This window comes from Alosa pseudoharengus, unplaced genomic scaffold, assembly GCF_046254945.1.
Source record: "Alosa pseudoharengus isolate Yale_2024_CS ecotype anadromous, Long Island Sound unplaced genomic scaffold, YU_APseudo_1.1 YU_APseudo_1.1_scf_21, whole genome shotgun sequence".
NCBI classification, from domain to species: Eukaryota; Metazoa; Chordata; class Actinopteri; order Clupeiformes; family Clupeidae; genus Alosa; species Alosa pseudoharengus.
Genome location: NW_027468674.1, coordinates 26,185,205 through 26,246,152, shown reverse-complemented (window position 1 = coordinate 26,246,152; position 60,948 = coordinate 26,185,205). Strand labels below are relative to the sequence as shown.

The window sequence follows — 60,948 nt, the reverse complement described above, 5'->3', positions numbered from 1 at the left end:
GGAACAGACGTTTTAACTCTGATACACACCTGAAACGGTCACCAAGTAGGCTACTAAAAGAGTAAAAAAAAACTCCACAGACCAAATGTTACTGTTGAGAACAGTCTGCTCTGCATGCTGGAAAATGTAAGAAAGAGTCGAGTGGTTTCAATTAGCCTCCTGCTGGTGAAGTGCTAGAAACGGGCTGAAAAATGAAGCCTTATAAAAATGTGTTCCAAAACTACCGGTAATAGTTCTTTACATTATAGCATATCTGTCTCTGCTGAATGATGGTTTCTATTTGCCTAAATTTAGGAAAGTAGTGTTTTATTTCTCCCAGAGACTCAGCTCAGACAGTTGTCTGTCATTAGAGCTCAGTGCCCTCAAATTGGCACCTCCTCATTCCTTATCTCCTATAGGTTGAATGAGGTAGGTTAATGGACTTTGAAATGAAATGTGGAATTCTCCCCAGGTGCATAGGTACATCACAAAATTAGACTACACTGCAAAGAGACATCAAACATTCATCATCCACAAACTCAGTGTATACAATAAAATCTTTATTTCACAAACCCAACAAATCTACATTAAAAGTAAATGAGTTGGAAGGCTGAAAGTTTGGCATAAAACATGACAGTTGAATAAAATGAATGTGTTCTCCTGGCCTAACATCCTACCCACATATCCAAAGTCTGACCACCTGAGGACCGGGTTTTTCCACAGATGACCAACTGCATTTAAACCTCTGGTCCCTTATTCTCAATCCTTTATTTCAGACAGCACATGGCATAAAGAGGTGTCAACAATGACAAATAACTCAAGCCTATCCTGTTCCTTTAACCTTTGCGAAGTGTCACAGAAAAGTAGCTAAAGGTTGATTCAGAATTGGATAACAACTGGGAAGCAGCAGGCTGCACTATGAAGCGAGGTTATTCGGCTCATCCAGATAACTACAGGAGTATTTGCTGATCTCAAAACAACACGTTCATTTTGAAACGGTAGACGCTCAGTGCAGTGTTATTTCAGAGATCAGTGGGGACTCCCGGAGTTACCTGTATAAGCAAATAACGTCGCTTCGTAGTACACCCCTGAGGTGGACAGCGCGAAGGAGCCAAGCTTGAGGAAAGGCACTAGGGCGAGGCACCAGGCTACACAGTGCATACAGGCGAACATGACATCTGTCCTTCAAGAGACAGAGATTTGAGCTAAAACAAGAGGGGAGCACCATTCTTCTTCTTGAGCCTCTCCTCAAACGTTGTTTAGTAAGTTAAGGCTTAATACTCAAGTTCTGAAAGCTTTTTTTTAAACATTTCATTGCCTCATATAAAACAAACAAACAAACAAAAACATTTAGGCCCATAGATTGGACAAAGGTTGGAGAGGTGGGAAGTCACTAAAAACACTTATTGGTAGAGTGCTTTTTAGAGCCAATTTCATTGGTCATGAATGAAAATTACAACTAAAGGGGTGTATATATATATATGTCAGCAGGTGAATCTCAAAGTAACATCTTTACACAACATATGTACAGGGATGACCCAGCTGGATTTGTGCAGTTCTCCTTCCACTCAACACCCTCAAAAAAAAAAAAGTCAGAGATCACGTTTCGTGTTAGTGTAAGGTCAAGATTAAAACTGACGGCCAGTTGAACATTCTCACAGTATTTCATCGGGCACTCTGTATGACAAAAAACAACTGCGTTAAAGAATTTTCATTTCTGTGGATTTTCCTGAGTACACAAAATCAAGGTTCTTGGGATTTTTTTCTCTCTCCAATAGTCCCCCTTGATGAAAGTCCATGGGTTTCAGAGCAGTGTGTCCCTCACGATTTTGAAATGCAGTGAAATCTGTTAACCAGAGGCATCACCTTCATCTGGTTCAGTTAATCGCAGTGTATTGTTTTTTCATGGTTGCTGGGTGGAAGGACATTGTGACTATCCAAGGTTAAAAATGATGACATGAAACTTCAAAACTAAAAAGAGAAGCCTGTGTTCAGGTCTGTCTGAATGAAAAACTGTTAGTAGAAAGGGTCCATGATATCAGTAAGACAAGGTCTCCTCTTATTCCAAGGGATGGACAGTGCAATTGAGGAATGTACTGTAAAACAAACAAAATTGAGAGCATGAAAAGATGGACCACTTACAATGGACAAGAAGCATAAACCAATATGTCATCTCTCAGCCAACAAAAGATGTGAAGGTCAGGATTATAGAGCTGAAGCACTTACATCTCAGGTGAAACTAACAGCAATGATGATGGCTATGACTATCAAGAGTATAAAAAGGCACAGTGCAATCCAGAGTTTCTTCTACAAAAAAACAGAGAGAAAAAAAACATCATTACACAATGGCATTTATGTTCACATTGCAAATTCACTTGTTAAGGAGAGTCGCTGTCACCAGTGAGCAATATTTGGTAGCCGCTGTGGTGGATTGGATTAAAATGCCGGAGATGATGTACACTCAATGGTTATATTTACTGCAGGAATGAATGGAGTTGGTGGCAATATTATTGTCTGTGTTTGTGTATATGTGAGTGTGTGTGGTTCTGGGAAAGAGACAAATACAGAGACACTTACTATTCACATTGATAGTAAACATCCACAGATTACAGTGACACATATGAGCCTAGTAGCAACCTGTTATGGGCTAGCAGCAAGTCTTCTCCTAATTGTGCAGCCTAGTGCACCACATTCTTTAACAAAGTAACATGGTAATTAGAGTCAAACACGCTGCACAAGAGCCTTCAGAGGGAAAAGGTACTATACAAAACACTAGCAAACTAGCAATGTATACAGTAACCACGAGCCTATAATAATAATTAAATAACACACATTAATACCACGGCCGATAAACAAACACTCGCGTTCTACTCACGTACCACTGACAATGTTAGCACAAATATTACAATAATACATAACAAACAAATGTAACTATGTAACAATACTTACAGGTCTTCGAAAGCACACAATGTTACAATACAAATTAAGTATCCAGTCCAGCACAATAACCCAGTCTGCGAAGGCTGTAACCGTCTCCTATTTATCTGATGTTTCTCTGTTCCCGCCACTGAGCACCATCAGCGCAAGCATCCCCAGACTCACACTCTGATAGGTTGAACAAGTGGAGCCAGAAGGGGTGCACGCACTTCGAGCATGACCCAGCAACGACAACCGGCTGCTCACGTAAACAGCGTTAGGGCTGAAACAGCAGTCCTTTACAACAGTGTTTCCCAAAGTCTGGGTCGCGACCCACGGGTGGGTCGCAGGATAATTTTTTTGGGTCGCCAGCCCAGCACAATTTATGTTGTGTTATAGGTCTAACTGATACCATTTGTCATTTGATACCAGGAAAGTTAACAGTTTTCTATTAGGATGTAGTTTGTTAACTACCACAGTTACGGTTTTGTCATAAAAGCTCATGAAACTGGCGCATGAAACTGGGGGACGAACGCATCGCAGAGGGGGAGCCAGAGCATGGATATCTACCTCTCAAAATGAAACCGTTCTGTGGGGCGCCTGCCATGACCTGTACCTCGCAGTTGCAAACTGCAAGGGACATTAATCCGCCTATTTGCACGAACATTAACAGATACCAGTTCCTCAACTTTACCGATTAAAATCTAGTGACCGTGCTGTCAACTAAGCAGACATCCATAGACCGGATAAGGATATTCAATTTGCATGTAGATAGTTTCGATTGTAGATGAGGGTAGATTTGAAGTGAAATGGGTCGCGATGGTCTGTCATTTTTAAAAAGTGGGTCGCCAGAAAAAAAGTTTGGGAAACACTGCTTTACAACACACTTCAATTGTCCATTCTGAGTATAAGATCACTTCACCTTGCGTGCTTTCTTCTGGGAGACTACAGCTTTCTCTGTGTCAGTAACTGCCTTCTCAATGTAGTTTGTGGAGTTGAGAATGTTGTTCTCGATGCGGTCCACCATCTCTCCCTGAACACCACACAGAAATCAAGACAGTTTCTATTCAGCTCCTCAATAAGTCCTTTCACTGATGAAACCATCTATTTTTTATCATCATCTCAAAAACATCATGCTACATTGGCAATCATTTTTAACCATACTGATTTTTGTGCCAAGATATAAAAAATAATCTACTGTACAGGACTAACGAACTATTTCTGTAGATCTCCAGAACAGTGCATATAAATGTGTGTAAATTACTGAACAATTCTTATGGTTCACATTTATCACATTCACATTATTTGAATGTTCATCTCCAGTGGAGAGTCTATGGGTAGGAAGACCATGGTACTAGCTGCCCACCTGTGCCTCCACCTCCATGTAGAGATACTGAAAGAGTTCATGAAGGTCCTTGATACTCTTTTCCAACTTCATGATTTCATCCCGCCGCGTCTCAATCTCGTTTAGTGCCTGCTTGGTGGCGTGAGCATCGTTCAGAATCTGCGGGCAAATCCAAAAAGAGAATTGGTCTTAAACACTAAATCAGCACAGTGTGCAGGTCACTAAGGGCAGTCATCTTGGAAGATGTATGGTTATGGTAATGGTATTTAGCACGAGATTTACCAAAGTGTCTGACAACAATAGAATAACGATGAACTATAATACTAAACGTCACACACCATGTAAATTAATAATAGCCTAATGATCAGTGTAGAGTCTATGCAGTTGCAGCGCTGTCTAATATCATCACAGCATGTCATACAAATTAAGCCATCAGAAGAGCTCTAAGTCTAGGAAAGTGATGGGGCACAGCCACTTCTACTTCTAATCTTACTAAAGTGTTCCTGTCCAGGGTGACATTGAAGAAACATAAAACATTTTTGAGAATGATCAAAACTAATCTGCAGCATAAATGCAAGGTTGAACATACTGTCCGAATTACTGTGGGGATATATTAAAACTGCTCAATTTAAGGGAATTCGCATAGAAGTTATAGTGCTATTTATACTAAAGATATTGAGGAAGGTCATTTCTGCTGTGACCTAAATTTAAGGGATTCAAGCCTGATCAACATGCAGCCTGCTAGAAAAATATCAGCGAAGCATCTCACATGTGATTACTCACATTCTGCGTGAAAACATCAGTCTGTCCGGTCTCTATCATAGACTCAAGTTGTTCTTGTGTCACTTGTGTGCAGGCTAAAAACAAAAAAGAAGAATGTGATGAGATTTTTTTGAGGAGGCGAAAGTGAAACATTCAAAAGCACAGTTCTTTCTCATTACATCAAAATGTTCAGTTATGATGTCCACAGTAATACCAGTAATATAACTAACTTATTTTAATTTGGCGTTCTATTCGCTCCACATTCCGGTCTCTGTATTGAGCCTGAAGATTATTGCAGTAACCCATCAGCTCAACAAAGTCCCGTGACAAGATGACATGCTTGAGGAGATAAAAAAAGAGAATATGATGAATAAAACTACAATAAATATGTGAAAACCTAGTTACAGTTGTTGGTGAATAAATAGCTAGTGAATTGAATACTACAGAATCTTATTGAAATTACCTGTGTCTTCTGCATTCTTTGACTGACTGGGACATATTTTCCATCTTCTTCAGTTTTTTTAGGTTCAAGGCCTACCAATTAAAATGTTAATAGGATTATTCCTCTGCTTTGTGTCGCAGTTATATCATGTTATAGTATGCACCAAAGATTCTAGAACAGAGCTCTGTTCTAGAATCTTTGGTATGCACAGCACATGGGAGAATCCCTCACTTTTATTTGTACCCATGTGGGTTTTTACCTAAATGAAATGTGGTGGAGCAGTTTTCATGTCAGTCATATAGTTCAATTTACAGTACTTACTCTTGATGTTCTTGTGGATGTGACCAGCTTTTGTTTTGATTTCATCCCTGAGCAACTGAAGCTCCTTTTTCATACCTGTAAAAACACAACCCAGATTGATCTTAAATATGAGCTCATTTCACTATAAAAATTAATCACTTTTAGACCTACATTAATGACACAAAGGAGAATAGTCAGCAACTGTTCCTGTGTGTTCTGATCCACTGAAACATGCATTTGTTGACAATTAGAGGATCCAGACATGTAAGAGTAAATACATTTATACAATAAATACTTGTTGCACCTTTACACACATCCTGCCAGTATTATGTCAGTATTCTAGCCTGGTACTACTGTATATCCACAACATTGTTACAATTGGGTTACTGACTGTCTTCAGGCAATGCAACTCCCAAAATGGTCTTCTGTTTTGTCTCCAGTTCTGAAACCTTCTTCTTCAGAGCCTCAAGGCCTTCCCGAACCTCTTGCACCTGTAAATGCAGGAGTCCAAACAGTCAAGTCACAAGTATACAGTAAAAGGTAAAGAATTCGCATCACAATGTTAATTTGTCATCTATATAGTAATGTCATAACAATATTGCTTCCCAATTCATAATAATTACTATTTGTCTAAAAATTGCCAATAGTTGTGAAAATATATTCACTGACCATTTGACATAATTATTATCAAAAGCAAAAACTAAATTGCCGAGTGATGCTTCTGACATCCACCCAAGACATTTCCACCCAAAACTGGGACTGTTTGTATAACTCAACTTAAAACCTGTCTGCTTGAGGGGGCTGTTCAGAACATCTCAGCCGAAGATATAGGGTGTGTTCGAAACGGGTAAAGTTGCTGCCTTTTAAGATATCTAACTGGGGAGGGAGGCAGCAAGTGCGGTTAGAAACCGAAAAAACCAATTCTGCGTTTTAACCTGAGAAATATTTCCAATACTTGCATGAAAAATTTCAAATGAAATAAATCAAGTGTCCTACCATGGCACTTTCTTTTGGAAATTATTTTCACTTTTGGGCTTAATGCCATTGGGGGAGGGGGAAAAAACAGCATTTTATGGTCACAGAGTTACGGTAACGGAGTTACAGAACACCATTTTAAAAGTGTCCTAATACCCCTTTAGATATTTCTTATGTCAAAACAATATCAAGGGAAATGTGTACAACATAAAACAAGAATAGAATGAGAAAAAAGTTGGCAATATCTTTCACAATTACTTTCAGATAAATTAGCTTTTCAAGAGCACTATGGCAAATAGAAACAAACTTTAACCTGTTTTGTAAACTTAAAGTGATTGGTAATCATACCAGATGTGTATTGTAGATGGTAACATGCGCGTGATCTCCCCCTTGAGTATCCTGTGCTATAACACAGCATCATATATTTTCTCCTGGGAGTTTAATGTCAAATCTCACCTTCTTAAAGAAAGCCTCATTCTCCTTTTCTTCTTTCTCAGCAGATCCTGGTTTGATCATTAGTGCTCTGTGCTCTTCATCCTCATCTGAGGACTCAGCACCTTGCTAGATATTCCATAGAATGTTGTCAGACACACCTATGCATGGTTATCTCTGTCCAAACGTCATGCTCACTTTAACTGAATATGGAGGTTCAATATTGCCTTCCCGTCTGGAAATGACAGGCACTCTGCGGCCTTAGGGCGGATGTGGAAAGTAACTTTCTATTATAGAATAAGGAACTCACTGTGATCACTTTAGGAAAACTTTTAAACACATAAAAACACTTGCCAAAATGTTCTAACGGCGTTACACACCCACCATGTACAGTATAATGTTTACAAAACAGAGCTGCCAACCTTCCGTTGTACTATGGTAAGTTAGCTAGCAATTTATGTGGGTAGCATGCATCCAGCATTACTTCAGGAAACCATTGTGATTATAATGAAGACATCACATTCCACACCCATTCAGTTTATTTCCTTACGTAATCAAGTGATACACTTATTTAGCGAGCTGTCCTACGGACAGTTGAGCTAAGTTAATGTTACAGTACCAGTAGCTATGTGGCACAGTACTGACAAGAAGGACAACTGAAGTTAGCTCGCTAGCACAGTTGGCTAACATTCGCGCTTGCTAGTTATTCGGCTGGTAAACTTTTCAGTACTTACAATCCCCAACTCTTTGGTTCGGTCTCGCATCCTGTCTTGCGATCGGTTCTTAAATATTATACTGAGTTCTACGCGAGAGTCACGTGTCTGTAAAACTGGTATTCCAGACTAAACGCGCGACTTTGTTGACATGCACAAAGCTAGAGTAAAGTCGGTCATTCACTTCTAGTCCTTTTTAGTGGGCGATGTTCATGAGTGCAGAAACTGTAAACGCACTGCGCATTTGGCAGATCTTCAACTATTATGGATAGCCTGGCGCCATTCAAAGAAACCACGTGAGTTACACACAGAATGGTGTAGTATCAGCACACAGACCAGCTGGCTCGTGGCGTCGCCACAACTTTTCCTCCCAAGCGTTTGTTATGATTTTTGAAAAGGCACTGCCACCTGCTGCACTGACTTGAAACTGCATTAATCTGATATCTGGTGTCATTTGCTGGTGTCAATTTAGGATCACCTTGTGAAATATTACGCATTGAAAGCTACAAAGATTTGCAAAGTCATTGGTCACTAATCAGATTGAGACATAATTAGTTGAAGTTAGACTGAATAATTACAGAACTCTATTAATTAAACACAATTCAGATTTATTCAGCAATTCCCATTTCAGAGCGAAACAGGTCAGTATTTGGTCACGAGTGTCAAAGATATTTCATCATCAGATATATCACAAAGTTCTGCTAATGCTGATATGACGATTGTCAGATTTTGTTTTTTTATTTTTATGTGCTACGTAGCCTTTGAAAAGTTTAGCAAAAAGCTTAGTTGTGCTTGGCCACACACAATGACACCTAGCTTATGTAGCCTGTGATGTAGGCTACAAGGGTGAATGTTCCAAAACATTCACTGACAGTTCGTTCAAGTCTTTTATAAATAAAATAGATTACAAGAGATTTTAAAATACTCTGTGAAAGCAGTGCGTTGAAAACAATTGAAAATGGCCAGCCCTCTATAAACATTTTATATTTTCACAGAGGCACCCTCCAAAGCCATCTTCAATTTAGTGGATTCTTATCACTAGGCCTATACATGCTCAATTCACTCACAAGCTAACTTCCCATCAAAGGAAGACAGAGTAATGGCAAAGGCCTGTAATGCACACATAGGGAAACTGTAGTCCATTGAGAATACATCTTCGGCCACTCTCCCAAATTGCATGACAATGTAGTCCACTGTGAAGGAAATAATTAAGAATCATATGTTAGTGTATATAGCATTGAGTAAGAGTAGGTGAGAGATTGTTGTAGGAACACCACACCAGGTTGAGTTCTCCCTCACCGTTATCGGGGTGAACGATCTGAAAGTTTTTGACAGATGCCTGAGTAACCCTCCCGTGGAAGTTGAGGACGTAAGACTGGGATTGTTCGTTCCAGCTTGGGGACTTGTTGATCAGGGTCACCAGGTTCTCCGTGTTGCTATTCTCATGGCGGGTGAGCAGAGTCTCCAGCTCCTGAGAAAGAGTCAGGGATTGAGGTAGAGCAGCAAGGCAAATTTAACGGCAATAACTAAAACAGCAAAACTGAAATAAAGTAAAATATGTCCTCATAGTTTTATTGTGTGCTTTGATACAATGGTATAAGACTATTTATTATTTGACTATTTCATGGAAAATATGATCATTTTGAATTTCATGTCAGTAACATGTTTAAAAAAAAGTTGGGACAGGGAATTTACCACTGTGCTGCTTCACCTCTTCATTTAACAAAATTCTGTAAATGTTTAGGAACTGAGAAGACCATTTGCTAGAGTTCTGAGAGAGTCCCATTCCTGCCCGGATATAGGATTTCAGTTGCTTAACAGTATAAGGTATTCTTAATCATATTTAGAAAAAATGGAATCATATTTTTCATTCCATGATGCACCTAATTTGACAGGTCTGGACTGGAGACAGGCCATTTTAGCACCTGGACTCTTCCTCCATGGAGAAATACTAATTATGTGCAGAATTCATGTTGGCATTGTTTTCCAGAAATATTCAAGGCCTTCCCTGGAAAAAAGCATTGCCTGAATGGGAGTATATGTTGCTCAAAACTTGTATACATCATTCCGAATTGATTGTGCCTTACCAGATGTACAAGATGCCCATGCTGTAGGCAATAATACACCTCTACACCGTCATACTGTAGATGTTGGACCAAAAGGACCAAAACAAGTTGGGAAGGTTGGATGCTTGGATAGGCCCTCACCTCTTTAGCACAGATTAGTCCATGATGTCCAAAAAGAATGGCAAATTTTGATTGGTCTAACCACAGGATCGGTTTTCATGTTACCTCAGTCCATTTTAAACAAGCTCAGGCTCAGATAAGATGGTGGTATTTTCTGTGTCATGTCTCAATACAATTTTGGCTGTTTTGACTGTTATTATTGTTGCTGCAGTTTTTGAATTGAGTATCAAACTGTGCACATAGACAATGGTTATCAGAGGTTTTCCTGATCCTATACAATGAGAGGTCTGGAAACAGGTCTGGTGTTGATGCAGTGCCATCTGAGGTTCAAAAGACCACGGCCATCCAATTTGCTTCCAGCTCTTTCCCTTGTTTGCAAAGATTTCTCTGAATTCAATGAATGTTTTAATATTATGTCCTGTAGATGATGAACTCCCCAAATACTTCATACCCAATCGTGTTGCCAGTTACCCTAATTAGTTGTGAAACATTCCTCCTTTTTGTTTTCTTTATCATTACACAACTTTTCCAGCATTTTGTTACCCCCGTCCAAACTTTTTTTGAAACATGGTGCTGGTATCAATTTCAAAATTAACATATATTTTCCATGAAATAGTCAAATTTGTCATTTTCAACATTTGATAAGTTGTCTGTGTCCTTTTTGCAACTATGAGTTTAAGAGATTTGCAAATTATTACATTCTATTTTTATTCACATTTTACACAACGTCCCAAATTTTTCTGATTTGGGGTTGAATAAGTGATTCACACACACTGTCATTAAAACCGTGACTCGTGGAAGGCACACTTACAGATTTGGGCCGAATGCAGACTCTTTCATCATTTTCTTTCATCCCTGGAATGACCACAGTCATTTTCCTTGGGCCTTTGAACCCCAAAACATTCTTCTCCTATCAGGGGTCACAAACTGTCATCAATATGAAACAGCAAGGAAATCAATAGACATGACTTAACATGTGTGTGTGTGTGTGTGTGTGTGTGGGTGGGTGTGTGTGGGGCAATGAATACATTCAATATCATATTTGGACTCACATAACATATTGCCACTAGCTCCTGACGAAGCTTTTCACACTCCTGAACAAAGGGCTTTTTCTCTGGATTCACTCCATTGTCATACACGGTAAAGCGAGTGCCCAAGACATTTGATCTAGTAGAAAATTAAGATATATGTAAATAAATAAGTACATAGATAAATTAAATCACAGGCAAAAAAATTAGACAGAGACTGTCAAACTATGTAATTGCCTTAATTTGCCAATGTAGCTGTCTTTGTCTCTGGACAGGTCAGTAGGGTCAATTGAGATGAGGTAGTTTGATGTTTTGCTTCTCTTCCTCTTCCTCCCAGCCATCAGGAACACCTGAACAACAATAGATTAGAACAGGCATGTCCAGTCCCACATTACCAAAATATGATGAGATAGCGTGTTGATTTGGTACAATTCACCCTATTTCTGAAAGGTTAATGATGGGGTTAATCCAGGAGTTACCAAACAGAGGTATATGGATTTAACGTAAACTAATGGATCATGGCTAATTCTGATGTATTATCTTGCAAACACATTCACCTGTTGGCCTAGTCACTAGTGTACTGGTACACTTAAAGATTAAAGAGAATGCAGAGTCCAAGTCAAACTACAAACAAAGAGCTGGCCTTCATATTCTTTCACAAAATCTAATTTGGCCTCTGTCGAAACAAGTCAGGACATCCATGGATTAGAACAAAATGTACTATAACATGTTCTGTTATTTGTTATTAAATGTCTCCTTACACCTGGCCTCTCTCCTCACCCTTTTGCCATCCTCCTTCTCCATGTGCAGGTAGTAGGTAGGGTAGATTCCCTTCTCCATACCTCTCCTGTCTCTGGTGATTCTGCACTGAATGGTCATGTCCCTCGGAGCAGGTCGCAAGGCAAACTGCTCCAGGTCTTCCACAGACAGTGGGGATGACTGACAGAGGAATGGGTAGAGATATTCTAGGTTACGCAGAACAATACAAAATATCTATTTCTGTGATAGCCATCTTTTTTTATGGCCATCATGCAGAATTTACAATGACACAGGGGTGTCAAACTCATATCAGGCAGTGGGCCGGACTTGTTGGATTGAGACCTCACGGGGGCCGTCCTTGTCGTGGTCATTATCATTCTTCTGCATGGGTATCAGAGTGGTGTTTGATGACACTCCTTTATTATACCCACAGCAAACAAGTATCATGTACTGCTGTCATATAGCGCTCTTTTCCTCTTAAAATACCCTACTTCCATGTCAGTTTTTTCAGCTACTTCCTTCTTGAGCATGGTTTAATCAATTGATCATATCATAGAGATATTGCTTATTATGCATTGTTGACAACTGAATGTGAATATCTTTTTTTCTCTAATTTTCTCTTCCAAAACTTCTGGCCCCCGGGCCTTATGTTTGACACCCCTGATTTACATGAAAGGACATTTCAGTTAACTGAGTCATTGCAAAATAATTGACATGCTGTCTATTTGGACATTTACAGGTTAGTTCACATTAAACCCAGTTGGAGAAACACAACTGGATAAACAAAACAAAAAGAGTCCTGTGATCACATCAAAATGGAAACACTTCACTTATGGGCTTACTCTTCCAGTAGATTCATTCTCAGAAGAAGACTCCCTGTAGTTGGAATTGAGAGAAGCAATGCTGTGATTGATCTTCTCTCTCTTTTCCTTCTTTTTGGACAGTTTAGGGGATTTCACAATCTCTATTGCTTCATCTTCTTCATTGTCACTCAACTGTAAATGTTCTGTGGGGCAATGGTAACAAAAGCATATAAGCGATGTCATTTGGCGAATACAATGACATTTAGTGTAGAGGTGGACTGCAATATGAATCCAAACATGCAATGGTGTGTTTAAATAAAGGTGCCATGGGTAACTTACCCTTTATCACTTGTTTTTTCTTGGGAGTGGGAGGGACAGGGCTCTTGGACCAGTCTTTCTTTTCATCTTCAGCTTCTGATCCAGATATCCTTTCATTGCCTATCTGGAACTCCGTCACTGAGTCTATCTGAATCGCCGCTATAGGATAGACATTATAATTAGGAAATCATCTTAATCTACTTTAATATTGGCAGCCAATGGTTTTCAAAGGAACTTAGCATTGGTTTGTTTTAGAACAATACACAAAACACGTTGTCAGTGGAATATTTTTCACCTACTTTGTTCCTCCTCCTCATTCTGCTTTGCCTTCAGTTTATTTTCATTTTTCTTGTCTTTCTTCTTTGCTGGTTTCTTCTCTTTCTTTTCTCTCTGCTTCTCTCCATCCTCTGCATCATTTTTCTCCACTACATCATCCACATACATATTTAATATTTAATAGGGGAAAATTAGCTATTATTAAATCATTTTGTACATGATTTTATTTATTCTTCCAGTGAATTGTGTGACATTTATGGTAAATGATCCTCACATTTTCCCTGTGCCTTTTTCACTCCTTTCTTTTTGGTCTTCTTCTCAGTGTGGCTCTCTGGTTCCAGGATGCATTGGCTCTCGATGTCCAAGTCGAGGGTCTTAGTGATGATGGGAATGGTTGGCGGGGCATCCTCATAGACGGCCCTGTTTGTCTGGTTGGAAATGTTGTGCTCTCCCAGGCTGATCTCTTCGAGCATGCCATCAAGAGGCTGCTCAGCTGGAGAGTCTGGCAATCAAGACACAGACTGTTTTTCACTGTTGCCAGGGGCAACCAATGATGTTATGGAAGGGTAAATTAAGAAAAAAAAATTGACAATGCAAATGGGAGGGAAATTAGTGTTGTGAAGTGTGTTGTCTGTGAAATGCTACAGCCACTAGGACCTTATGGCAATACTTTCCAAAGCACGTATTGCACTGTGCTGAATTATAAACCCGTAGACAATATCAGTGTCTTACCTGTAACATTGTAAATGAGGGATAATCTAAGATTAAACGGAACCCTTGTATTCTTTCAGTTGATCGTTTTTGTACTGACCATTCAAGGATGTGTTGCTTGGGGATGGCTCAATTAACAGGGCCGTGTCATCGCTTCCAGCTTTCTGTCGACGGTTCTTGGGTTTAGCGTCAAGATTGGCTGTGACCATCTGGATGTCTGACCTCTTTTTCTGCTGTTTTTTGATCAGCAAGCTTCGCTAAGAGAAACAATAAAGCAGTAACATATAAAACTTTAACACATAAAACATTATGTTCAAGAAATCTGATAAAAGGGAATAACAATTCTGAACTGGTCAAGCAGATAAAATAATTTTAGGCATTTATATGAGATTTAGGTTCACTACTTCTACATAAAACTTGACTGACTGACAGCACTTCCTGTGGTACAATGATATTATATTAATTTAATTACATCCATGTCATTACACATTGGCTGGTGTTAACCCATGTAAACAAGTTGTCATATGATAGATTTCATGTAGCCTAGTAAAAGCCCTATTTTCACACAGAAAACAGCACTATTTTCACACAGAGCTGTATAATTTAGTCAGTACAAGAAATTGTCATTAGGACTCTTACCTGATTATCCAGCTTTTGCTGACGGTGATCCGGGTCCTCCATGCCTGTGGAAAAGGAATGGTAAACCACAATGTCTTTCTATTGAAACTGAGGTCCACAACAAACCAATAAGAGCAGCTGACTGGAAATCAATGGAGTTGTCTGCATTGAGGCACAGAAACTGACCGTGCCAAAGAGACACCTAACAGACGCACTTTGCAGAAGCTGTTGAATCAAATGGACATTTCAGCGTCTCTCCCACTTCATCTGATGTCCCTATAGTCTCCACCTGCGCACAACAGAAGGTAAAGAAGATTAGCGGAGATAATGTTCTTATACTCACGAGTTCTCCTCCAAGGCTGCATGCAGGGCGCACTCATTCTCAGCTGAATGACCAAGTGACATCAAATGCACAAGTTGCCAAGTTCTCTCCTTCTGGATATTTAGGCTAAATGTAGTACCCTCTATGGTAGTACCAGCTTAATGTTGCATGCCATGAGAAATTACTGTTCAGAATGTGAATTAATATGTAGGCAAGGCAAGGATTTTTTTCTTTAGCCTACTCGCTTTGTGGAAGCCATTCAATTCCTCTATTTCCCCTTTTCCAATTATATACCTGTCACTTTGTTCTGGATTGTTATGCCATTAAGACTGGCTGTGTTTAACACAGAACCGTGGCCTATATGGTGAACTGGTGTTAACTTTACCTTTATTAAGTTTATCTGCGTGTGTGTGTGTGTGTGTTCAGGAGTAGTTTGAAATACCACAATGTAGGAATTTCCATTTTCGACGTAGGCTACTGGGTATCTATTTAGTGCCAAGAGTCGGGCTACCCAAATAACCTAAACAACACATCGACATCAGACTCCATTCATTGGGTTGAAAGTAGCCTCAAGATGAGTTGGAAGCCGTTGGGCTATTTAAAGGTAAAATATGTACGTTGTGTTGCTTTAAATGGGCTACTTGTAAGTGGGCAGGGCATTTTTTTTTCTCTGCTTGCGTTCCACACAACCGGCACAGTAGATGGCAGTATACACGTTCTGTCTATGCCACTGTTGACTAAGCAAAGAAAAGAGGAAGAAGAGAAACTATACAGGCTACATGGTATCTGGTTTAACATGCTATATCTGAGTGAATCTTGCAAATTGCTGTTCAATTAAGAATTTGCGTTGTCGTGATAAACTTAATTGGTCCATGTAGGCGCGACTGTCTGGCCGTTTGTTGTTTAGGCTACTTTGAACTCCGAGGCAAATGGATCATGGCATCAGCTCTTGTCAAACAGTTTGTCGACTCATCCTCCTCCTCCTCCTCAGGACGAAAGAATAATAAGTCATAGTCACTTCATCTATCTCGCCCGAACGCTCTGAAGAACTGCTCGTTCTAAGGTTTTGCACCTAATTAAGGAATATACCAGAATATCCAAAGAAAGGAAAGTGAGTATCTCCTTGCATTTATTGAAAATGTTGAACAAACCGCGCTATTGGGCATTGTTTTTCTCCTGATTCTGAAGGAGACACTCTGAGGCCCTCTTCATATGTGCCAGTTTGTTCCCTATCTACTAGCACTTGAGCAATGAACGGTTGTTGTAACAAAAACGTAACCATTTGAGAACACAGTGTTCCATTTTTGTGATGACGGATATGCCTATTTACTCGTATGGTTTTGACGTTTAATTCTGATATTAGACTACTTTTTGTTAATGTTTTTACACTTTCACCATAGTTTCTTTCTTTACGAAACCACAAAAGTCTATCAAAAACAGATGGGGAGTTTTCATGGCAAGCGTAGGTTGGCATCCATATGTTCTATGTTTCGTCATCCGTCACGAGAAATAAGCTTAATCATTGTCAGCGAATAAACAGCCCTAAATATGCTCGTGTCTGCATTGTCTGGACGGAGGTAGGAGGAGGTTATGTTTGTGGAACACTGGCTGAGGAAGGAACAGTTTCTGTTGTCAAAGGTCAGAAAAGCTGCTGAGCTGCTGTGCTCTCCTAACATGCGGTCATCAGTTTTCCTGACAATGACGATAGATAGATACATACATACATACATACATACATACATACTTTATTGATCCCCAGGGGAAATTCAAGAATAGACTGATAGACTGAGTACAGTTGACGTGTACAGTTGAGACACCTTAAATATCTTGCTTGCACAGCAAGCCCAAATTTTTGCTGTGCACATGCGTATTAGTGCCCTTTTTGATCATTAAAAATTTGATCGACACAAGTATCTCCCATCCAAGGTTATCGGCAAATTCCAAAGTAATTATCCAAAGTAAGAATTTCACCTCACCATGCACCTTCGACAATGAATAGCTCATTACACTTATGTTACTGTTAAACGTAACTGGTATCATTACAAACATTATTCTGTGTCCTAAAAACTGGCATATTCTATGGCATTGTGTCATGTAAGGTCGTTGCAAAATCTAGAGAAATGTGTGAGGTGGTCAGCGGGGGACAATTGAGACACACATTGGATTGTGTTGCTTGAACATTCCATTTGTAGGCTACTGTGAGGTTAGAAAACAAACATGCAGGTATTTTTTTTTATCAGGCTGATCCTACTGTGCTGGAGGCAATTAGCTTGATATTTGAGTTTACGGTTAAGTTTGTGGTGTGTTGGGTCATGAGTCATGAGTTCTGGTGATGTGTATGACTGAAACCAATTTTTATTGACACTGTTAATTTTTCTCCCCTTTTTGTTTCACAGATGCTGTTCTGGTAGGATGATCAAAAGTCAGGACCAAGATGTAAGAGTCAACCTTTTCTCCCTATTCAGTTTTATCCTGATATAAATATTTTATTGCCTCGTATTCAGACTATACAGATGGAAACTGAACTCAGGTCTACATAATTCTTATATGTTATAGTCTGTAACTGTTGAGTATTGGTTGAATGTTGACAGATGAAAATTTAACTCAGGTCTACATAATTCTTATACTTTATATTCTGTCTGTTGAATTTTGATTGAACACAAAAGATTCTTGTAAAAGCACAACTACCTTGTAGACTGTTTAAGATGATTATATGACTTCTGATGACATGATACTATTGTGAGAGTAATACACTGCCAAATCTCAAGATTAGAGCTAGATCACTTATAGCCTAATCCCCACACTGAAAAGCGCTGCACTACACTAGATGGTAAATGGTTGTAAATCGGGTTTTGTTATTAGAGGCCAAGATTTAAAACCTGTCAAGATGCAGATAAACACTTTGTTTATTTGCCAGGTAGTTTCAGATGTAATAAGGGGTGTATTTGAGGTGTTTTCAGTTTCAAATTGATTGCCAACTAAATTGCCAAATTACCACAAAAGTCTCTGACTGCAGCTTCTTACATTTCATATCTTCTGCTTTACTTACTCCTCAGTGTAAATTAAAATCTTGCATGTAGACAAAACAAGACATTTGAGGACATAATCTTGGGCTTTGGGGAAACACTAGTTAACCTTTTCTAACAATTTTCTGACATTTTATTGATCAAAAACAACAAATCGCTTGAGAGAGAAAATAATCAACAGGTTAATTGACTTTGACAATAGTCATTAGTTGCAGCCCTACAGTTTGTTGACATACTCACTTATATATATCTCCATAATTATCTTTCAGGAATTTATTGCTGTCCGCGTTCAAGACCCTCGCACTCAAAATGAGGGTTCATGGAACTCCTATGTGGACTTCAAGATATTCCTCCATGTGAGTGTTGCCTCAGAGATTACAATAAATGTTAGCCATGTTAGCACTAAAAACACACATCAGGTCATGAACTATGACCTAGTTGTTTGATGGTGAAGTACTGTAGTGTGAGACTTCAGTACTGCAGTGTGACTAATTCTGTACGCCATGTTGATGTATGAATGGAATGGTGGAGTGGGTGTTTTTTTGATGAATTGCTTTATGACGGTCCCCTGTGGAAAATGTGCAATACTAAACTTTGGAGTGGTTTTCCTAAGCCTGATAGAACCAGGCAAATTGATTATGAGAAGAAAATATAGCCCTAATTCCACTGAAAACTGAGCTTGGGGCAGTAGGATGGTAGCCTGACGAGCCAGACCCACATTAAAATGTAGGGTCTGGGCACTCACCGTTCGCAGTCCTCAGTCCGAGGGGCGGGATAATCGGTTGTCTTTCAAATTCCCTCTGCACGCAATAGGACAGCGCTATGAGTCTCATGCGTTTTCCCACCAGCGGAGCTAGTTGGCTAGTTCAAACTTTTGTCAACTTAAAAAAAGCTTAACTCGTGTCACACTGTTCGCCAACAGCAACATCCATCTTCTTTGTTTTCAAGTAGCAGGGAATTCAAGCCAAACCGTTGCAACTCTGCCATCAATCATTATGTTAAGCCCGCCTAACGACTCTTTACACGATTTGATTGGCCTGATAGAAGTTTAATTTTTCGAGCTCACAAGCCAACAGAGAGTTGCTAGACTAGCCCTGGAAGCAAATGTAATTTGCTGCCGCTAGGGTGCGTCTAGATTTCTAGGCTAGTAGGATGGTGGAACCAACATAGGTTTTGTTGTGTGAACAGACGTTTTATGGTAAAATGTAGGCTATCAGTGGTATTTCTTGAACTAAGGCCATGACTCACTGCCCTCGGGATGGGCTGCCCTTAACAATCACTGGTCACATGACCCATAATAATATGATCATTGTAGTTTCAACCTAGAGTAAAACACCTCTGAATTTCTGCCCATTTGCCAGGGGTTTTTCACAAAAAAATACCGTATATTCTTCCTCAAGGGAAACCCCATTATTGTGGCTAAAGCTGTTTGACTCATTCATTACCATCACTGTCCTTGTTGATGTGATCGTTCAAGTCAAGTCAAGTCAGTTTAATTTATATAGCACATTTAAAAACAACAGGAGTTGACCCAAAGTGCTTTACATGGCAATGAGAGGTTAGGCAAGCAGTTAAAACAAAAAGAAAAGGGGCCCAGGGATACACAGGTCTGACTAAAGAAATGTATAAAAAAAAAAAATAAAAAACAATATTACCCGAGTAAAAATTAAGAAGTAGTACATTAAAAAGAAAATAATAATAATAATAATAGTAATAATAATAAGATCAGTAGAATAGATACAGTTAAAAATAAATATTATATAAAACTAAGAACATAAAATAAATGGAGTAAAACAGGTAAAATAGAGTAAACAGGATATATATATATATATATATATATATATATATATATATATATATATATATATATATATAAAAAAAAAAAAAGAGTGAGCCATTTGGGCAGAGTGGAAAAGGGACACATGCAAGACACAGGGGTGGAATTACAGGTTGTTAAAAGCAAGAGAGAAGAGGTAAGTTTTTAAATTAGACTTAAAACTGGCAAGGGTAGTCGAGGGCTTAATGTGGGGTGGAAGGGGATTCCATAAGTTTGGGCCAGCAACAGATAAGGCCCGGTCACCTTTTGTTTTGAGACGTGTGCGGGGAACAGATAAGAGTTCAAAAGGGTCAACCTAGAGGTAGAGTGTGGAGAAAGGATTTCAGCAATGTAGGGGGGTGCTAGGCCATTATGAGCTTTAAAAACAAAAAGTAAAATCTTAAAATCAATTCTAAATTTAACAGGAACCCAGTGTAGCTGAGCCAGGATTGGTGTGATGTGCTCTCTCTTTTTAGTACCAGTAAGCAATCTGGCTGCTGCATTCTGGACCATCTGTAATTTATGAATGTTGGATTGGGTCAGCCCTGTGTATAGAATATTGCAATAATCGAGTCTGGAGGTAATAAAAGCATGTATAAGGGTTTTAAGGTCGTTCTGTGATAAAAAGGACTTGAGATTAGCTATGACTCTGAGTTGATAAAAGCCACTACGGACCACACTATTGATTTGTTTATTAAAATTTAGAGGGCTATCCAGCATGACACCAAGATTTCTAACCACGGAGTGCACATTGTTTGAGAGTGGACCAAGAGTACTGCTGAGGCTGGTGACAGAGGAGGGTGGACCAAATATGATTACTTCAGTTTTGCTGTCGTTGAGTTGTAAGAAATTGCAGGCCATCACAGTATATGAGTCGACTAAAATAGTATGAAAATCTAATCCACTTCTGGTGGTTTTCCATATTTTTGGCCTCAAGTCCCTCAAGTGCTATGTTTTCATCATGGTGACCTGTTCGATCATGTGTGGTTGGCTTTGGATTTGTGATAATGAACAGTGTTGGGAGTAATGCGTTACAAAAGTAATGTAATTACTGTAATGTATTGCTGTTTGCGGTAACGCGGTAATGTAAGGCATTACCAAAAAAAAATAGGGTAATATTTACTCGGTACAAACTTCAGTAACGCGCGTTACACTGCATTTTTACCCAAAAGTAAGCGCTTGTTTTGTTTTGATACATATTCGCAAACACCACCACGAGAACAACAGACGAGAAAAAATCCGCGCAAAATAGTAGAACGTATCTCCTGATACTGGTTGAAGATGACTGTGGCTGCAGCAGACTCAAAGTCGGACTCTATTTGCGGGATGGACATAAGCCTACGCTCATTATTTTTAGCTTGTCAGAGACAAGGATATGAAGAACATAATAGTTAGTGCACTTTGTGTGCGAAACCAAAAGATCTCACTATGCCTCGCGAAATAGCACAAGTCATTTAATGAAACATCTAAAGTGGTGCCACGCTAATCTTTTTTATTCTTGATAAAACACAAACTATGTTCTTTAGTGCATGACAGCTTTGAGCTGTGAACTTGAATTAAAGAGAATAAAGGGATAGAAATGCAGAAAAAGATTGTGTAGCCTGGCAGTGCCACCGCTCCCACCACGCGCATCACGCACTTTGCGTAGGGCACCAAAGGACAGAGGGGGCACCCAAATGTAACCAATGAATAGTAGCTTTACTGCAAACTGCGTTTCACTCTTCATCAATAACGTTTACAATGTCAGAATGCACTAACACCATGGTACATACTTTTTGGGTTCTCTCAATCTCCACTATGTAGTACTAGTAGAATGGAATTGGTGGGTCTTCAATAATTCGTTTCCCAAGCATTTAGGCTACATGAAGCACATGATGGGCCCTATCATGACATTCCAAAGTGCATCGTCACTCGTCAAAAGTCTATTCAAATTTAGTAGGATGTCCAGTTCACATTGGGAGGGGTTTCGTTCTCAAAAGTGGAGCGCATGGCGTAACAAGGTGTTCCTAGGTCTTTTAATCAGTCATATGGGTGTGTTTGGGGCGTAACATCATTTTAAACCAATGAGAATGACATCTGTCATTCCCTTTAATGGCGCAACGCGCGATATGTCAAATAAATGCATCGGTATTTTGGCATTCAACGGCGCATTTGCGAGACCGTATGGAATAGTCATTCTTAAACCATGCTTTACTAAAACCTAGCATAGCCTTCACGCATTTGAACTCATTGGCAAAGTGAAACTAACTTCACCAAGGAGTCAGTCAACGACAAGACAGTTATATGCAGTTACTTTCACTATTGACTGACAATGGGTTACCATCGAAAACATAGGCTGGAAAAAGCAACACTTACCCTAATTTTTCTCAAATGACTGAATAAAACAACATTTATCCTGCAGAGGAGTTGCTTATATCTCGTGACAGTGCGTCTTCAGCTGTGCTCCATATGTGTCTCTCGCCTCTCCCCTAATCACGTTTAACCGTCATTACCAATTTGCAAATGATGGTGAATAACTACTCATCATGAGATGTACAGTATTTTGTAATATCTTTATTCTAATTATGTTTCCCATTGTAATCGTGCAATTTAATGCTTTGCATGGACGTGCGCTGGTGTGCGTTCATGAATGATAGAAGGATGGTGCGTGCACCTGCCAATATGACTGTTGACATGCGCTCTTAAAATAGCATATGAACAACTCGCCATTGACTTCTGACCAGATTTAGGTGGTGTATGATAGCGATTTTTAGACAATGCGCGAGTCCCCTCCCTAGGTTGTTAATTGCCACACCCCTGGGCGCAATGCTTAAAAAATAAACGTGCAAAATACCGAATTCAACTTTCCGCGGGTGAATAACGAGTATTACGCCATGCGCTGGTGACCCAAAATACAGCCCGATATGCTAAGTCGACAAAAAATCCATTCAGATAGCTAGGTGGATACCAGGCTCATAATTCACTTTTATTTGCAAAACGAAATGTGAAGCAACATGTCATTGCATACTTTCCAGAGCAATGAAGGCTGCTTAAAACAACTTAACATTGTGCATATTATTGTTAATATTGTGCTATCAATGTAACTCAACAAACAAGGCTTGTAAACAAGAGCTGGCAAAAGGGCATTATGAGAACGTAAAGATCAATGCTCTTAAAGTGACCGTGCACCATTTATAAGAAATTAATGTTAAAAAACACACAGTAATGGTCTGTATAATAGGCCTTTTATTTTACTTTAGGTGTTTGAGTTACCATTTAAATGTCACTCACTCAAAGCCACTCTCTTAGGGCACCAAAATGGCCAGTAGGCCACCATCTTGACATGTCTTTATTAAGCTTTGATTTACAATAGGCTCTCTATTGAGCAGGCCTAAAGTTACAGTATTTATATCACAATTTACCAGACTTTGACCTTTTGTCGGTTTTTAACAAAATTCTGACTATGATTGTTCCTTGTTTTGCATCATGAGCACTGCGCCTATTGCATTCTTACTGTATGTTGTTAGCCTTAAGCCTATCTCAGTCATTATGCTATACCACATCTCCCTCCATTGGAAGAGCAATGAGCTGCATTGAGCGTAATAAACTGCATTTAGAATGGCAAATCCATATTTCTAGATATTTTGGTGAAAGTAACTTAAAAGTAATGCAATAGTAGTGTAATGCCTTACAATTCAGAGACAGTAATATTATAATGTAACAAATTACTTTGAAATGACAATAAGTAATGCATAGTACATTACGATTTTGAAGTAACTTGCCCAACACTGATAATGAATGTGATTACTTATCTCTGCCCCTCCAGACCAACAGCAAGGCCTTCACCGCGAAGACTTCCTGTGTGCGCCGGCGCTACAGCGAGTTTGTGTGGTTGAGAAAAAAGTTGCAGAAGAATGCTGGCTTGGTGTAAGTACTGTGAACAGTCAGAAATACTCTCAAGCATTTTAACCCTATTAACCTAACATCGTAAACAACTGTATTATTGTCTGTGAAGGGGAAAAACACCTTTTTATGGTTTTGTAATGGTATACATAATGTGGCCAAAAACTGAACTTTGAATGTTCTTGTTTGCTTTAATAGGCCTGTCCCAGAACTGCCAAGCAAGTCTTTATTTTTTTCGTTCACTAATGAAGATTTCATTGAGAAGAGAAGGAAGGGCCTTCAGAGCTTCTTGGACAAGTAAGTTCCTTATTCATGTGATAAGATAATATGTGATAAGATAATAAGTGTGATATTAGTTACAGTGACAGGTGTGTCACACTTACTCATGAGATCAATAGTCATTGCAATTAATAATCTTTTGAATTGATTTCATTTGTGCGATATGATAGCCATGGTAGTTAAGAAATAATGACATGTAAATAGCTATTGCTTTCGACACCTGACACTGTTTATTTCACAGATTAAAATGCTCAGAAATTGCCATTGAGACCCACTCCATGGACTAACAAACCTATTGTTTCTTCTGGAAGGGTTGTACACATGACTGTCTGCCTGTCAGACAGCCAGCTCCACCTGTTCCTTCAGACCCAGCTGCCAGTTAGCCATATCCAAGACTGTGTTCAGGGCCTCACTCCATACACTGTCACTGATGCCATTCTCACCTACGCATCGTCCAATCAGGGCTGGACCCAGGAAGAGGACAGCGACACACAGGAGCAATGCCCAACTCCTGTTCCTTATGAATCCATGGAGAGGTACAATTTTATCACAGTGACAACAATTCTAATCTGATCTTATTTTGTTGATTTATTAGCTTCTACAGATTAGCTTCATATGTCTGCAGAAATATACTCTTTTTGTATAAATTATCAGTGGAAGTCACTTCTGTTGCTTTCTTTCTGTTGCAGCCCCTCTCCCCACATGCCTTCTTCCCAGTGTGGGGCACCTGTTACTCTCACAGCCAGTGAGAAAGCTGGTGCTGCTGCTGCTGCTGCTGTGTCTGATTCCGTGACTGTGGATGTTCATGATGTGAACGTGGTGGAACTAACAGCAGACGCTCAGAGCGAGAAGGCCCATGAGGGGGAGAGTCATGGGGACAGAGCTCCTGTGGGTGACACTCACACGGAAGCCATAGTGGAGGTTCATCCGCAAGGTGTTGACTTGAGAATTGTTGACCAGGAAGATGCTATCGCAGAAGGGAACGCCACTGAAGGAGCACAGCAGAGTAATGGAGGTTTTGAAGATGCAGCTCTGGAAGCTGTTGACCAAGTGGAGAGACTTTTGAACCAGGTTGGACTTGTTGAGGAGACCGTTACAGATCAATATCGAGAGGTCACCTCGGAAGCTATACTTAAGGTGACTGATCAGGGGAGTTCCTCGGAAGAACAAAATGAGGTGGTGGAGGTGACCAGTGAAGACACAACGAATGTAGAACTCTCTCAACAGGAAGAGAGCTGTTTAAATAGTGCTTCTGATAATGACAATTCTGTTTTGGAGGCATCTGTTGTGCCACAGAGCCTTTCCGAGTCAAATCATGACGGAGGTGTTGCTGAAACTGATAGTTTGCAGGATAATAGTGAAACAAGCGTCGGCAAGAATGGACCAGTGGAGGAACAAAGTGAAGATCAAAGCCAAAATCAGGAGACCCCTCCTCGGGAGGAAAGTGCAATGGAGGCCGATCTAGATGAGAGCGTGTGTGTGGACAAGGCTGAAGAGGAGGAAACCACTGGCGAGGTTTTGCAGAGTGTCCTTCTCCAAAGTCTGGACCACTGCGAAGAGGAGAGCAACAACACCAATGGTCTCATGTCCAACGGGCACAACAGTGACAACTCAGTGACGAGTGCCATTGAAGATTCCACAGAAGAAGCCCCAGACTGTGAAAAGATGATCAGCTCCAATGTGATCGAGTCCGTGGTGTCAGACAGCACTGAGGACCGCACAGTAAATTTGGAAGAGACCCTTGAGGGCTGTGACCTTAAAGGTAAAATCTGCCACGACCAGATTGAACTGCCTTACACAGACCTCAGTGCGTCTGAAGGCGGTGAAGAGGACCCCCATGGAGTTGCCATTCAATAACAGAACATGTCGGTCTAATCAGCCACCTGGAGCCCACGTTGTGAGTCATGCTACTCTAAAGGGTTGTTAGTCAGCGTTCACATTAATCAGAACACTATGGTATGGATGGTCACTCCTCAAGGAGTCTCGGAGGCTGATTGCCTCTCCCATTCATGTAATAATTTTTTTCCCTTTACAATGTCATACGCATTTGATCGTTAAGACAGGTATTGTGTGAAATGTCACCCTTCGGGAGATGCACCCATCACACTGTTTCTGCACTGCTGTCATAACTTTGCTTGCGGGCTGGCTGTCTCTTGAGAGTGAATTTAATTTTTCTTTGAAGCCTTTCCACATCAGAAATGAACAGTGGCATGGCAGTTTACAGAAACAAGCACTGAACTGGACATACCTCATAATGAGAGATATTAAGCTGGGAATATGTAGGTCTTTATATAGAGTCAGGTTATATGCGATATTCCTGGTAGTTATGTGTGTGTAATGTGCATAACTACTGAGAACAAATGAGGCGCGTATGATCAAAGCGTTGCATCTTAGCTTCATCTTTTTCCCAGCATACATCACAATGGAAGTACCAGCCATGCAAATTAGGGTTATGTGATTCATACCATACTGTCTGCGAGTTTTCAGAATAAGACACTATCAATGATATGTTGAATGCAAGTCAGTGGAGATGCGTTGCATGGTTCATGTATTGGTGGTATGTTACTCCAGGGATGTGATGATATTGCATCATGCTTGTGAGGGCCTGTATTTTATTTAATTTTATGTAAAACAAATAAGACTTGGATAATGTCTGCCAAGGGACATAGTTGTGGGAATGTTCCAATATAGTAAGTCATGGGTAAATTCACATACATTGTTTTACACTTAGAAATTCCTTCAAATGGACATGGCTTTCTCACAGCAAATCCCCTGTGTATGATTAGCTTTTTGAAGAGTTATGTTAGGATAACATAACAATAACTTCTAGCTCTAAGAAATTTGTACTAAATATTGGCATATTTGGTATACAGTTTTGGATTTTGATTTTGCAGTGGTAGTGCAAAGACTTGTAAGAAATAAGTCATCCTGTATACAAGCTGAAATGATAGTTCATTTTCTTCACTTGGCATTAAGTCATAGTGTATCCTGAAGTGTTTAATGAAAGTATGTTATGAACAAAATGAAACTAAGCCATGTCATTTTGTTGCACATTTTTTTACAGCTAACAACCTGTTAGGCAGCACTCGGTCTCAGAATCCATAGTTCAACATCACATTTTTTGATCATGAGTGTGAGACAATTGTTATCATACTTTTTTGACAAAATATTCCCTTAACCACAGTAGTCCATATGTGGGTGTTTCATGTGTGCTTTCATGTTCTCCGAGTACAGAACCTGACTGGGCCTATCTTTCCTGCTTAGATTTGACAGTGGTTTTGTGATGCTAACACTACTTAGTGGAGAATTTAGTCTTTCAGTTTGCTGCTACATTCCATATTAAGTCATTGGCATCTGGTAGTGAAATTCCTCCCCCTCTTTATTCAGTCTCAGATATGTACACAGGAACATGTTTGACAAAATGTTATTATAACAGATTTCTTTAGTTTGAATTTCATTCATTGTTTTGTCAATTGTTTATTTTAATGTTTATTTTTCAAGAGTTTATTCATAAGAGTTATAACTGTATTTTAAATGCTTTTAAATTAGATTATATTTTAATTGTCATTTGTGATTGTATATGTGTCACTGCTTCTAATGAACAAGGATGTGTAAGGGCCAAATGAGCCAATCTGTTGTTGGCTTGGACAAGGGAACTTTGGTTTGTTTGATTTTTTAAGGCAAAGGAAATATTTTATCTTGATAAATAAAAAGTTCACTGAAAATGTTCATCCTTCAAGTGTTAATAGCTTTGGAAATGTTGCAGCAACATTTTACTTAAAGATTTATGTGATGAGAGAATAATTTTACATAATCTACCACTTTATAAAAGCAGAATTTAAATCAGATTCGTATCTAAATTTTTAGATAAGTATTAAATTACTGTATTAAACATTCATTAGCATAAGACTGAATACACCTAATTCCAAACTAGCATTCACATGGACATGCCTCAGGTGGAGCAGCTAACAGAGAATCTTTAGTATGAAGCACGGAAAGCAATGAAGGACAAAAAGCAATGACAGAACCGTGATGCTCAGCCACTTGGGATGTTTCCTGGCCTCTAGATTTATATTTGAAACTAGTTGAGTGTCTAAGTTGTTGATCACAGAACCTAAAAAAATACTTACTGCATTTGTTGTCCTGATCAGAAGCCATCAGAAGCTAGCGAGAATTATTGTAGGAATAGGTTATTATTTTCTTATCTCTGCTCTGAGGCCCTACAGTAGCAAAATACAAATGCTGGATGTAGCTCATTATTCAGCAGTCAAAGGTAGGATACAGGAGTAATGGCAAGAGTGGATGATGTTGCATGGGCTAAGCTGGGCTTTTCACTTGTACTGGTGCAACTGTGACTAGTGTCCAGCTTCCAATATTCATCACCTGCTTCGCACAATCCAGTAAAGAGCTTTGATGATTTTTGCTCTGGTGATAAACTTAACATTGTTCACTTTTTGCACTTCCTCCATGGCACACACTCCACCACAACATCTCACTGCATCACTTCCACATACTGCATCACAGTTTCAGCCATTTCTGAAATCTAAATGTGTTCAGTAGCCGAATATATCACCACTTTTTCCAACAGTATTCAATAGCCTATTGAAAGATTTCTAAATTAATCTACTGCTTTCAATCTCATTGACTGGTACAGCAAATTAATAATAGTAGCCAGTTATTAAAAAATGAATAATAATACCAACTGTATTGGAACCAAAATCCCGAGTTTCCCCATCTGAGGGTAAATCAACCCAGAGATCAAGGGTAAGCAGATAGTTTTTGTTCTTGGAATACTCCCCTGTGTTCCGCTAGAGAGCAGTGCTCTCCTTTACAAAATGTCTTTATGGAAAAGTCACATATTTATACTGGGCGCATTGGTGTGAATATTCAGCAGTCCAGTTGTAGTAATACTTGATGGTTGTTTAGTTTCACAATATCAGATTTACAATACCACAGTACTGATCCTCTCATCACCCTTAACCCTTCACAGACAATCATTAATGACCATAATGACCATTAATGACCTACAGGGATAACATCAATCATACACTTCCCTCACAATAAACCATCTCAAGCAAAGCACATTTCCTTCCAGTACTTCTGCATTTCCTCCTGAAAGTGGAAGTAGTGAGTGTGAGAGAACACAAAGCTCATAAAAAATGTGGGTGCTCTATACAAAAGTATTGTGAGGGAATGTAAAAGTATTCTGAGGTAACACAAAAACATTAGGAGGCGAGGTAATGTAAAAGTATTGTGAGGGAATTCAATAATGGCTTATTTAAAAGAAAACACCACCAAGACCTTTAGAGGGGCTGGCATATGATTTCACTGTAAACAATGAATTGGGGAAAAAAACATTCACATGCTCCCTCAACTTGATAAATCTGGTGTCTTAAGTCATTACAAAACTATACATTACAAAAATCTATTCCTTTTCCTATATGTCTACTTATATCATAACTAACCATGAAGCTGTTCATGGTTTGGGACAAACTCTGTCTACGAGACGGATATCAGTGCACATTTGCATGTTTCGATGTATGTTTGAGCATTCCTGCACGTTAAGCCTCTCAGCTGAGTGTGAGCGGCTTGCACCTGCATACTGGCAGTGAATGGTTGCAGCAGGGTTCTGCTGCCTGCTTCTTGGCATAGTTGGCGGTGGAGACGTTATCGTTAGCGATGTCCCACAGCAGCGCCTCCCTCTCCCTGTCCACAGCCTGCAGGGCGGCCTGGTACTCCTCACTCCACGGGTCCAAAGGGGAGCGCTCTTCCGGGTCACGGGACAGGTCGAAGATGAGCGGCGGGTCGTGAAGCTGTGCCTGACCAGCTCCTCCACCACAAGCTGTAGCAGCACCTGGTCAGGTACAAGTATGTTGATACTCTTTAACATATGCAAATCAAAAGAAAATAATATCCATCACAGTAAGGAAATGTAATTAAATCACATCAAACCAGAAAAAAAATCGCAAAAAAGTTGTCACTCAAATAAGTTTAGTAAATGTTAAACAGTAAGCCTGTATGAGCAGTTAGGAGTAAGGTGAGTAGACTGGAGTTGACTTGTCAGGTAGAAGGCTTTGTGAGGGCCCACACGCGCTGCCTGCAGCTCCCACAACTTTACCCACAGCAAGACTATTTGGATGAAAGACACTCTGCAGACAAAGACATAGAGGCTTCAGCAATACCACATGGAGTAAAAAAACTAATATGTTTGAACATGAGAAAACACTCCCAAAAACATGGGAAACACAATTACATTGTGTGTCTGGGACTTGACAAAACAGCATATTGATTGACAGCAATATTGATTCTGATGCACATCAGCCCTACCTTTCGACCTGTCTTTCCCAGCAGAATGTCTCTCATATCGATGCTTATTTTCATATGATGAACTAAAACACAATATTCAAGCAGTAGCTCATTGTGTTTGGGTGCTATGACGTTAGAATTACAGCCCGAAGTTGGAGTAGAAATGTGCTGCAATTTAAAAACTGGATTACTCGGGAATGGCTTTTTGTACAGATGGATGCTTTATATCCCCGTATTTGGTTAGGTCTGCTGTTTATTTTGATATACGGTTTGCCATGTGTTGAGTGAAATGCTCCTGAGATATTCCCCCCGAGTAATGGGTGTGGAGATGGATGCAGAGCAGTACAAAATGTAGGCCTAAATATGATTACATTTAATGTGAATTCACATTGATTTTCTTGCAAACTGCAGATCATTTTTGATTGTCGCAGATCATTTATCAGGGGGGAGCAGGGTTTATCTCTGGGGTGGCACTGCCTCCCCCAGCCTCCCCGTAGACACGCCCCTGTACACCATACGAAGCGTCAGTGAAGCCCACAGAATAAATAGAGACCCCAGCCACCCTTGCCCCAGTATGTTTCAGCTACTGCCAGCTGGCAAGCGGTATCACAGTCTCAATTGAAAGAAAGCTCTAGAGCACTAGAATCTTTGAGTATGGCTATGTTATATAGATGTCTATATTTGTAAATGCTGGGGAAATGGAGTATGTGGTCATAACGATAAAATGCCTTGCTTGTGGCACTTAGTTAAGAGTTAATCAACTTTGCCTCTATCACTAAGAGCAGCAGCACAGGCAGATCCCTCCAGCACATGCCACTATATTGATCACTATCATTGAGCTGTACATTGCATGACAAAAATAACAAATGGCCTGAATAAATTATCCACAAACACACCAGTTAACAGTATGAGGCTGTTTTCCTTGCCAAGGAGGTCCGATGTGGCCTTGACTGCACCCACCAGTCGGTCCATCTCCCGAAGGGTGGCTGCGTAATAATAATAATAATAATAATAAGCTTTATTTGTATAGCACCTTTCATACACAGAATGCAGCTCAAAGTGCTTTACATTTGAAGCATGTAACAAAATAATAGTCAGTCAGTCATTATCAATCACATTTCTTCATTGCTGGGGCCGTTTATGATCCACTCAGCAACATATCAAAAATATAGAAAATGACATGTCATAAGACTGGCAGCCTTAACCCTCTTACCCCCCACAAGCACGCCATATGGCAACTGTGGCAAGGAAAAACTCCCATATTCCAGGAAGAAACCTTGAGCAGAACCTGACTTAATAGGGGGAGCCCATCTGCTTCTGGCTGGCTGCGCCCTCCAATAGCAGCAGATGTAGAATAATCTGAAAAAGTAGTCTACAGGATAAGACGAGTTAACTAAAAGCTTTCCTGTACAGGTATGTTTTCAGATCTTTTTTTAAAAATATTTACTGAACTCGCCTGCTTGATGTACAGAGGCAGGGTGTTCCATAGTTTGGGGGCATAATGGATAAAAGCAGCTTCTCCACTTTGTTTGTGGAGCACTTTGGGTACGATTAAAAGATTAGAATTGGATGATCTAAGTTTCCTTTGTGGTTGATAAGATATTAAAAGCTCAGAGATATATGAAGGTGCTGTGCCATTCAGAGCTTTGTAAGTCATTAACATAACCTTAAAATCAATTCTATAGGAAATAGGGAGCCAGTGCAGTTCAGCCAACACAGGGGTGATGTGTTCTCTCTTCTTAGTCTTAGTTAAAAGTCTAGCCGCAGAGTTCTGTATGAGTGCCAATTTCTTTAGATGTTTTTTGGGAAGACCAGTGAAAAGTGCATTGCAGTAGTCTAACCTGCTAGTGATAAAGGCGTGAATTAGTTTTTCTGCATCTTGTTGAGTTAAAAAGGGCCGCACTTTGGCAATGTTTCTCAAGTGGAAATAGGCTGTTTGAGTAACTTTACTGATATGGGGCTTAAAACTTAACTCTGCATCTAAGATGACACCGAGGCTTGTTACTTTTGGTTTGACCTGGTGTGCCAAGTTCCCCAGATTACTAAGAACAATATCTCACTTTAGTTTTGGTCCCACCAAAAGTACCTCTGTTTTGTCATCATTTAGTTTCAGAAAATTTTTGCTCATCCACTGATTAATGGAGGTTAGGCATGCAGTGAGGGAGCAAAGGCCATCTGGGTTAGTTGGCTCCACAGAAATATACAATTGGGTATCATCTGCGTAGCTATGGAAGTTTACATTATGCTGACTTATGACATTTCCCAATGGTACACCCCCTCACCCTCAGCCAACCCCCCATAAGCCAGTTGCACGTGCATGTGGGCAAGTGCCACATACAACAGGAATGGCTGCTTCCTCTCCCTGTGTGGGGACATGGAATGTCATCAAGCAACATTTGAGTCATCCAGTCACATTCAAGTGCCACTCATTATTAAAAGCAGATTGTGACTGCTTGTAATACTAACATCTGTATGCAATGCTGTCAGTGACTTTTGACCTTGAGCCACTAATCCTAACAAGAGCAGAATGGGAACAGCAAAAACATAACATAACATAACAAAACAAAACAGAAAGCTCAATAACCAAAGATAGGAGTTGTGGTTTCCTGGAGAAGAAAAAAAGAAAGAGGAATGTGAGCTTGTTTTGCAGCCTCAGCACTGACCTCACTGGCCGTCACAAGACCTGATAGCGTGTGGACTTGCCCTGAGACAGCTCCAGCATTAAATTAGAGATTCTTAGCCGGTAAATATACTCCGCCCTTGGCTCAGCTGAGAGGAGCTTGTCTCAGCTCCGCAAAGCTCAGACTACAGCTTTTCCACTGACTTGCATTGTATTTAATACAGTAACACATGGTACAAGGTGGTAACGCAAAAGGGCTGGCCCGGTGCTAGCTAGTTTGCATGCTAACCTTAGTGCTAATGTGCAGAGGTGGGAGACAGTATCTTGCACTATGAAGAATCCTGACTGCGGCAGAGGTATACTTTTCAGTCAGGCTCCACAGGTGCAGTGGCTACTCTATGATACTCTGGTTCTCATAGAGAGGCAGTGGCACGGATGGGTTGCATCCCTGGTCTCTCTCGCTGGGGGAAGAGGGGTCACAGCACATTCTGTCAGTGTTCTAGAACTTGTCCAGTAACAACACAGCTGAGGGGATTCTCAGTATCCATCGCAACATTGGTCTGTTTGGTCTTTGCTATTTACATGCAGGTTCAGTATTTCATTCTCTATTAGCTTGTCAGTGTAACAGTGTGTCCTGTGTTCTTACTCCTGTAAGAAATGTCTGTGTGTCCAATACTTACCTGCTCTGTTGAGAGCCTCCTTCACATGGATAGCATGGGGGGAGGTTGGAGCCAGGCCTGTCAGTACAGCCCATGCCATTGCTGTATGGAACTCCAAGGTAACAGACAAATCCTAAAGATCACAGATAGAGACAAAAACAGAAACAGAGAGAGAGAGAGAGATCTAATTGAAATCCTCACTGTATCAGTTCACATATCATATCCGATATATGCATTGTATTATATACCCATTATTTGCCAGATGTTATGTATAGTAACTCTATTAATAAGATGATAAGGACCATTGTGCCCAAGATGCCATTTTCCTGTGAAAATTTAGAGCAAGAAACGAAATTTAGAAGCAGAAACGAAACAGCAAATTAAAAGGTAAGACAGTCCTTGTTGCCAGTATATTATAGAAATGAGCTGATGGTTGTTATTGTCTTTCAGTGAAACAGCATCAAATAACACGTCAAATTTTCGAGAAAGTATAACACATTTTCAAGTTTCAAGTCAAGTTTCACTTTATTTATTCTTAGAAAAGGAAATGTAGTGTGCAGCAAGATGTCTAAAACACATACACAGAGAAGCACCGCCAGATGCCAGCAACATTGTAAACACAACACAGGACACACAACAACAATGGAGACACTCCTTCCCCCAAAACAAATGACAGAATCCAATTGGACAGTACACAGGTAAATCAGACATAATGAACATGGACAGGAATAAATAAATAAATAATCACATACTATAAAAGATTCAAGAGATGTCAATCAAGTGAATTCAGTTTCCTAATAGCCACAGCAATAAAAGAATCCCTGGCACATCTAGTACTTATCATAGTGATGGTAATTTTGATACCACAGATTTAATAGAGACCCAGTCAGACCAATAGTATGAAAAATCAGGAACAGAGTTTATTTACAATGATGCGCATCAAGGGAGAGACAGCATGACTTCACCTAAAGATCCATCAGCTGCTCTAACTAGACAAGGAAATAGTTAGAGTTTAAGTATCCTTCCAGGCTGACGGGAGATGGCGTTGGTCATCCCATCTCACGTGGACTACACTGAATCAGACCCTGATTAGTGGCAGCCTGGCAATCCGGAGCAGATAGCTACTGACGCAGCCATGCAGAACAGTGAAACACTGCAAAGTCATAATATTCCTGCTTATCTCTAAACACAGTCACACAGAGATATACACAGGGACAGTACAGATATCATACAGTCATTACATAGGATCATACTTTTAGCATCAAAGTGACCTACTAATGAGAAATGCAGAACATTAAACCACATATTGGAATATTGGACATAATGCAGAACATTAAACCATATATTGGAATATTGGACATAATGTTCTATTCCACTTTCTCTCAGTCCCCCTTTTTCAGCCTTTATGGCTGGAACATTTAATCAAATAATGTCACTATATAAAATATAAATGATTATACACTTGTTTCATTAAAGTTAGTCAGATCCAAATAAGCAGGTACATGATTAGATATATGATTTAACTGATTTCTTCATAAGTCATGAAAAATAATAATAAGTTCTGAATCCAATACTCTCAAGTCCCCCTTTAAAAGACTTGAAGCCTTTGACACCAAACAATAGCACACATTCTGATTGAATCAGGATGAGCCTACTAATTAACTGAGAGTAATGCAGTAATTGTGTCTCTTTACCATGTGTATAATACTTAGGCAAAGCTGAATATAAACCAAAACACATAAGAAATGTATCTCAGCAATTCTCAAATAGAACCCAATTGATCACTGATTGCACCTGAAACAAACACATAGATATACATATCTGGGCCCAAGGCCCCAGTAGTGCTTCTTAAGTTTCAGCTAACATTATTAAAAAGATTTCAATTGCAATACTGCTATGGTCTGTCACCAAACTAGTAATTAGCAATGAAATATAATTCAAATGATCATGATCTTCTTGGATACTTTTTTTTTGTGTGTATGCCTCATATCAAGAATTGTTTATCATACAGCAAAGCTAAATTATCTTAACCTTTTTCCACATTGTTTAAAGCAGGCCTAAAGGAATGTTTTAAAGAACTTGGTTAGAACTTTATTCTGAACATTTTCTTAAACAAATTAAAAGTTGTATTTTATTTTATTTTTGCTGTATCCAAAATAATTGTTAACAATATGGTCTAGTATGCATGTCATCATACCACATTGTCATCTTGACACTGGTTATAGCTGTAAAACAGTTGTAAAAACCTTTTCCATGAAAAAAAATAATAATACCAATATAACAACTGCAGTGGGTGTGTTATTAATAAACACATGAACCTATTAGTTCAATATTAGTTCAGTGTAGTGAAGTCAACATCAACAACCTCTCATCCTCCATGAAAGAAAAAGCTAACTTTAATCATAAATTGATACACTGCAAGAGCTAGCTGTCTATGTTATCAGACTACTCGTAATCAGACTCCCCCTTATGATCTGCAGCAAGGCTGCAAGATTATTCCCTTAGCTAAAATGTTGTCGCCTATAACACTGTGTCCTAGAGCTAAGTGCGTCAGCATCAACAATTTGATAAATTCACTGATGTTTGTAAGATTACAACTTTGCTAAACTGGCCCTTAAGTATGAATTTAACTGATATGCTTCAACTCTTGTCAGTGTTGTCACTGCCAGAAGCATGAGATTGTGGAGCAATGCTTAATACAAATGTCCAAGCTACAAGTTTTGCCACTTGTGCTCCTCATTATCCAGAACCTTCTCTGCCCTCAGAACCTGTATGTCTTCCACTGTCGCCCATTCAGCCAGTCGCTCACCATAGTGTATGGTGGCCTCACTCACTAACCTGGCAGGGCTCAAGGCCTACACACCTAGCCAATCAACAGTCAAAACACATCTGTGTCTACCTTGAAGCAGGAACATAGCGTCCGCATGACTTCCAGTGTTTGCGGCCTACACGTGGAACAGGATAACTTGGGTCAGGTTCTATTAGCATGGGGATCAGGAAGCTTGGAGAAACAATTAGCCTGCATTTAAGCAAAATGGTCATACTATCTATGGGGCCTTCATTAAATTTACAACTGGAAAATCTAAACCAAAACTGGAATATGTAATCTGATTTAATTCACATACCCATCACCTTGCATATGTGCTCCTGTGACTTGTAGAGGATTGGGGAGAGCAAGGATGGCCTTGATGCTTTGATCCAGGCATCCAACACTCTTTATAGCACAGCACACAGCATTTAATTTTCCCTGTAAAGCTTCACTAAATTGAGTTAAAACAGATATTCAACAAACAGATGTATATAAAACACTGGAGGATGATGTAGGAAATTGCGATCCCTATGACATTTTAGTCATTGATTAAATCAATGTAATTTGAGGCTAACCTTGTAAATATAAACTTTAGTTCAACGCAAATAACATGAAAAACTGTTATTTCCCTCACCAATGAGCACTACGTAGAGGTCCTTATAAATATCAAGAGGATCTCATAAATCTAGGTTTTTCTATTTAGGATGAATCACCCCTGAGCTTCTTCGCTTTGGGTTTCTTTTCATCATAGGACTACTTCTACCAAGTAGCCCTCCTAGTAGTTTTCTTATTTAGGATGAATCACCCCTGAGCCTATTCGCTTTGGGTTTCTTTTCATCCAAAGACTACTACTACAAAATAGCCTTGACTCCCTCCAGAGGAGAATTATTTATTTATTTATTTACTCACCGAACGTTTGCCTTTTGGTTGATCACTGGTTCTCGCTCCAACGTCTCAGGAGAATTCCCTTTCAGTAGGATCCCGTCACCAGGGGTCAGAAGATCAGCCATCTCGCCTCGCTGTCTCAGACAACCAAGGGCTTTCAGGATTCCAAATCCAAGGTCCCAGACCTCACCGTGTACGGTTTTTCAGGAAGCTGGTTCTGACCCCAGATGTTGGGATCTCGGGACCTCTCGCAATTCTGTTAGGTAAATCAATTCGGAATCAAGAAGATGAGACAGGAGCCAGTGATCAAAATCATCCAATTATATTGAATCTTTGCAAACTAGCACAGCTGGTTGAAGCAAAGAGTTTTACATTCTAAGAGTGCTTATATACTTCAGTGGCTACATAACTCAAGCGTGACTACTCAGTCACTTAATCAAATGTTGGTGGTTTGTTACCTTACTTGTTGTTGTGAGGAGATATCTTATATATTAGAATCTCAGGCTTCTCTGAGCATATCTTATTCTAGGGCTAGGGCCTGAATCACCAGGAAAAAAAAAAATAAGATGGGCTGTAGCAACCTAACAGTCCTGGTCTAGCTGTAAGTCTCTGGTTTACCCGTTGCTGCGTGTTCAGCTCCCTTACGGGTGTTTCCAGAGGCCCATCCCAGAACCAGGACTGTAAGATCACCCCCCTCCATTTTGTTCCAGAGGAAAAAAACAAAACACTTAGGATGGTAGAAATTATTCAATGACAATTGTAATTCAATGGCACATAATTTTCCAAAACTGGCAAATCTACCAAGAATATCAAACAAGGGCATTAGATGTCTCTTTTAGCATTGACAGTAAAACAAACAAAAATAAAATAATTAAGGCATGTTGACCAAAAACAAGCCAAAACAAAACATGTTCCACTCTTAAGAGAAGTAACTCTTGACTGAATTAATATGTTATGCTATCAACATCTAAACGTCATTTTAAAAGAGAATTAATTAAGACTCCTCTGACAAGCAACACCTTCAAATTGTTTGAACTTAGATATAAAATATCTTTAACTTCATAATTCAAGTGTAATAAACGTCTTTTCTCTTCTCCACTCTCTCTCTCTCTTTACACTGGCTCCCTGACCTTCAAGTACAGAGATAACAACCACTCACACACACACAGCTAAGTCAGAGAAGATCTGTACCTTATGGTTAAGTGTGTTAGTGTTTACCGTACCAGCAAGAGTGCCCTCAATGGTGACCACAGAATATCCTTTACCTTTGTGAAAAGGAACAACTCAACAGGAGAGAAGGAATTAGACTTCAAACACTTAACAAAATCTTGGCTTTAGTTTAGTAAATCAAACAAGTTTGAATCCCAAACAAAAACCCCAAAAATAATTCTCTTATTGAGAGGAAGCAAAAAAAAAGAAAAATTCAATACAAATAACAGTCAGATGCATCTCTCTTATGTGTATTCTCAGTTACAGTCTGTAACAGAAATGTGACCTTCATGCATATCAGCTGGCCAACACACACACACACTCTCACTCAGGCCTCATGTCGACTGACAGGAGAGAAGACAAAGACAAAACGAACTCAGTCTTTAGTTGCAACACATAACATGTAGCCTATACTTTTAGACAGATTCTTTCTTCTAATTATTTTGTGGTATATTTGATTGGCTGACACACAATGTTAGCAGCACTGGGATGTTTTGAATAGGCGTCCCCACCTTTATCTTAGTTTGGCCCAACTAATGCTGCTGACCATGTGTGGATGCCACAGACAGACAAAGCTGCCAAGTAAGTTAACTTTCCCTTAACCACGCAGATGAGGCGGAAGTTTTCTTAGATTCAAATAGCTTTGCAGCTCCGAACAAACTATGCCAAATAGTAGTACAAGCAGAGACAGGTTGACACTCAGACATGTTAGTATCAGAGAGTAGCAGACAATTGCAAAGCACACATACACATAACCCATAGGTCAGAAACATTCAGTACATACACATGTTGAGACATAAACTCATAAACTCATGTTCCTAATTGGTTACCGTAAAGTGACTGGTCTCAAAATTTGACAGATTGTCCAATTTAGCAAACCCAGTGAATGTGATCTCTCGCCCAGACCTGTACTCGAAACATCTGTAACTCTCCGGAGATTCGTTACCGTAGGCCCAACCGTGTGCGCACACAATGTGTTCCTTCTTTCGGCCTTTGGCCCAATTCTGTCTATGTCAACGCAATCCCCCTTTGCCCTTAGGCAGTCATATTAGCACTTTAAAGGAACGAAACGTACTACTCACCGAGAGCGCGTCTTTCCAGCGGGCTGAGGGATCACACACAGTAAGTTTGGTAAAAAGAACAATCCTTAATTCAATAGATCAATACAATCCTTATCAATCTCGGTAGAACCTCCATAAACTGATGGTAATTTTGATACCACAGATTTAATAGAGACCCAGTCAGACCAATAGTATGAAAAATCAGGAACAGAGTTTATTTACAATGATGCGCATCAAGGGAGAGACAGCATGACTTCACCTAAAGATCCATCAGCTGCTCTAACTAGACAAGGAAATAGTTAGAGTTTAAGTATCCTTCCAGGCTGACGGGAGATGGCGTTGGTCATCCCATCTCACGTGGACTACACTGAATCAGACCCTGATTAGTGGCAGCCTGGCAATCCGGAGCAGATAGCTACTGACGCAGCCATGCAGAACAGTGAAACACTGCAAAGTCATAATATTCCTGCTTATCTCTAAACACAGTCACACAGAGATATACACAGGGACATTACAGATATCATACAGTCATTACATAGGATCATACTTTTAGCATCAAAGTGACCTACTAATGAGAAATGCAGAACATTAAACCACATATTGGAATATTGGACATAATGCAGAACATTAAACCATATATTGGAATATTGGACATAATGTTCTATTCCACTTTCTCTCAATAGGTAGCCTAAAACGGCGACCTGAGGGAAGCAGATTAAACTCCCCAAAAAGTGGGTGATCAGGGCAGTTTAAAATTTGCTTAGCCTTACCCCTGACCCTTTTATCATATATATGTTGAAGCTGTGGTAGCTGTGCCCCAACCACCTTAGACGCTACATGTACATTAACCAGCTTTGTTAGCTTATGCTCGCTGATCATTGGAAGACCACTGAACCACACCACAATATAAAATGTCAAGACTGAGAATTTCATCTTCCTCAAAAAGAAAAGTCTCTGTTGGGCCTTTTTACCGGCAGCATCTGTGTGTCTCTCAAAAGATAATTTGCTGTCAATGATGGTTCCTAAATATGTATATGTATCTACTGTCTCAACATTCATGTTCTGAATAACAGTTTGTGAAACATTGTGCTGTGATCTATAGAAATCAATAATCATTTGTCTTGGACACATTGATAGATAGATAAAAAATTTCACACCAAGCAATGAAATCATCAACAACAGGACCATGCCCCACCTCATCATTGTTCAGAAGGCTCACTATACAGTAACAGTGTCATCTGCACATTTCATATAGTGCCTATTCTACTTACTCCTACAGTCATTTGTGCATAAAATAAAAAGCAATGGTGAAAGAACACAACCCTCCGGAGAACGTGTAGAACAAAGGACTTTTGAGGATAAGACACCATTAACCCTAACACACTGCGGCCTATTCGACAGAAAATCCAGTATCCAGCCAATTAAGTTAGGGTTCAAGTTAAAAAGAGCCTGAAGTTTCTCAACCAACAGGTAGGGCTGAATTATATTGAATTAGAGAAGTCGATAAAAAGGAGCCTAGCATGAGTTTTTGAGGTTTCCAGATGTTGATAAAGAGAATTTAACAATGTAAGTTTTGCATCCTCCACCTCTGCTAGCCCTAAGCAAACTGGAGGGGATCTAACTGTTCCTCCACCTGTGTCAGTAACTCCTGCATATAATACTTTAACAGGGATCAATTTAAAATGTTGGTCAGACTATATTAAAGAGAACAGCAATAATAACAAAAATGTCAATTCAATCAATAGCCTAATGAAATAAACAATGAAAATTAAGGAAATAGCAATATAAACAATGGTGTCCATTTAATCAATAATATAATAACATAACAATAGCACGGTAAGACCACAATAAGGAGAGTATCAATAATAAACAACAATGTCAAATTAATCAACAGCCTAATGAACAATACTATACAAACCATAACGCATAAAGCCCAATTCACACCAAAGATTCACGACGAGACGAAACCGTTGCAGAAAGGAGTTGCAGCGGTGTGAATTAAATGTTGCATGTCGTTGCCAGCTGTTGCAAGCCGTCGCAAAGCATTCACCATGTCTGGTTGTAGTTGCAAGGTTTTAGAAAGTTGCAGGTTTATAGAATGTTGCAGCTCTTCTCGTCACAAATCTTTGGTGTGAATTGGGCTGAAGAAGCGCTTAAAAATCTAGGTGCATGTTGATGCATGTTTTGTGATATACCAATACTAGTGGATAATTTAGTACATTTGCTGCCACATTATCATATTTCAAATTCTTTCAATTTCAATTATACTGTAGTTTGATTGTCATTTGTGATGTACTGTATGTGTACCATTATCACTGCTTCTAATGAACAGGGCCTAAGGGCCAAATGTGCCAAGCTGTAGCCTAACTGGTTTGGACAAGGATTTTTTATGTTTCATCTTCACGTAAAGGATGTATCGTGTTATGATAGACAAAAAGTTCACAGAAAAGTTCCACTCTTTCAGTCAAATTTGGTTTGTTTCTGAATGTAGGAAGAGTAGGCTTTGTAGTATTTGACCCTCATTCTATCACATTATGCTTGACAGTTTTACTTGCAAATGCATGTGCGACAACAAAATAACATAATTGTCCCAAACATTATGTTTAATCTAATTCACAAATTATTTAGATGATTATTGACTATCTGTTGTCTGAGCATAAGGTTATAAATATCCATTTAGACTAGCATTCACATGGATCTGCCTCTAGGTGGAGCAGCTAACAGAGAGCATCCTCAGTATGAAACACAAGCAAAAAACAATGACCAAACGGTGATGTTCAATCACAAAGAGTTCCACATTTATACTTTTAAACTAAGTTGTTGTTTTTTATTTGCAGATGATATGGCTTAAAATACATCTTTATTAAAGAGTTTATTGTCATTATGGCTATCCGAATGTTTAGTCAGCTGGAAAGTAGCCTATTGCCTTGGGGAGCAATAGCTAAGGGACATCTAGCAGGCTTGACCACAGGGTGAAGACGAGTGTAAGTTTGGTAGGCCACAGCATATGTCATTATGCAAGCACCACTTACTACAAATAATTACAGTATTCAACTATTACAGTAAGGTGTGTATTACAGTAACAAGGGATCCTAATGTCTCTGCAGAGAAACATGTTTAAAAAGTATGTGAAGATGGTTACAATAATTAAATTGTATGAAGGCACAGTCACTTCTGTACTACAAGAGAGCAACCTCCTCTGTCACAAAGTTCCTTAAATTCTCTTTAGGCTGGGCACCTATGTGTGGATATTCAGTAGTCAGGTCGTGGGAAAACTTGATGGTTGTTTAGTTTCACAATACCAGATGTCTTTCTGATCCCCTTGTTACCCTTGGCCCTCCACAGGCAATCATTAATGACCTCAAAGGGATAACATCAGTTGATATGCTTCCCGCACAACAAACCATCTCCTCTAGCAGAGTGCCATTGTACTGGTTAATTCGCACTTTCAAGGTTCAGTCATAACACATTTTAAGTACCGGTAAAAGTACTGAAATTAGATTCTGACTAGATATATCCGTTACTGGCCCATAAAAATAGATATGTCTACATTATAGCATGTTCTTGTTTATTTAATATTGATTGTATTTATACTTTTTCTACACAAATAGAAAACGTAATTAACAAGATACAAACTGTGGAGCCTCCGCAGGGTCATGGTGGTGATGTTTTTTCAACTGCTTTTGAGTTTCTTAGCTTTTGGCATCACTTACAATTCTTCACAATACTTTTGCAGTCCCCTTCCATAATTTTGCATTACTTCTAAAGAATACATGTTTTTTTTTGCTTATAGTAAAGGTAAGTATCCCCTCAAACTGATGATGAAGACATTGTTTTAATTTCTGCATTACTTCGTCAGGTTTTTTGCATTGCCTTGCTGATACTTCTGCATTACTATGTGTAAATACTGCAAGGTAATACAAGAACTGTGAGGGAACACAAAATCAGCTCAGACAATCACTACCATAACCCTTGGGGGGTGGGGGCTCCATACAAAAGTATTGTGAGGTAAAGCAAACGTATTGCCAGGTAGTGTCGTGTGTAAGTATTGCGAGGGAACATGAAATTGGCTCAGTACAAAATATCACCTGAAGGGGGCTCCATGTGATTTCAGTATAAACAAAGAATTAAAATATGGAATGAGATTAAACTAAATGAAACAAACAACAAAACACTTGCTCCCTTGCCACATTATTTCTACATTCACTTCAACATTAAGCCCTTCATAAGCTGGAACACACTCTTTGAGACGAATACCAGTGCACGTACGCATGAGCATGTTTGGATGTGTGTTTGAACAGTCCTGCATGTTAAGCCTCTCAGCTGAGTGTGAGCGGCTTGCACCTGCAGACTGGCAGTGAATGGTTGCAGCAGGGTTCTGCTGCCTGCTTCTTGGCATAGTTGGCGGTGGAGACGTTATCGTTAGCGATGTCCCACAGCAGCGCCTCCCTCTCCCTCTCCACAGCCTGCAGGGCGGCCTGGTACTCCTCACTCCACGGGTCCAAAGGGGAGCGCTCCTCCGGGTCACGGGACAGGTCGAAGATGAGCGGCGGGTCGTGAAGCTGTGCCTGACCACCTCCTCCACCACAAGCTGTAGCAGCACCTGGTCAGGTACAAGTATGTTGATACAGTTTAACATATGGAATACATAAATAAATTCATAACAGTAATATAATTAGTCAAATAAGTTTCGATAAGGATTTATTTGAAATGGGAAGCACGTGCACATGCACACTACAGTATATAAGGAGCCCACCGTTGGTGGAACGCGCTACCAGTTCCTACTAGAGCAGTGACATCCCTCTCCATCTTCAAAAAACTCCTGAAGAACCAGCTCTTCAGAGAACATCTCCGCTCGTAGCACGAGTCTTGCTGATTCTAGCACTTATCACCTGAATAGAACTGACTCTTGACTGTTTACAGCACTTACTGATGCACTTTTCTTATTGTACTCTACCTTTTTTAAATGATCCTAGAATAGTTGAGAGAATTGCTTTAAAAAGCTTAAACTGTTTACCATATTGTTAGTCCCTTTGGCTAAAAATGTGTCAGCCAAATGTAATGTAATATAATGTAATGTAATGTAATATAAAGTAACCTGGAACTGACCTGTCAGATAGAAGGCTTTGTGAGAGCCCACACGAACTGTTTGCAGGTCCCCATATATACCTGCAGCACCACTATTTGGGTGAAGGAGATTCTGCAGACAGGAGGGATATCAAGTGTAAGCCAGACTACAGCATTACAGCATCAGAAAACACATGCTTAGACAGTACAGAAAACAAATCGCTTTGTCTTTTAATGAATTACAGATAAATGACAAGTGTGTGGGACTTTGATTCTGATGCACATCAGCCCTACCTTTCGACCTGTGTCTGTCTTTCCCAGCAGAATGTCCGTCATATCGATGCCGTCGATTTTCCTGTCTTTGGGCGGATCTACACCAGCGAGTGAGAGGAGGGTGGGGAAGATGTCCAGACCACTGACAAACACAACAGACAGACCACAGACACATACACACTTACATCAACCTTTCACTTACAGTCTGCATGCCTACTCTTATGTCTCCTCAGTACCTCAGCAGGGCGCCACTTGTGGTGTTGGCTGGAATCTTTCCAGGCCAGTAGGCCACTGTGGGTTCACGATGGCCCCCTTCCCATGTTGTTGTTTTGCCCGAGCCTCCGCCTGGAGAGAGTGGATGGACAACACACAGTTCATTACTATTCAAAACACTTACAAAATACCTTGCTTAATCTGAAGATAAGGAGAGTGCTTCAGCACCTCGGCTTGTCTGCCACTGCCCCAGAAAAGGCCCCACACTCCCAGCAAACTGACACTTCTGCTCCCAAGGACCGTTGTCTCCTGAAAATAATTATTGTGACACATTATTGATCCCTTTCTAGACTTACTAGAGTTTTTTTTTATATTTTTGAATATGCCTCTGTAAGCCTAAAATTAATTAATTAATTAACTAATACTATGGGAGAGTTAAAGAGTGGTTTAAAGATAGAGACAAGGGCAAACCAACTTTGCCTCTATCACTAAGGGCAGCCTGAAGGTGTTTTGACCCCTTAATATAATTTATGTCATAGCAGCATATAGGCAGATCCCTCCCGCACATGACACTATATTGGCCACTATCATTGAGGTGTACGTTGCATGACAAAAATAACAAATGGCCTGAATAATTTATCCACAAACATACCAGTAAACAGTATGAGGCTGTTTTCCTTGCCAAGGAGGTCCGATGTGGCCTTGACTGCACCCACCAGTCGGTCCATCTCCCGGAGGGTGGCTGCGTACACCCCCTCGCCCTCAGCCACCCCTCCATGAGCCAGTGGCACGTGCATGTGGGCAAGTGCCACATACAACAGGAGTGGCTGCTTCCTCTCCCTGTGTGGGGACATGGAATGTCACCAAGCGACATTTTTAAACAGATATCAACGTCACCTATAAGTTGGTGGCTCCTAGGTTATGACTATTTGTAACACTGATGACGTGTGTATGCAATGCTGTCCGTGGCTTTAGCCCTGGGGCCACTAACGAGGGCACAGGGACAACAGTCAAAACAAAACAAAACAAAACATAACAGAGCGTTCAACAACTGGAGATAAGAGATGTGGTGTCCTACAGGGGAAAAAGGAAAGGTGTGACGAGCCTTCGTGTAGTTTGGCAGCCTCAACACTGGCCGTCACGAGACCTGATAGCGTGTGGACTTCCCTGAGACAGCTGCAGAGTGAAAGGAGAGATACTTGGCCTGTAAATATACCCCACAAAAAGAGCTGTGCTCTGGGCTCAGCTGAGAACTGAGAGTGTGCCTGTGGCTGGGTTCACGTCAGATCAGACTACAGCCAAACCATTGATCAACATCCCAGCCCGTTTACTGATCAGACCCCACATATTGACAGATCAAAGTACATGTCTCTGAAATATGATAAGAGCCTTAAGGATAAAATGGACTAACCTATATTCAGGGCACTGGTATTAGACTGGGACAGGAGCAAAACTATTCTATGACTACAAAGTTGCTTAGTCCTGGAAACTTATTTGAGGGCAATTTGTTGCAGCAAGTTGTTGCAATGATATTCGATAATAAACCTACTGTATATTTTAACATGCTGAATACAACAGTGCATCAGTTTGCTGACACCTAGGTCCAATTAACATGATACATACACATGATGGCAGATTTCGACATGCATTCCTCAGCTGTTTTTATGTTTGTTGAGTTGTTTCACTTTTTATTTCTTACTGCAGTGACGCAGCAAAACATGTGATAATGATATTAATGACTGAAATAATGCAGTTATTAATTGTCAAGTGTAATTGCTGTCCATTTTGTTGGCTGTCTGAAGTGAGTGTCATTGAAAAAAGTGGCAACACTGTATTCATATTTAGTCCTTAGTGGTGCATATTGGTCCCACTTCATACCAAGTACCCTAGAGTGTAGGAGTGTAGGAGTCATCAACTATATCATGATAAGTACAAAAATAATTAAGAATAAAATTATTAATACTTCTTATTACACATGCCTAATATCACTAAACTTAATAATGCATGATTTATAATACAACATGTATAATAAGCAAATGTAACAACTATACTAATCTATATCAATACTAATACCGGGTACTATCTGTACTAATATATAAAATATACTGATCATATACAAAATCAGTATTAATTACACAGTCCCTGAAACAAGCAATGTCAATAGTGGCCTACTTTCATCATTCACTGAAGGGCTCTGTTCAATGTAATGGATTCTGGTACTCACATATTCATGAAAAGCTGTTACATATTATAAACACTATGCCCACCTGTGAGCTCTCATTTAGACACTCAATGCAATATTGTACAGGGTTGCATCCTCCTTGGATTCTGAAGCCATGTCTTTGTTATTGCAAAAGCCTTGGCCCTGACATGTAAGCTCAGGCCTGAAGGGAAGATTATGGACTGTATCAGTCTGTGTTGTGTCGGATGCGTAGAGGTGGGAGACAGTACCTTGCACTATGGAGAATCCTGACTGCGGCAGAGGTATACTTTTCAGTCAGGCTCCACAGGTCCAGCGGCTGCTCCATGATACTCTGGTTCTCATAGAGAGGCAGTGCCACGTCTGTGTAACATCCCTGGCCTCTCTCGCTGGGGAAGAGGGGACATTCTATCAATGTTCTAGAACTTGTCCAGTAACAACACAGCTGAAACAGGAGGGATTCTCAGTATCAATGGCAACATTGGTCTGTTTATTTTCCGTTATCTACTTGCACACTCATTCTCTGTTAGCTTGTCAGTGTGACACTGTGGACTGTGAAAAGATATCTGTGATCTTACACTCATGTAAGAATGTCTGTGTGTGTCCAATGAATACCTGCTCTGTTGGGAGCCTCCTTGACATGGAGGACAGGCGGGAAGGTCGAAGCCAGGCGTGTCAGTACAGCCCATGTCATTGCTGTAAGGAATTCCAAGGTAGTAGTCAAATCCTACAGATCACAGATAGCAAACAACAGACAGAAGCAGTGATTGCATCAGTCACATTGAGAGAGAGAAGAGAGAAGAGAAGAGAGACATTATTTAGTGAGAAAAATCTCAATGACAGTTCAGTCATCAGTTCTCATTGCACTTATCTGACATTCAATGCATCATATATTCTTTGCTATGTATTGTACCTCTTTTAATAGGATGATAAGGACCGTTGTGCCCAAGATGCCATTTTCCTGTGGAAATTTAAAGTCAAGTTATTTTTTATAATTTATAGTACATTGTCAAGCACTAAATAACATGTCAAATGTTTCTACAACTAGTCAATGGACATACAACTCACCTTGGCTCTCACATCAGATAAAAAACATTATAAATAGAATTGTTTGTTTGACCTCATAGTAAAATGTCTTGATGTTATCTATTTTGAACCTGTCCCACCTTTCTCTAGTTTATACCTTCAACATAATTACCAGCACAGACAAGTAAGAGCCATCATGTGTCAAATAACAGACATTCCCTGATACACATCGCCTGAGTTTCACCTCAGAAAGCTTGGAGGGAATAAGCTGACTGACCCCGGCAAGCCCAACAAGATGAAACAAATGATCAAACATAGAATGATCCACATACAGTGTATGTACTTCTTGTTCATATTAATAGCAACACATCTTCTTATGACAAACTCTCTCTAACGCTTCAAACATAAAAGACATGAGTCCTCACCAATCATGGCTGTGAAGTAGCCAGCATCCTGCAGAAGTTCAGCCAATGTGGTTTCATTGAGAGGCAGACCACTAACGGACTGCACCGCAAAGTTATGTGTGACCCCGTTACGCAGGCCATACCGACCGGTCAGCAGTGCAGCTCTGGACGGTGAGCAGGTGGACGCAGGGGAGTGGAAATCAGTGAACCTTCACAGAAAGAGCACTATCATTAATGATCTCATCAAATGACCAACACAGAGCAGAAAACACAGGGCCACAAAAGCGCAAAAAAGCAATTGGGACATTTTGACTCAAAGCGATTTAGCGATTCCTTATAGCCCACATTTGAAACTAGTAAGTCAACTGTGTGGCTGGGCACTCCAATTCATAATATGAAACATGAAGTGATTTTCTTCCTCCTTTTCTTCTTCATCATCTTCTTTCTACCTTCATGGTTAATAGCTCTCTAATAAGGCAAATCATGCGTATTGCTTTCCTGCACTCCTTATACTGCCATGTCATTCTGTGATTTTTTTGAGCAAACACAAAAAAATATATGATATAATCTCTTTGAAAGACAAGAATAGACATTCATAAAATCTATATCTATTTTTGAGATGTGCTGCACCTTTTCCCCTCCAGTGCTAGCTGGTCCAGATGAGGTGTGTAACTGGGCTTCTCTCCGGCCTGGTTTGCCCCCAGGTCTCCCCAGCCAATGTCATCTGCTAGGATTATGATGAAGTTGGGCCTCTCTCCAGAGTGGGTCAAAACTTGCTGGGTGACATGGTAAACAACCCCTGACAGCAGTGCACTAACCAGCACGACAGTACCAATACTCACAGCAGCCATTCAGAATCGTAGGGGGGACCTGTAAAATTATGACAAGGAAAATTATAGATTCATTCATAGAATGTTGAGTAGACTGGAACAAAAAAACACTTGCCCTAGCAGTTCCAGAGTTGACATCAATTACTCATGGACTCCATTACTTGTGGTCTGTGAATGGGTCAAAGAAATGGTGCAGTTTGCTTTAAGAACAGCTGACTGAGAGCATACACAATTCATCACAGTGGTGGGTCCTTGGTTTGTAGCCTACTCATATCTTAGCATAGGGAGTTTAATTAGGTGTGTATTGGTATACTCAACTGCCTAATCATTGTTACTGCATTATAACTATGAACTAAAACAAAAAACTGAACTTATTGAGCTTAAATTTCACCATGTACTATGAAAATTAAAAATTAAATTAAATAAAAATACAGAGGATGGGTGATGTTGGTGAGGTACCTCCTCTGATGTGACTGCTGCTATTCACTATGGAGACATTCAATACAGAACCTCCCAGCACTGCAGCAGCCCCATCTGGTATAATACACTTACTGTCTTGCACCACACACAACCCCTCACCCCTGACTAAACAATTCCGCAGTCAATTGCATAAACACACACACACACACACACTTATTCACACAGTGCCTTAGCAGGCAGAACATAGGAGATAAAACCAGAAGTCTTCAAACCAGTCTGGGATTCCACTTTCAGCCAAAGGGGGCTGCCCATATGACATTTTAAACAGCTTTTACTGCAACCCAACCCTCAACTTCCAACCCGCTAAACCCTCCCATTAAACGTCGGTAGGCTACAACACCACTCACACACTGGGTCTCATTGATCTCCCAGGCGTAGCATATATGAACTCTGTACAGACAAATAACTGAAGGAGACAAGGACACATTGCATTTTATATGAAGACAAAGGTAAGGTCTGAGAATATTTAAATTTAAGTGACCAATCCAAAAGTCTACGGTTAAATCTGGAGCTACTAGTCGTAGGCTATTGCGTTATTGTGATGCAGAATTGGTGGTCAATAGGTTTTTGTTAATGTTAACGTCACTTTGTTCTACAATTTGATTTGTGGTTAGGCTACGTCCAGGGAAGTGGACACAAAGGATATGGACACGTGTGAAGCTTTTTTCCTGGCTTAAGAGAAGTGATAGGGAAACGCGAAAACCGTTCGACTATGTAAACTAACTAGACTACCCGACGGGGCAATGTGATTTGAATTATCTTGTGGTGGGTTACACAAAAGTTTCTGCTTAATTTGCCGACTGAACTTTTCTTGCATCTCGAGCCACTGGAGAGTCACCCGGTTAAACCGGACTGACCGTGTACTTCATAGCCTGTCTTTATTCGATTTTCAAAATGAAATCACAGCATGTTAACATCAGACTACCATCAGTCCGGATTCTGATTTCTATATTCTTGTTTACCACGAGCGGAACACGGCGCCTATAGTCTTGTATTTACGCAGTGGCCATTGTCAACCAAATGAAGTGACATATGTCGTGTCACTGCCTATGTCACTCCACGTGTAACGCCAAACCCAAGGGTGGTTCGATTTTCTTCTGTAGCCTAAGCCTTTCCGTCTTCCGTAGACTGTATTGTCAACGCGCCTTAAGACTAATGTAGGCTAGCCTACTGGCTTGACTGAGGTAGGTCTAGAAGGAAGCCCTACCTCCTACTTGTAACACATATTGAGAATTTCATTTCATTAAAGAAAAGCCAAGGTAGGCTATATAATCCATTGAACTGATTCAGAGTGTGTAGCCTAATTCGAATTTCACTGTATTTCTTTTCCACGAGGTAAGGAACAACGCTGTGTTTGGTTATAATAATCTGTAAAAGTTACAGTGTGTCTCAGGTTTGTCAATTTTCTGTCTCTTTTGAAACAACCGCGATTTCCTGCAATTCACATGCGCGTCTGATGTTGCGCAGCCTATTTCCAACCCCCACTGTAGCGCCAATAACTTTTGTCTTCGCAGTCTATAGAACTAGCCCATATACAGCCCATCAATAATTATGTAGAGTCGACTTGCACTTGTAGCTGACTTTCACGAAGGGCACATCGATCCATGTATGCAATCGTTTAAATAGCTTACATTGATTAAAACTCAGCGTCTACAATCCGAAAACTCCAAATTTGTCAACATGGTTGCTCTCAGCGTCTGGCCAATCGGATGCTGCCTGCCCGTTTCCGCCGCGCACGTGATCTTTGCTGAGTGAGAGTGGCATACAGAGGGAAAAATATGGAGTCAAAATAGGGTCTTTAATATTGAGAGCTTGTGAAAAGATGTTCACATGTGTAATAAAGTTTTGCAGCTGTGCAAAAGGAGTTCTGCATGTGAAAAGAAATTGCGTACCTGTAGAAATATTTTGTACATGTGTGAAAAATTGATGTACCTGCAGAAATATTACGTACTTGTGTGAAAGAAATGTGTATCTGTAGAAATGTTTTGTACATATGTGGGGGGAAAATGCGGATCTGTAAAAATATGTTGTACACGTGTGGAAAAAATATGTACCTGCACAAATACTTTGTACGTGTGTGAATCTCCTACGCGATGCTTTCCTGCGCAACACTGAAAGTACGAGTGTGAAACTGAGATACAAGCTTACGGACTTTTGACCCTAATTTTACTGCCTTTCTGAAGAGCCAATCAACACATTGCTTAATGCCAACCAATCAGCGTTCCCCACCGACCACCCAGATTTTGCCGCTAACCCACAGATCTAGATTAGTTATTAAAACTGGTGGTAACAGCAAGGGCAGATAGGTCGTAACATTACTGTAAATGAACACCCATAAGTATTTCTGGACTAAAATATTGCAAAGCGATTTGGTTACTTTATTTGTCATGCTTTTATCAGTTGTAACATAGTCAAAACGTTAAGAATATCATACCAGAACATGAAATAATAACTATATGATAGCTGCCATAGCTATCCTAGCTGACGTTTATCGTAGCGCTAGGGCTAATGTAACTCGTCAGTTTGTACGTTGCCCAGCGAATAAGTAGGCTTAATTCTTACATGTCTTAAGTTAAAGAATTGAAAGAAATAGGAAATAAAGAAAACGCTTGAACGGGTTTATCCATTTACATTCAGATCTTGCCATAGACTTTGCCTAAGCGCTTGCTTTCTTGGTAGTCTACCGTCCTGTTCAGTCTATGGTTGCTATAGCAACCGCACTGTGCTTCATAAACTGACGAGATAACCGTGTGGTTAAAATACTCCCCAAACACAAAGAAAACAAAACTATGTAAGAAAATGGGATGTTGTATTCCAAACAACAAACCAACAGTCCTGGAAGGGCATTACTATAATCTCACTCACTATAATCTCCTAGCTGTGGATGTCCCATTACAACCCATTCATCTGATTCGTCTTTTTGCCGTCCACTAGGCTATTATTATAGGCTTGCAAAGGGTGATAAAATAAACGTGTTCTCATATCAAATAATAATAGCAGATAAACGTAAATGTGTGTACAGTATTACTGTTTTTAATCATGAATGACACCACTGAATCACCCTTTCGGAAATGGAATGAATAATTCAACTATTTCGTCAACATTACTGCTAGCTAGAAGCTAACGTTACAGTCTAAAAAGCGGATGGGATAGCTAACGTTAACATTACGGCTCTGCTTCAACCCTTTTTGCGATCACAGTATAAATTGAGCTACCACGTCACTCTTAATTAAGTTATAATTTTGCAACCCCAATCAAAGAGTATACCAGAGAATTTCTAATAAGACATTATAGACGGGCTCTGAGTATACTCTTCGATATGAAGCCAATCTGTTTAGCACCAAAATCTAGGTGGTCGGTGGGGAACGCTGATTGGTTGGCAGTAAGCAATGTGTTGATTGGCTCTTCAGAAAGGCAGTAAAATTAGGGTCAAAAGTCCGTAAGCTTGTATCTCAGTTTCACACTCGTACTTTCAGTGTTGCGCAGGAAAGCATCGCGTAGGAGATTCACACACGTACAAAGTATTTGTGCAGGTACATATTTTTTCCACACATGTACAAAATATTTTTACAGATCCGCATTTTCCCCCCACATATGTACAAAACATTTCTAAGGATACACATTTATTTCACACAAGTACGTAATATTTCTACAGGTACATCATTTTTTCACACATGTACAAAATATTTCTACAGGTACGAAATTTCTTTTCACATGCAGAACTCCTTTTGCACAGCTGCAAAACTTTATTACACATGTGAACATCTTTTCACAAGCTCTCAATATTAAAGACCCTATTTTGACTCCATAGAAAAAGTAAACACACATGTTTTCCTTCTCAGAGGGAACATGTGAAACCCTGAATCACAGTGTGACGAAATGTTGTTTAAGTGGAACAAGCACATATCAGACACAATATTTGTCTTTACTTTTCAGGGTAGAGTTGTGTGTTTTTACTCAATGAATTAACGGATTTAATCATACACAATATACTTAGAAATGCAATATAATTAGAAATAGGCCTACAATTTCACAGATTCTGAGTTTTATTAAAACAACCACATAATCTCTATTTTACAGAAGAGCCTTGTCTTTGGATATGACGAAATGGTGGTCCTGCACCAAGAGGTGCCTAGGACCCAATGTTTACACTGAGGTTCCAGATGGTGGCTGGGGCTGGGTGGTAGCAGCGGCCTTTTTTGTGGTCGAGGCGTTCACCTATGGCATCATAAAGACCTTCGGGATCTTCTTGAATGATCTTATGGTTGAATTTGGAGAGAGCAACAGCCGAATATCATGGATTCTCTCCATCTGTGTGTTTGTCATGACATTCGCAGGTAGGCAAGACATTTCATAGTTGGATATATGTGTGTTTGTGTATGCTTTTCTAAAACTGTTACTATAAATACCTGGCAAAGTTCCATAAGCACAGCAACTAGAAATATAACAAGTTATTCCTAGATAATCATTCTTCCGCCAATAAATATATTTCCTCTATCTGAATGGACGAGACGCAGCTACTTTAACTTTTGTTTCAAGTTATGGTAGCGCAGTAATATAGAATGAAATGCGGTCAAGGTGTATGTTTATGCTGGATTTTACAACGGTATCGAACGCGATTCAGCCAATCATAATCAAGGACCGGAACTATCAGTTTTAGATATGTCATATTTTCAATTGTAGTAGTACAATTCTCAGTTGTCCCACAATTTTTTCCCACAATGTTTTTTTACTTTGGTTATACGTATTTATCAATTCCATAGTATTGTCTATGTGTCCATCCCTGTCTAGCCCCACTGTCATCTTTGCTGAGCAACCGTTTTGGCTTCCAGCCTGTTGTGATGGTTGGAGGCTTCCTCATCTCTTTAGGAATGATCACAACAGCTTTTACCACTTCCGTAAATCAGATGTACATCACTACTGGGATTATAGCAGGTAAACATACAGTGCATATATAATATACACAGTTCATAGGTCAGGTTTCTGCCATTTCTAGGAAAAGTCAGCAATGGTTATTCAGAGTATATTTTCCTTATTGCATTACATTTATTATTCCCGTATATGCTTGCAGAATCTTAACTCTGCCTCAGGGAACAAAGAAATTAGTTTATCTTGATCTTGAGTCTATCAGAACAATATTTTATGTGTCATAGCTAAGGCAGTGACTTTAGAGTACTGACCACTGAAGGGGAAAAAAACAGTCTTTGATTTTTGCTTTTTAATAAATTGAAGTACTGCATGGAAATATTAGTCATGGCTAACACATGGAAAGTCCTAATTCGATAGATTCTTTCTGTGTCTCCTCTCTTCAGGACTGGGCTACTGCCTCACCTTCCTCCCCACCGTCACCATCCTCTCCCAGTACTTCTGTAAGCGCCGCTCCATTGTGACCTCGATGGCTTCCACAGGGGAGTCAATTGCCATATTTGCTTTTGCTCCAGGTAAGGAACATGCCATTCTACGTTCGGTGGACATTTATTCTATTCCATTATTCTAGACAGCACGTGAGAGCATATGTGTATTTGTGTAGGTAATTCATATATTCACGTTGATGGTGTAAACCATTATTAATGTTTACTTGTTTACTAATGTTTTATTAATGTTTGGTGGGTCATATATCAACCATCCTTAAACCATGTTACTGTCTTATTATTGTAGCATTTACAGCACTCAAAGCCAAAATAGGTTGGAGGTACACAATGGTAGTGATTGGACTTCTTCAAGGTTCAGTTGTCATATGTGGGACCCTTCTCCGGCCCATAGTGATCAAGCCCTCACCTTCAGATGAAAGCAGTAAGGAAAAGTTGTCCACACAGCAAGAGGCCAAACAGACTATAAACGGAGAACAACTCCATGGGTCTGCTGGCTCAGGGGATTCTGGTGTTCAGTCACTAGAAGACACTGAGGTGGGAGCCCAGGTCACAGATAAGGAAGAGCAAAAGGCCCTTTCCCCGAAACCCAACGAGAAGCCAGCGAGACGCAAGCTCCTGGATCTTTCTGTACTGAAGGACGGAAGCTTCCTGTGCTACTCCGCGTTCGGCCTCTTCGCCACGCTCGGCTTCTTCGCGCCGCAGCTCTACGTGGTGGAGCTGAGCGCCAGCCGGGGCGTGGACCGGAACAAGGCTGCGTACTCGCTCTCCGTCATGGCCGTGGCCGAGATCTTCGGGCGCCTCTCCATCGGCTGGATCATGAGCTGGCGGCGCCTGCGGAAGATCTACGTGCTGCTGGTGTGCGTGCTGCTCCTGTGCCTCGTGCTGGTGATCTTCACGCTGGTGGGCGGCTTCTGGGGCGTGGCCGTGTGCTGCGTGTTCTACGGCTTTCTGCTGGGCAACGTGGCCTCCACCCACATCCCCATGCTCGCCGAGGATGACGTGGTGGGCATCCAGAGGATGGCATCGGCCGCCGGCGTCTACGTCTGCATTCAGAGTTTTGCAGGCCTCGCCGGGCCACCTTTGGGAGGTAGGCACCAACAGAAGCTCTATATATTTAATTAGCGGGGGAAATGAATTAATTAAATATTAATTGAGTTCCTTTTTTTCATTGGTTTGCATTTTGTTTCACAGGTGTTTTGGTGGACATTACGGACAATTATGGCGCTGCGTTTTACTCCTGTGCTGGGGGTATGGCACTGGGAGCCATATTTCTGGGAATGGTACGACCAGCTAAGACGGGCAAGCTCTGCTGGAAGAAAACCACTCAAGAGTCACAGAAGAGTCCAGCGGAGAGAGGTACCTCAGTAAAAGACAGCTCACCAGAAGACTTTGTTGAAGAGGACATTTGCCCGGACACCAATCCAAATGACCACTGATCAGACAGTGCTTTGGACATCATCAGGTGAAAACACCTTTTTGGTATACACAGACTGCCTGCTGCCTTTTCATACTTATCATAGGGGGAGGTTATAGAACATAAGCATTTTGTGATTGTGAAAACTCAATAGAAGAGTACAATAATGCAATGACAGATCACACCAGACTCCAAAAAAGACCAATAATGATGCTTGATCAAATAGCGCACTTTAGGGCACTGCATTTGTTGGGGGTTTTATAATGTATTTTTTTACATGTTATATTTTTTAAAGAGGTCAAATATCAAAAATAATTTACATGTGCATACCAGTATTTTTTTCACAGTTACATAAATTCATTTATTGTCTGTGACATGTCATTTTCTAATACTTTGGTAGGTTTTTGGACCAATGTTAATATAAAGAAACTTTACAACTACCTTTAGATCCATAATATATTGAGATTAACTACGACTGTCATCTGTTTAGCTCTCCTTTGGCCCGCCTATATCAGATAAATGTGTTTCCGTCCTCTTACGTGTATGTGTCAAATTACTATTCATTTCTATACAAACCAAGACGGCGGATTCCTAAAGAAACGCAAGCACCCACACCATAAGTGTATCTAAATTAGCTATGTACCAAAAATTATATTTACCGCGACTCAAAGAGCTATAAACAGTGTTGAAAGGCTGCGTGTACAAATCCGCTTGGAGGTCCAGTGGAATTTTGAGGTAGCGACGATAATTCTCAGTCTAACCATTCATGTGCCGTTGAAAGGGTGGAAGTAGACGACCCACCAGGCCAGCACTAACTTCCGAGTGCGGTAAACAAAATCGGATATTTCAGGCAGTAAAAGCCCCGGTAAGAACCAAACCAGATTTTGTTCAAATCTACACACCTATGGCTACTGAAAAATGTAAGGTTAATTTATCTAATGTTATTTTGAAGTATTAAAAAACATCGTTGTTTTAGAATTTTCGGACAAAATGGGTAGCCTAATAAATGGAGGTGTTAGGGCCTACGATAGCTAGTCTAATTGACCCCTTCACGGTTCACATAAGAAGAAAAATGCGCGCGCATGTCAGGGGCAGAAAGCTTTCCATCCCATTGAATTGTGTGTGAGTGTGTGAGTTGACTGAAACGTCAAGGAAACATTAAGAAAAATGCCTCCTTGTACTACTTTTTCGTGTGTATATACACCGGGCTTGTGAACCAGATAGCTATATATGGCGGGCCAATGAATCTCTGGCCACTTGCTAGCGTCGTCTACCGATTCTGTTATCAGCTCAGGATTAGGCAGACAATCGCCATTAGCTAAAACTAATTTATTAAGGTACAGTTTGCGGTCCTCGGATGACAATGATAGTGCATACCTTGACAGCTCAACATGCCGGTCTGTTATCTGCACCATTTTTCTGCGTGCACACCCAACCTAGGCTCTGGATGTTTACAAACATTGGAGAGGTCTATTACACATGCAAAGTTTGTAGTAGGAGTTTGATTCAGGAATTCCAGGTAAATTGCCTAATCAAATTCTTTCTGAACAAGTGAGATGCCTTTAATTAAATCTCTCAGACGAGACCTGCGATTTCCACTGTGAATGGAATGCTTGCTAATGCCACACTAGTACTATGATTACTAACTGCTGAAAGCTTCTTATACCTCATGCCAACGGCCTTCTTAGAGAACACTGTGAGGCTGATCCTGTGAGGCTGTCAACTGTAATTAATCAGTCTGTTTTCCTTTGATGAGAATTAAGCCAGAAACTCTTTCAGTTGGTCATGAACTCGAAAAATGTTACTCCATCTAATTTAAAGGGGGAAGCTGCCGCATAGCGATCTAGTGTACTGTTTTAACAGTGCAGCGATCCAGTGTACTGTTTTAACAGTGCAGTGCTTTGTGGTCCCATGGGGTGTTTTCTGCTCAAATTATACTGTGATTTCAACTGATCTTACTTTGAAGACAAGGAATATCTCAGAGGCATAACACCTCATAAATTGAATGTTTCGCTAATCAACATTTCCTCAGTGGCTCATGGCAACCATCTTTGGTCCTTTTTGATATGTCATGATGTTTATACTGTGTTTAGCATTAACAACAACATTACCAACTAGTTGCCACTGGCTGAAGTTTTGCACCTTGTAACAAAAAAATATATGAATGTAGGATACGGTATATTGCTACATATTTTGTTACCTGCTCCTGAGCCAAATGTAGTTAGACCCAAGATCGTTGTATGGTATATGGCCAATCTTTCATCAAAGGCATGGACCGAATGTTAAGACTGTTACCGTGATCATGCTATTTGCTGTTACATGATTGACCAGTGTCAAGAATACCAAAAGGGTATCTGAGAGCTTTGGAAGCACTGCATTACTTTACAGTTTTGCACTGTTGTAAATAAGGTTCTTTCCAGCCTCTTAAGTAAGGAAGAGCTGCATGTGATTTTGTAAGATTTTATTCCATGAATAAAAAATAATATGATAAATCTTTGTCTTACCTCGTCAAAACTGTAAATTACTGTTTCTCCTTTCATACATAACAAAGTAAGGGTCTGTCATACATGCTACATTCACATTTGTGTAAAGTTTTCGAGGACCTTATTCAGCACACTAACCAGACAGGAAGCAGTCCCCTACTGTATATATTCGGTTTGCTATTCCATCATGGCCAGACACCTCAGAAGCCACTGCCCGTACTCCTGGAAGGCCTCTGTTGGCTTGACCGCATGCACACCAGCACTGCCTCCATCATCATGAACCCACTGTAGCAGGGCCTGGGGTCATCACATGAAGAGAGAAAAAAGTCCATGTTTGCCAAAAAGAACCTCATAGCCAACAGTCTAATCATTTCTGTGCAGTTAATAAACATTCCGTAACAGAAGGTTTTGCAATCACTGATTGTAAAAAAATAAACAACATGGGCTGTGGCAGGAGAAAACAACCACAAACCTGACCATTTTAAGGCACAGAAATACCACAACTGGAGTTTTTGAGATCACACACTGAGGTGTTGACCATACATTATTTTTTTTATGATGGAACCTCTGGGAAGCAGATATTCCCAGTGAAACAATAGTGGATTTATGTATATTCAGTGAAAGCAGATACAACAGAGCATTATATCTATATCTGTCTTTTGACTAAATTAAATGGCCAGAGTACTATAGGGGTAGAATAACAAGCATAATTCACTTCATTAGTATCTATTGCACACACATGATCTACAAAGGGACATTTACTACTGTGTGAACCAGCTTCCCAAACAAACTATGGAGCATGGTTATTATATACACGCATACCTTGTACCTGTCGGCTATTTTAAAGCCGATGCTAGACTGGAGCTTGCGCAGACAGATGGGGCAGAGGCTGAGAGGCCCGCGATCTGACTCCTCCAAGTGGTTGGAGCCCTGCATGACACACTGGAGCCACTGGCAATGCTGCAGGCCAAACATGTGCCCGACCTCATGGCTCACAACCTCAAACAGGCAAACACGGGCAAATGAATATCAATCAGAAAATACACACACACACACACACAAGTTCTGGAAAAACTGAGTTATTATTAAATCAATTGTGTGGGATAGATGTTACAATGAATCCTGAATATTCATTATTCATGCCGTCAGCACAAATATTCTTAAAAGTAAGTTTCCTTAATGCAATAAGCATTTAATGAACTGGTAAGTACAATGTAACTCTGATAACATTAGGTGGGTCTCAAAATTGAGTAAAAGTTATTTTCCCCCCCTAATTTATTTCATGCTAGATTCATTACATATAAGTGAAATATTTCAAGCCATTTTTTGTTTTAATCATGACGATTACGGCTTACAGCTCATGAAAACTAAAAATCTAATTTCTCAAAATATTATAATAACGATGTTATCATACAACAATTTTGGTTTCATGTGCCTTTAATCTCTTAGGAAAGACTGCTGACTTATGATAGTGAGTCCAGAAGACACTCATTGACTCCCTCCACAGGGAGGGTAAGCCACAGAAGTTAATTGCTGAAAAAAGAGGTTGTTCACAGAGTGCTGTATCAAAGCATATTGATGGAAAGTTGACTGGAAGGGAAAAGTATGGTAGGAAAAGGTGTGCAAGCAACAAGGATGACCGCAGCCTTGAGGGAATTGTCAAGCAAAGCCAATTCAAGAACTTGGATGAGAACAAGGAGTGGACTGAGGCTGGTGTCTGCATCTACAGCCACCACGCACAGGTGTCCA

General features: G+C 40.1%; 6 protein-coding genes across 7 annotated transcripts in view; 2 read left to right on the top strand and 4 right to left on the bottom strand.

Moving 5' to 3' along the window:
- Nucleotides 1-518: 518 nt before the first annotated feature.
- stx4 (syntaxin 4) lies at nucleotides 519-8,086 on the bottom strand. Its single transcript, XM_076298358.1, has 11 exons — nucleotides 7,886-8,086; nucleotides 7,176-7,280; nucleotides 6,136-6,235; nucleotides 5,766-5,840; nucleotides 5,466-5,536; nucleotides 5,233-5,341; nucleotides 5,024-5,097; nucleotides 4,262-4,399; nucleotides 3,818-3,928; nucleotides 2,206-2,286; nucleotides 519-2,075 (listed from the first exon to the last, which is right to left on the bottom strand). The coding sequence occupies exons 1-10, from the start codon at nucleotides 7,913-7,915 to the stop codon at nucleotides 2,209-2,211; spliced, it is 891 nt and encodes a 296-aa protein (XP_076154473.1). The 5' UTR covers nucleotides 7,916-8,086; the 3' UTR covers nucleotides 519-2,075; nucleotides 2,206-2,208.
- An 837-nt stretch (nucleotides 8,087-8,923) lies between these two features.
- LOC143138300 (tubby protein homolog) lies at nucleotides 8,924-14,678 on the bottom strand. The gene is made up of 12 exons (XM_076298794.1): nucleotides 14,585-14,678; nucleotides 14,046-14,202; nucleotides 13,509-13,736; nucleotides 13,258-13,383; nucleotides 12,980-13,117; nucleotides 12,680-12,843; nucleotides 11,859-12,017; nucleotides 11,316-11,428; nucleotides 11,103-11,217; nucleotides 10,862-10,960; nucleotides 9,164-9,335; nucleotides 8,924-9,057 (listed from the first exon to the last, which is right to left on the bottom strand). Exons 1-12 carry the CDS (start codon nucleotides 14,624-14,626, stop codon nucleotides 8,924-8,926), a joined length of 1,647 nt encoding a protein of 548 aa, XP_076154909.1. The 5' UTR covers nucleotides 14,627-14,678.
- A 940-nt stretch (nucleotides 14,679-15,618) lies between these two features.
- snx11 (sorting nexin 11) lies at nucleotides 15,619-27,617 on the top strand. Its single transcript, XM_076298356.1, has 7 exons — nucleotides 15,619-15,996; nucleotides 17,282-17,321; nucleotides 18,181-18,267; nucleotides 23,533-23,633; nucleotides 23,808-23,906; nucleotides 24,200-24,424; nucleotides 24,578-27,617. The coding sequence occupies exons 2-7, from the start codon at nucleotides 17,298-17,300 to the stop codon at nucleotides 25,743-25,745; spliced, it is 1,704 nt and encodes a 567-aa protein (XP_076154471.1). The 5' UTR covers nucleotides 15,619-15,996; nucleotides 17,282-17,297; the 3' UTR covers nucleotides 25,746-27,617.
- Nucleotides 27,618-42,984: 15,367 nt separating this feature from the next.
- On the bottom strand, nucleotides 42,985-51,617 carry arsg (arylsulfatase G). Its single transcript, XM_076298354.1, has 12 exons — nucleotides 51,562-51,617; nucleotides 49,251-49,490; nucleotides 48,642-48,829; nucleotides 48,104-48,151; nucleotides 47,806-47,917; nucleotides 47,442-47,579; nucleotides 45,643-45,830; nucleotides 45,219-45,299; nucleotides 45,014-45,122; nucleotides 44,799-44,919; nucleotides 44,547-44,637; nucleotides 42,985-44,040 (listed from the first exon to the last, which is right to left on the bottom strand). The coding sequence occupies exons 2-12, from the start codon at nucleotides 49,469-49,471 to the stop codon at nucleotides 43,757-43,759; spliced, it is 1,581 nt and encodes a 526-aa protein (XP_076154469.1). The 5' UTR covers nucleotides 49,472-49,490; nucleotides 51,562-51,617; the 3' UTR covers nucleotides 42,985-43,756.
- On the top strand, nucleotides 50,268-57,230 carry slc16a6a (solute carrier family 16 member 6a). The gene is made up of 6 exons (XM_076298355.1): nucleotides 50,268-50,379; nucleotides 54,011-54,267; nucleotides 54,722-54,865; nucleotides 55,243-55,371; nucleotides 55,589-56,389; nucleotides 56,494-57,230. The coding sequence occupies exons 2-6, from the start codon at nucleotides 54,030-54,032 to the stop codon at nucleotides 56,736-56,738; spliced, it is 1,557 nt and encodes a 518-aa protein (XP_076154470.1). The 5' UTR covers nucleotides 50,268-50,379; nucleotides 54,011-54,029; the 3' UTR covers nucleotides 56,739-57,230.
- Nucleotides 57,231-59,162: 1,932 nt separating this feature from the next.
- Nucleotides 59,163-60,948, bottom strand: part of amz2 (archaelysin family metallopeptidase 2) — a 4,688-nt gene continuing 2,902 nt past the window's right edge. For both annotated transcript variants that reach the window (XM_076298352.1, XM_076298353.1), the window contains 2 exons: nucleotides 60,022-60,198; nucleotides 59,163-59,496 (listed from right to left, as the gene is read on the bottom strand). In XM_076298352.1, the coding sequence (XP_076154467.1) occupies nucleotides 59,377-59,496; nucleotides 60,022-60,198 (297 nt within the window). In that variant the 3' untranslated portion in view covers nucleotides 59,163-59,376. The remainder of the gene's footprint in view (nucleotides 59,497-60,021; nucleotides 60,199-60,948) is intronic.

Bases quoted from the DNA above. Each gene is read 5' to 3' on its own strand.
- stx4 (XM_076298358.1), bottom strand. From the start codon at position 7,915: ATGCGAGACCGAACCAAAGAGTTGGGGATT. The intron at 7,281-7,885 runs GTAAGTACTGAA...TGGAATATCTAG, and splicing joins GAACCAAAGAGTTGGGGATT to CAAGGTGCTGAGTCCTCAGA. The intron at 5,537-5,765 runs GTAAGTACTGTA...TTTAATTGGTAG, and splicing joins CATCCACAAGAACATCAAGA to GCCTTGAACCTAAAAAAACT.
- LOC143138300 (XM_076298794.1), bottom strand. From the start codon at position 14,626: ATGGAGGACCCGGATCACCGTCAGCAAAAGCTGGATAATCAG. The intron at 11,218-11,315 runs GCAATTACATAG...ATTTTCTACTAG, and splicing joins AGCTACATTGGCAAATTAAG to ATCAAATGTCTTGGGCACTC. The intron at 9,336-10,861 runs GTAAGTGTGCCT...ACTCTTTCTCAG, and splicing joins TCTGCATTCGGCCCAAATCT to GAGCTGGAGACTCTGCTCAC.
- snx11 (XM_076298356.1), top strand. From the start codon at position 17,298: ATGATCAAAAGTCAGGACCAAGAT. The intron at 23,907-24,199 runs GTAAGTTCCTTA...TTCTTCTGGAAG, and splicing joins CTTCAGAGCTTCTTGGACAA to GGTTGTACACATGACTGTCT. The intron at 24,425-24,577 runs GTACAATTTTAT...TTTCTGTTGCAG, and splicing joins CCTTATGAATCCATGGAGAG to CCCCTCTCCCCACATGCCTT.
- arsg (XM_076298354.1), bottom strand. From the start codon at position 49,471: ATGGCTGCTGTGAGTATTGGTACTGTCGTGCTGGTTAGTGCACTGCTG. The intron at 45,831-47,441 runs GTACTGTCTCCC...GTCCCCACACAG, and splicing joins AGGATTCTCCATAGTGCAAG to GGAGAGGAAGCAGCCACTCC. The intron at 44,041-44,546 runs GTCAGTTCCAGG...GTACCTGACCAG, and splicing joins CAAAGCCTTCTATCTGACAG to GTGCTGCTACAGCTTGTGGT.
- slc16a6a (XM_076298355.1), top strand. From the start codon at position 54,030: ATGACGAAATGGTGGTCCTGCACCAAGAGGTGCCTAGGACCCAATGTT. The intron at 55,372-55,588 runs GTAAGGAACATG...TTATTATTGTAG, and splicing joins CATATTTGCTTTTGCTCCAG to CATTTACAGCACTCAAAGCC. The intron at 56,390-56,493 runs GTAGGCACCAAC...TTTGTTTCACAG, and splicing joins CGCCGGGCCACCTTTGGGAG to GTGTTTTGGTGGACATTACG.